Genomic DNA, 72,089 nt, shown 5'->3' on the forward strand with positions numbered 1-72,089 from the left:
GGCGAACTTTGGACCCTGGTCCAAGTGGAAGGTACCACATTCAAAAATTCCCACAAAGACACACAAATACCTTACGACAGTTCGAGAATCAGCACTCCTTTGGGGCCACACCCACTCAAAGCACATGCAAGAATCAATTGCAACTAAGATGTACTTATACGCAGTATCAGAAGAGAAAGGACCGCAGTGATCTAAATAAACACAACCAAGTGATTTATTAGATATATACAACTGTGTCTGGGGCGGGTGTGCAACAGTTGAAGGTTTAATCTGCTGGCAAATGTCACAATGAAGGACATAATCACGCCTTTGTTTGTACAATCCACACCACCAGTAACGCTGTTGCAAAAGTGATACAGTTGCAGAGACGGCGACATGAGCGGATGCCATACCCTCATGAGCGGCTGTTATCAGTGAGAACCTGCAGTCCGAGTTGGGAATCAATCTGTCACCAACGTCGTTAATTCTCACATAAGGAACTTTATCAGGACTTAAGTGATAAGAGTATTTAGAAGGGAAACCTCTAGGGTAATTACCTCTCTTCTCTGTTGCTGCAATAGCTGCCAAGATGTCATCATCAATCTTACTTTTGGAACTGCTGCAACTACATATGTCGCTACTGCGGTCTTTGCTGCTTCATCAGCAAGACTATTGCCAACAGCGTGAACTCCGACACGCTGATGACCAACAGTATGAATCACAAACACGAGTGGCAGCCATTCTTTAAGCTCAGCCACTCGAACCCAGATCATTTTGTGTTTTATTGTGCTACCTTTGGAATCATGATATTCATTTTGAGTCCAAAAGAACAAATTGTCATTGTAAGACTGTACACAGTAGTAAGAGTCACGTACAATAAGAGTAGTCACACTAGGATCAGCGTACTTCAGTGCAAGCATTAGAGCACGGATCTCTGCCAATTGGGTGGTACAGTCCCCTAATGTCTGTGGATGCACAACATCGGACTTGAACTCTCCATTCACCATAGTACCAACCACTATTGCGCAGGTCGAAGAATAAGCATGCTTTGAACTTGTCGCCGGTTGCGCCGAACCGTCAGTGTACATGATACATTGGAAATCCTACACCAGGCACATGGTCAGAGGAGCCGGATGAACAAATTCATACTGCAAATACTCCAGAGTCTGCAAAGAGGAGACATAAAAGAAACGTGACGTCCGGAGACGTCAATGACGTAGCGCATTGTATCCACGGTGGGTGCAAAGCTTTTGAATTAGGTACACTAGCTTTCGTCACTGCCTCCAAGGCAGGATACGGAGTAGCAACCAATATGCGTTTTCCCTGTGGCAGTGCACGCTCTTTCGGAATCGCCATTTGCACTGCTGTCAAAACTTTTTCCACAGTGAAAAACCGCAGCTCAGCCGAAATGTACAAGTGTGACTTGTAAGCGATAGGGACTGTGTCACCCTACTTAAAAGTCAGATACGTGAAACCCACCACCCCAGGTATGATTCTTATCACCAGGTTGGTGCGGTTATCACGAGCCAATAAGAATCTAGATTCTAGAAGATCCGCCTGCAAAGATTGCAAGATGGCTGAATGTGCAGGCAGCCAGCACGATTTGTTGAAAGTAGGTTGTACCATAGCGTAAAGAGGCTTGAAACGCTGGGCATATTCAGGAATGTAAGTATGCCAGAAGTTCAAAAATCCCAGCAAAGATTGTAGTTTTTTCAGAGTCGTCAGAGTGCGCAATTGTGCGCATTTCTCCAGAAAGTGAGGTGCCAAACCTCGACCTTCATTGTTGAGCTCATAGCCCAAGAACAACACTGTGTACTCTGCAATGTGAGATTTTGCAAAGTTACATTTGTAACCATAGTCCGCAAACATACAAATTATGCAGTCAACGCGACACAGATGCGGCCATAATTCGTCGTCTGTGAGATGAATGTCATCCACATACGAACAGGCATCTGGGTCGAGTCTCTCTAAAAGAGAGACAATGCGGGCGGCAAAGACGCCTCGACTGTTCTTATAGCCCATAGCCAATCTTCTGAACTGTCTTTGTTTGCCACCACAGGTAAAAGATGTCCATTGACTACTAATAGAGGACAGGTTATGGCCGAAAAAGCCATTGGATATGTCCAGTGTGGTCTTAAACCTTTTACGCATGAGACTATCCACAAGGGCAGAACTGTGAGTGTTTTATACCGCGCAGGTCCCACAATGAGAATTTAAATGCCGGTAATCCAATACCAAACCTTACAAGCCATCAGGCTTAGTCACAGTAAAAGAGGGTTATTCATCGGAGACACACACACTTCAATCACACCTTCATATTCCAATTGTTCAAGGATTTCTGCCACAGGAGCTTTCGCTTCATAGGGTATTGGGGTTCAGGCTGTGGCATAGACTGCAATGGTATCTCATGTTGGGGGGAAAATTTGTCCCAGCCACAGTGAGTACGATACAAAGCGGTGCAAGCACCTTAGCCCACTCTTCAGCAAAATGCAGAGCCTGCTCTTTCGGCACTGTGTGCGCGAAACTAGAGAGGATCACCTCCTCCCCTTTCTGGAGGGCCAAAACGAAAGGTTGGGGCCAGTCATAGGTCATAGGTAGTCGTTAGATTCTCCCAAAATACCCCTTTTACAGTACGTTGTATGTCACCTTCAATTAAAAGAATGATTTCAAAAAGTCTTTCAGGGGAAGCCACTCTAGTGTCAACTGTCTCAACAACAACAAATGTGTCAGTTGCTGTCACCTTCAGAAGTGGACGCAATGCTTTCTCCACTATAATAATTTCCTCCGCGCTGTCTAGTAGCGTCAGCGCCCACATCAGGTTCCGAAGCTGGGTTCTCACTGCCCGTGGTATATCTTGCTGTTAAAGCTGCAACTTTCTTTTTCTGAAACTGGGGTCTTTGACATGGAGAGTCGTCCTGCTTGCCTTTAACGTCCGTCTTGCAGGGCTGCTCTCGACTTTGTTGGGCACCCAGACCTCTGCCGCTGTCTCCTTCACCGGTGGGTAAGACCGATGTTTCCTGCAAAGAGCGAGGAGAACGTTGATCAGGAACCTGAAGACGATCAGGTGACTTAATAGTAGTGCGGTCGTGCAAATCATATGTGCGCTCAGTAAAGGCAGGTATTGGGGATGCAGGACGGGACCCCTGTTTCTGTTGCTGGTTGCTTCTTATTGTTATTCCAATTCTGTTTTGGAAACTGGGGGCGTTCATCCTTGTCAGATTTCGCCACCTGAGTTTGCTTCTGTGCTACCTTGGCAAAAGGCTTAACACCCAAACTATTACGGCCAATGGTCTTATAAGATGCTGTAATAATTTTTGGTAACTGACGGGGTTTATCGGCATTGGGGACATCGCGCAAAGCATTCAACACCTGAAAGCTCACCGCATCTCCCTTGACATTAGCAAGGATGAGATTGGAAACTACGTCAAACACTCCCATGAGTCTCATCCTCAATTTAACAGTCGCGTCCACCTCATGTTCATCTTGGACATGCTTAATGACGGAGGGTAGGACAGCCATGGATGGAGGGCCGAAGCACTTAGCATAGACTGTCAAAACCAGCTGGTCAAATTTCTCAGCAAGCCAAAAAATCCTATCATCCTTATCTTGGGGGCACTTGCCCATAACCAAATTAACCATGACAGGATTAATTTTGAGTAGGCCGGTCCAACTAGACGCGCCGCAGCACCAGGTGCCCCCACCTGGGCGTTACAGGTCACATATTATACCAGAGCCCGGTGCACCCTAACCAATGAGGTATAGAGCACACACAACTCCTCAATAGTGATTGTGTTATTACATGGATGCGGTGTGTAGCTGGCCAAAACCGGCCACGTGGCCCCTGGAATAGACAAAGGGCCCAACCGAACCGCTGTTAAAGATTGGGGAAGAGCGCCATCAAACCAAACGTGATGCTGCCAAGCATAAATAGGGATCTCCAGATTCCTATACGGGGTGTAGTGTAGAGGCACGGCTGTGGGAGTGTAAACGTGAAACAAACCGGAACCTGCATCTACCGCAGGAAAGGTAACCCAGGAGCAGAAGAGCTCAAATGGGTAGGCTGCCTCAGCACTCACTTCAAAAACAACAGCCAAACCATCCTCTGTGACGCCATATGTCTGCAAATGATTGCGGACGGCCACACTACTATGCTGCGGGATGTCAACGTCAGCCATAAGGACACGGAAATGAACAAGAACAACGCAATGTAAAGTAGCACAACTGGGTAGTAATTCACGAAAAACCGTTTTAAATTATCAAGCTTAAATTACCTATTTAACTATAGGTAGGTTTATCCGTCACCACTGTCAACCGGAAACAATAGTGAGGGGGTCGTGGACTGATATAAGCACTACTCGAGAGTCTCAAAATAAGACCACTACATTAGGTGCGCCATGTTGCAGGGATTCTGCTCAGACACAGAACAGTGCACAGAGACCCAGGACCTCAGTGAATTGTGGTGGACCAAAAAACTCACTTTAGTACCTAGAACCCCTAACCGACTAGCATCAGTGTCACATTAGCTCTTCGTCCTATAGCAAAGGAACCAATGATTAGACAACCCAGAACATACAACTTAGGTTATACTCAGGAATGGTGCGAATCAAGAACACTCTTTTGTTTGTTATTCTCATACCAGTCCAGCACAGGAGTAAAAAGAGACACAGTGAAGGTTAAAAGGTTTATTTTAACGACCTGCTCTAAGATGCAGTATCTTTGCTAACACAAGCAGACATATGATTAGAAATAATATGATAAGCATTGTTACAATTCCATAAAACACAAAAGGAGAAATCATATTACAATGATGGTGAAAACAGGTCTTATAGCGCCTAGTATATAGAAGGTCTCTTAGGATTGTGTGGAGGACCCCATACCTCAAAGTCAGCAGGAGTGGATCTCATCAGGATCTGCAAAAGCTCTCTGATTCTCTGGAAACAGAATTCTTCCAAGTGCCTGAAATCATGCTTACAGTGCAATATTAAAGGCTCCAGAATCTCAGTTGGCTGCAGCTGCATGTATGTTATGCCTAAAACGTGAGCCGATCCGCCCAAACAGCTACCTTATTATGATAACCTTGCAGGCTTTAGCACTCACTGTGCAGATTAGGGTCACAATGTAAGTCTGCAGATGCCGAAAGCAAGCCATTCTCATGTGAGGAACTTTACGCAGCCTAACTTACAACAACAGCTATATGCAGTGCTTTGTGCAAAAAGCAGCAAAAGGTAAAATGGCGTTTAAACTTCTAATAAGCCTATGATAACAAAGCAATGTGCGCAAACAAGGCCCAGCCCTCACTACAATGGCGTGGCTAGTGAACACAGCAGGGTGCACCATGTTAAGTTAAGCAATAAGTGAGGGAGGTATAGAAGAGATCTGCAAGTAGAGCAACACGCGTCCGATGAGGGTGAACGTATATGAATCTACAGCACTACATGCTATGAACAGATGGTTACAGGTTAAGTAACATTTTGTGTTCATAGCATGTGTTGCTGTAGATACACATGCTTAGCATAGACCATAAAGCAGTATCCCCCAAGAGGGGTGGCAAGCATGTGGATGATGCAGATATCTGAAACAAGGTCTTCAAAACTGTCTGGTCAACCACAGCTGGCTGGTGGGTTTAGAAAGTCCACAAAATAGTGTTTCGTGAAGGTGTGTGGGGTTGACCAAGTGGCTACCTTAAATATGTCAGCTAGCTGAATGTTACCAAGTAGGATCATAGATGCTGCTTTCTTGTGTATAGAGCGCCCTGGTGGCAACCGTGATGTATCTTTCAGATTTATGGCAGCAGGTTTTGATACACTTGTCTAGACTAAAGATCTGGCACTACCAGCCTAAGAAAAAGAAGGCTTCATGTAGAGTTATTTAGAGGACCTACTTGTCTATTCTGGCAAGTGAACTTAGCTGGAATAGAAAAGGTATTGTATTGTATTATATTGTATTGAACATTTATATAGCGCAAAGCTGTCACCCTACGGGTATCCTGGCGCTTGAACTTCGGATGGTACTACAATTGAACCAGTCCACCATTACAGCGGAGGAGCTAGATATCCCCCCTCGGGAATAGCCAGGTTTTCACCAGCTTTCTAAAACCAGTTACCGTGTAGGACTATCTAATGGACTGGGGAAGGTCATTCCAGAGTTGAGCGGCGGCCACGCCGAAGGCTCTACCACCCATCCTAGCTCTCCTAAAGCGGGTGGTCTTTACCAGGTTTGCATTAGAAGAGCGGAGCTGCCTTTCCGGATTGTACCAGGAGAATCTTTCCCGTAATCGAATAGGGCCCACGCCATATGCCGCTTTGTACACTATACAAAGGGACTTGAAATGGATCCTCTCTTTAATAGGCAACCAGTGTAGATCTCTCAGGACTACGGTTGTAGAGGTCCTACGTTGCCTATTCAGAGCCAATTTGACTGCCATAGACTGGACTCTCTGTAGTCTCTGTATGATGTACTGTGGTGCTCCCAAATACAGAGCATTACAGTAGTCCAGTCTACTGAGAATTACACTCTGTACCACAAGAGAACGGGTGTCCTTGGGCAGGAGCTGAAGGATCCGTCGTAGCATTTGCAACAGCACGAAGCATGCATTGGCCATTTTGTTTACCTGGGATTCCATCTGGAGACTACCCTTCAATTGTACCCCCAGGTTACGCACAGTTTTTGCCGGAAGCAAGGGGTCGTCCTCTGGGGTGAGCTTGAACTCTGGCATTAACGATTGGTGCGCACTAGAAGATGGACAGAAAAGCACCTCAGTTTTCCCCCCATTAAATTGGAAAGAATTCTGCCTGAGCCGTCCTGCTGTCTGGCGCATACACTCTTGAAACTTGTCCATCGATACCGCCCCTTTCCCTTTCAGGGAAAACACCAATTGGGTGTCGTCCGCGTAGTTAACCAGGTCGATATCGAAGTACTTGATCAAAGAGAGTAGGGGGCGCAGATAGATATTAAAAATGATGGGGCTGATCGCCGATCCCTGTGTGCTACTAGAGACTGGCTCGTCTCATATGGAGGTAGCGACACTACCTGTTGCCTTCCGGTTAGGTAAGAACGTAACCATTGTAGGGCACATCCTTTTATCCCCGTCGTTTTTAATCTCTCCAACAGTACTATATGGTTCATCGTGTCAAATGTGGCCAATATATCAAGTAATACTAAGACGGAAGATTCTCCCTTGTCTGCTCGCATCCGAAGATTGTCCATAACGGTGACCAAGGCTGTCTCAGCACTGTAGCCCGGGCGGAAGCCAAATTGATCCTTGTCAAGTAGGAGGTTGTCCTCCAGATACGGTTTTACTGACTATTTTTTCCAAGATTTTAATCGGGTAGGGTAGGAGAGATATTAGTCTAAAATTGGCTGGAACCATGGGGTCAAGGGAGGGTTTCTTGAGCAGTGGAGTAATTATCGCCTTCTTCCATATTTCCGGGACCACTCCCTCTTCTAACGATTGGACACAAATTAGACGCAACCAAGGGAGGGTCTCCTTACCAGATGTTTTCCAGATTCTATGGGGCAAGGGGTCCCGGGGGAGCCTGATGTAACGCGAAGGGCCAACTCATTAAACCGGTCCTCAGATGGAGCCTGAAAATTTTCCAGACCGGTGACTGCTGTAGGTTCTTCTCCTGATCTTCCGATCTGGTCATCTCAGTTGTTATTATTACTGGGGACTAATTCGTCCACAATCTTGCTGACTCTTTCCTCAAAATGTGTCGCAATCGAATCACAGTTTCTGTGAGGTGACCACCAGGTGCTCTGTTCATTCAGAAACTGAAAGCACTAAAGCTGCTGTTGGACTTGGCCCTTTTTACAGGGTCATCCCTGAACTTTTTGCCTTCCCCCTATATTGTTTCTGCCCTTTTGTTGGCTGTTTTATGACTCTGGGCACTTTACCACTGCTGCCCAGTGCTAAAGAGCATATGCTCTCCCTATTGTAAATTGATGTATGAATTAGTGATTCCATAATTGGCTGGTTTGGTTTACTTGTCAGACCCTAGTACAGTGCACTAAGAGTGCCCAGGGCTTGTGACCCAAATGCTGCTAGTGGGCTTGCAGCACTGGTTGTGCCACCCACAGAAGCAGCCTGTAAAAGTGTGTCTAAGGCCTGCCATTGCAGAGCCTGTGTGCAGTCTGGTACTGGCTGAAGACGACCAGAAACCGGTCCTAGGAAGCTTTTTTCCGGTCCAGGGAAGGCATGACTTGGCAGTAGGGCTGGACTGTTCCCATGAGGCACAGGGTCAGACTGATTTGCATATGGCCATGTCTGAACTGGGGTGGCAAAGTGGGCTAAAGAACGGTCATGGATTAAACCCAGATCTGTTGACTGGGTGTGAGTGTTTGATTGGGTCAGATGCTCCATCCATCACCACCCCCTTTTGAATCGCTTTGTTCGACATAAGTTGGAAGGGTATGCTCAGACGTGAGTCCCTTGCTCACTTTGCCACTGGATTCAAGCAAGCCTGGCTGAAGACGGCTGTAATGCCAGAAACCGGTCCTAGGGAGCTTGTTTCCGGTTCAGGGAAGGCATGACTTGGCAGTAGGGCTGGACTGTTCCCATGAGGCACAGGGTCAGACTGAGTTGCATATGGCCATGTCTGAACTGGGGTGGCAACGTGGGCTAAAGAACGGTCATGAATTAAACCCAGATCTGTTGACTGGGTGTGAGTGTTTGATTGGGTCAGATGCTCCGTCCATCACCACCCCCTTTTGTACCGCTTTGTTCGCCATAAGTTGGCAGGGTATGCTCAGACGTGCTTCCCTTGCTCACTTTGCCACTGGATTCAAGCAAGCCTGGCTGAAGACGGCTGTAATGCCAGAAACTGGTCCTAGGAAGCTTGTTTTCGGTCCAGGGAAGGCAGGGCTTGGCAGTTCGGGCTGGACTGTTCAGGAAACATCCTTTACAACGCAACTTTTACAATGCAAACCATTACAACGCATTGCGCTGGGGGGCGCTCTAGGATAGGGAATAGATTTAATTTACTATCCAACACCTTCCCTACTATCCACGGGGACTGGAGTTGGAATAGTAAATTAAACAATTCACTATCCAGCACCCCTTAACACTATGCGTTGTAAAGGCATGCGTTTTAAATCTTGCGATGTAAAAGCATGCGTAGTAAAAGCATGCGTTGTAATGTCATACATCCGACTGTTCCCATGAGGCACAGGGCCAGACTGATTTGCATATGGCCATGTCTGAACTGGGGTGGCAGAGTGGGCTAAAGAACGGTGATGGATTAAACCCAGATCTGTTGACTGGTTGTGAGTGTTTGATTGGTTCAAATGCCCCGTCCAGAACCACCCCCTTTTGTACCGCTTTGTTCACCATAAGTTGGCAGGGTATGCTCAGACGTGAGTCCCTTGCTCACTTTGCCACTGGATTCAAGCAAGCCTGGCTGAAGATGGCTGTAATGCCAGAAACCGGTCCTAGGAAGCTTGTTTCCGGTCCAGGGAAGGCATGGCTTGGCAGTTTGCGCTGGACTGTTCCCATGAGAAACAGGGTCAGACTGATTTGCATATAGCCATGTCTGAACTGGGGTGGCAGAGTGGGATAAAGAACAGTGATGGATTAAACCCAGATCTGTTGACTGGGTGTGAGTGTTTCATTGGTTCAGGTGCTCCGTCCATCACCACCCCCTTTTGTATCACTTTGTTCGCCATAAGTTGGCAGGGTTTGCTCAGACGTGAGTCCCTTGCTCACTTTGCCACTGGATTCAAGCAAGCCTGGCTGAAGACGGCTGTAATGCCAGAAACCGGTCCTAGGAAGCTTGTTTCCGGTTCAGGGAAGGCATGACTTGGCAGTAGGGCTGGACTGTTCCCATGAGGCACAGGGTCAGACTGAGTTGCATATGGCCATGTCTGAACTGGGGTGGCAACGTGGGCTAAAGAACGGTCATGGATTAAACCCAGATCTGTTGACTGGGTGTGAGTGTTTGATTGGGTCAGATGCTCCGTCCATCACCACCCCCTTTTGTACCGCTTTGTTCGCCATAAGTTGGCAGGGTATGCTCAGACGTGCTTCCCTTGCTCACTTTGCCACTGGATTCAAGCAAGCCGGGCTGAAGACGGCTGTAATGCCAGAAACTGGTCCTAGGAAGCTTGTTTTCGGTCCAGGGAAGGCAGGGCTTGGCAGTTCGGGCTGGACTGTTCAGGAAACATCCTTTACAACGCAACTTTTACCACGCAGTACCTTTACAACGCAACTTTTACAATGCAAACCATTACAACGCATTGCGCTGGGGGGCGCTCTAGGATAGGGAGTAGATTTAATTTACTATCCAACACCTTCCCTACTATCCACGGGGACTGGAGTTGGAATAGTAAATTAAACAATTCACTATCCAGCACCCCTTAACACTATGCGTTGTAAAGGCATGCGTTTTAAATCTTGCGATGTAAAAGCATGCGTGGTAAAAGCATGCGTTGTAATGTCATACATCCGACTGTTCCCATGAGGCACAGGGCCAGACTGATTTGCATATGGCCATGTCTGAACTGGGGTGGCAGAGTGGGCTAAAGAACGGTGATGGATTAAACCCAGATCTGTTGACTGGTTGTGAGTGTTTGATTGGTTCAAATGCCCCGTCCAGAACCACCCCCTTTTGTACCGCTTTGTTCACCATAAGTTGGCAGGGTATGCTCAGACGTGAGTCCCTTGCTCACTTTGCCACTGGATTCAAGCAAGCCTGGCTGAAGACGGCTGTAATGCCAGAAACCGGTCCTAGGAAGCTTGTTTCCGGTCCAGGGAAGGCATGGCTTGGCAGTTTGCGATGGACTGTTCCCATGAGAAACAGGGTCAGACTGATTTGCATATGGCCATGTCTGAACTGGGGTGGCAGAGTGGGATAAAGAACAGTGATGGATTAAACCCAGATCTGTTGACTGGGTGTGAGTGTTTCATTGGTTCAGATGCTCCGTCCATCACCACCCCCTTTTGTATCACTTTGTTCGCCATAAGTTGGCAGGGTTTGCTCAGACGTGAGTCCCTTGCTCACTTTGCCACTGGATTCAAGCAAGCCTGGCTGAAGACGGCTGTAATGCCAGAAACCGGTCCTAGGAAGCTTGTTTCCGGTTGAGGGAAGGAATGGCTTGACAGTTCGGGCTAGACGGTTCCCATGAGGCACAGGGTCAGACTGATTTGCATATGGCCATGTTTGAACTGGGGTGGCAGGGTGGGCTAAAGAACGGTGATGGATTAAACCCAGATCTGTTGACTGGGTGTGAGTGTTTGATTGGTTCAGATGTTCCGTCCATCACCACCCCCTTTTGTACCGCTTTGTTCGCCATAAGTTGGCAGCGTATGCTCAGACGTGCTTCCCTTGCTCACTTTGCCACTGGATTCAAGCAAGCCTGGCTGAAGACGGCTGTAATGCCAGAAACTGGTCCTAGGAAGCTTATTTCCGGTCCAGGGAAGGCATGGCTTGGCAGTTCGGGCTGGACTGTTCCCATGAGGCACAGGGTCAGACTGATTTGCATATAGCCATGTCTGAACTGGGGTGGCAGAGTGGGCTAAAGAACGGTGATGGATTAAACCCAGATCTGTTGGGTGGGTGTGAGTGTTTGATTGGTTCAAATGATCCGTCCATCACCACCCCCTTTTGTACCGCTTTGTTCGCCATAAGTTGGCAGGGTATGCTCAGACGTGAGTCCCTTGCTCACTTTACCACTGGATTCAAGCAAGCCTGGCTGAAGACGGCTAGAATGCCATAAACCAGTCCTAGAAAGCTTGTTTCCGGTCCAGGGAAGGCATGGCTTGGCAGTTCGGGCTGGACTGTTCCCATGAGGCACAGGGTCAGACTGATTTGCATATGGCCATGTCTGAACTGGGGTGGCAGAGTGGGCTAAAGAACGGTGATGGATTAAATCCAGATCTGTTGACTGGGTGTGAGTGTTTCATTGGTTCAGATGCTCCGTCCATCACCACCCCCTTTTGTACCGGTCTGGTACTGCCATGCTGACTGGGCAAGTGCACCCACTTGCCAGTCCCTAAACCTTCCCTTTTCTCCATATCAGACACCCCAATAGTAGGCCCAAGGGCAGGGTGCATTGTAAGTATAAGGTAGGACATGCCCTGGTGTGTGTGGCATGTCCTGATAGTGAATTACAGCCATTTTCGTTTTTCACTATTGCAAGGCAACCTGTTCTCCAAAGGCCAGAATGGGCAGTTAGATTATTACATTTTATCATTTTAAACTGGCCCAGGGAACATGGTAGAAATTTGAGTTTAGTATGCCTGAACTCAGAATGATAAAATACATCTTTTAGTGAAGTTGGTTTTAACATTCTGCGTTTGTAAATACCTCTTTTAGAAAGCAGGTATTTTCTTGTCTAAATATCCAAAGCCTGCCTCTGCTAGGTTGTGTATTCCTTGTCTGGAGTTTGAGTGACAGGGCTGGGGGATTCCAGGAAACAGGATGAGTCCGCCCAGTGGTGAATAGAGAGATCTGCATCTAGATGGGAAGGAGGAGTTGCACCTGTACCTTGAATAGGGCTGTGCCTGCCTTCCACAATGCTGGCTCCACCTCCAGGGGAGCAACTGATGTCTCTGCCCTGCACACTGAAAGAAGAGTAAGAGTTCTGTCAGCAAAGTGCTCCAGGGCTGTACTTGCCTTCCACAATGCTGGCTTCACCTCCTGTGTGGCGTCTGATGTTTCTGCTCTGCATTGTGAAAGGAAAGGGGAAGTCTGGTAAACAGAGTGCTTCAGAACTGGTTTGGACTGGGCAAAGGCCCCTCTCCCCTCAGAGAACAAAGGATTTTAGTGTATAAATATTGGGACCCTGATCCCAAGAAATTAGATCACTTTTGGACTACAAGAAGAAACCTTTACTGAGGAGAGGAACCTGAAGAAACTGAGAAGAGACTGTTCCCAAGCTGAAGTGCTGCTTGGGGGATTGGCCTGCAGTGGTTGCCTTACTGCCAAAGGAAGGAGAAAGGAACTTTGTGTACTTTGCTTTCAACTTGTGAAGGATCTCCAGGGGCTTGGAAAAGAGCTTGCCTACTTCTGAAGTCTCAGGGACAACAGACTTGAACCCCCAGCTCCCCAGAGTTCTTTTGGAAGTGGGTGCTGCTGTTTTGGGCCTTCTGAGGAACTGCTTGTTGCAAGGAGCTGGAAGCGCAACGCATCGAGATCGAAGCATGACGCCGTCGCTGCTGCTGCCGTCCCACTTCTGTACAAGGGTGTCGCCACTGGAGTTGTCGCACTGCACCGCATCGAGAGAAGCGTGCCGCAACAAAGACGAAGCGTGTCGCTGTCGCTGCTGCCTGCCGTCGCACTTCTGAACAAGGGTGTTGCCGCTGGAGTTGTCGCACTGCACGTATCGAGAGAAGAGTCTCGCAACGAGGTAGAAGTGCGTCACCTTCGCTTGGCCCGCCGTCACACTTTTGAACAAGTGCTTCGCCGCTGGAACTATCGCATCGCACCGCATCGAGGAAAGCGCCTCGCATCCCCGAGAAGTGTGCTGCCGTCGGAGCTGCTTTCGTCACATTTCTGAACAAGGATTTCGCTGCTGTAGTTGTCGCATTGCGCGGAAGCTTCACACATCGTGGGAGAAGAGTGTCGCTGTTGGAGCTGTTGCCATCGCACTTCTGAACAAGGGTGTCGCCGCTGCAGTCCACGCATCAAACCAAGAACTTCTTGCATCCCCGGATCTTCACGTCTTTATTTCTTTGCACCTGAACTTTGCCGCGTTTCCCTCGCTGCAACTTTGTTGTGGAAGCGCAGCGCATCGTAAGGTACATTGACGTAAAGTGTTGCATCTTCAGAACTGAACTAAGCTAAGCTAAATCTACCATCTTAAAGTAACAGTATTGGGTATTTTTGTTGTTTATGGTCTTGTGGTAAATCTATATTAAGTATACTTATTTTTGATGTAAAACCTTGTGTGGTGTCCATCTGTAGTGTTGTCACTGGGTTACTGTGTTTGGTCACAAATGCTTTCCACACTGCCTCTGAGATAAGTCTGTCTGCTCGTGCCTAGCTACCAAGGGGGTGAGCAGGGGTTATTTAGGAGTGTAATCCCCTTATCCTGACTGTAGGCAAGGCTCCCTATTTGTCACAAGTACCTACCTGTGCCAACTAGAGACCTCCAAATCTAACAGCTTCCTTTAAATCCTTTTTTTATCTTGACACATTTGCTGTCTGTGCAAGGATAGAGGCCAAATGTCAGTTTGGGTTTTTAGGTCTTGCCTGAGGCAGCGCATGCCGTGCGCTGGCGAGACATTCAGTGAGTGGGCTTTAAAAATCCGACCACAGCTTTTTGTGTGGCCTAGAGCGAGCGATTACATGCACAGTAATGCGCAATCCTTGCATCGCTCGCGTGTGGCCTAGAGCGAGCAATTACATGCACAGTAATGCGCAATCCTTGCATCGCTCGCAGGCACCCTTATAGCTCGCGATCAGGAGCCATCTGGATTTCCTCTTGCTTGCTCTCCTAAGCGCTTGCTTCAACGCTCCTCCCCCTTCCCCACCATAGAGCACGTCTCGCGGCCGCACGTCTTGGTTCTGCGGCCTCACTTGCCCCCCCCCTCCCACCCCCTTCTGTTACAGGGAAGCCCCTCAGTGCCTCAGGCAAGCTGAACATGAGGCGACATCACAGTTACAGAGAGGCCAGGCACTTTTTTGGTCCAGGGCACCATGATCCATTTCAAAACTCACCCCCACCCCTCCCAACGAGAACAGAGCTGGTTTTACTTTAAGCATGCATTTATTTATTTATTAGGTGTTCCTATTAGTGTCCCGCCAAAACTCCGCCTTCCCGCTCCTCCCACTGGCTGCTGCTGCTGCTTCTAACGGCGCCATCTGGCTTTCCTCTCTTGTTTACATTTGCTGTTCAAGTTGCCTGCTCCACTCTCTTTCTGCCCGCTGTCTCGTGTCTCTGTCTCCCCTCACAGAGGGGTCTCTGCAGTTTGCCCCTGCCCCCCACTGCCCATGTTCCCTAACACTCTCCAGAAGGGACAATGCTTGTTTTCCTCTTTTTTAGGGGTTCGCACCTCTCTCACATGCTTTTCACCTCACCCCTACTCCCTCCTCTGATTCGCTTCCTATCTCCACTCTCTTTCTGCCCACAGTCTTGTGTCACTCTGTCTCCCATCACAGACGGGCCTCTGCAGTTCGCCCCCCCCCCCACCGCCTATGTTCCCTAACACTCTCCAGATGGGCCAATGCTTGTTTTCCTCTTCTTTAGGGGTTCGCACCTCTCTCACGTGCTTTTCACCTCAACCCTACTCCCCCCTCTGATTCTCTGCCTAGCTCCACTCTCTTTCTGCCCGCTTTTTCGTGTCTGTCTCCCCCTCACAGACGGGTCTCTGCAGTTTGTAATTTTTGTCAACTTCCTCATAATATAGTGGTACAATTGGAATTTAGTGAAGCAGGTCTACTTTGGAGCATCAGGAAAGTGGGGAGTCTTAAATCCATGAATTCTGCAGACCCGAAAAGGGCCCCCCTGCCCTCATCCGCCATCTTAAAAGCTGGTCTTGTGTACGTGCCATCTTAACTCAATGTGGCCCGTTGCCAGCATCCTGTCATGTCATATTATTCTCACTAGTACAACAGTCTGGGTTCATTGTGCACTCAGGTGTGTTGTGTTCACTAGTACATCACTATGGTTGTTATTTATTCTGTATCACAAGCCGGATGCACTCTGTTCACCAGTTTACGGCGATGGACGTTATTTATTGTATACCACAAGCATAGTGCATAATACATGACACTGCATTGTGTTTCCAATTTACCACCATCAGGCTACACTAGTGCACAACAATAACATTTTTCCACTACGCTACAGTCTGGGTGAATCACGCCCATTCGTAGACCATAATGCACTTTGTTAATGTATCACAATCATGGTGCAGTGTATTTACTAGTGCATCAAAGTGCATTTGCTTTTTGGATACCAGAATCCGGGTGCATTGTGTATGCTAGTACATCATTGTGATTTTTCCTTACAGTATCAAGCAAGGTACATTGAGTCTGCAGGCCATTAAAATACCCTTTGCTCTTAGTATACCTTGATGACGTTGCCTTGTGAATGGTAGCACGACAAACTAGTCTTTATTGATTGTGCTCCACATCAAATAGTAATATGTTCTTTAGTATATCAAAATGCCATGTTTTTATAGAAATTCCAATGACATCAGTAGTTTATCGAGTTTTAGCTGTAAATCGTCTACTTTCAAACAGTGTAAACTGTGCCCAAAAGTACACTCACAGGTCCTTTGTTCATAATAACCCACACACAGGATGCATTTTGCACGCTGTATCATTAGGCCCTTGTTTACTACATAACAATACAGACACGCTAGATTTAACTCACCAGTATATCACAATCACCTTTGTACGAAATATACCACAATCCAGGTGCATTGTGCTTACTAGTGCATCGCAGTACCAAAACCCCAATTTGCTGAATTGTGTTTACTGGTACATCACAATGCCTTTTGTTTATATTACGACACAACCAGGCTACATTGCACTCCCTAGTACACCACAATGTACTTTTATTTACACCGGCGACTGTCAGTGGCACAAGGTCTCTCTCTCTCTCTCTCTCTCTCTCTCTCTCTCTCTCTCTCTCTCTCTCTCTCTCTACATCTCTTTCTCTCTAAATCTCTCTCTAAAACTCTCTCTAAATCTCTCTCTCACTCTAAATCTCTCTCTCTTTATCTCTAAATCTCACTCTTTAAATCTCTCTCTCTAAATATCTCTCTAAATCTCTCTCTCTAAATCTCTTTAAATCTCTCTCTCTAAATCTCTCTATAAACCTCTCTCTATCTAAATCTCTCTCTCTCTCTCTCTAAATCTCTCTCTCTAAATTTCTCTCTCTCACTCTGGTCAGTTGACATGCTAGCTGTCTATTTGGGAGTAGGAGGTAGCTGATACTCAACAGTTACTATGTAAACAAGCATTGGCATAGCAATAGGTCTCGCTTTTCGTACCTTATAAGTGTTTTTTGCCATGCAACAGTTGATGTTGTTGCACCAAGGATATTGTGCTACATAACTAAATACTTATAAGGTCCCAAAAGTGAGACCTATTGGCTATGCCAATGCTTGTTAGTAGTAGGCTTTACCATGTACCTGAACTGGCAATGTGGGAAGACTTCATACATCTTGTACTCATGACCTAAAGATCAACAAGCCTGTCCTAAAATGTAAATTTCTTTGGAGCATGGACCTTTTCTAGAAGTTTAGACTTAAAAATATTTGCTCTCTGGGAGAATTCACAAGGTGCCAAGCCTTTCAAAACAAAACAGCACATGATTTGATTAGACTTCATAAATTAATTTCTGTGGCAGCAGAGGCCATTGAAACAGAGTCTAATTTATCCACAGATATTTTCTGCCCATTTTTGGAATACACTGTTGATCTGTGGCATTATTTGTGGTTCTTGATGGTCACTTAGGACTTCATTCCATGTACAGGGAATGCCTGATGCACTCGGTATTGTGAGTTACTGGTAAATCAGGATTGCAAGTGGTAGTAAATGCTGCTCTAGAGGCCGTAGCAGGGCCTAACGTGTCAGTAAGTCTTCCTGCGGTCTGACAGTGAATTCAATAGTCTGCGTGTTATCTCAGATCAGTGATTAACACCTTTTACTGGTGCTGAACGTGGTTCCATTATGGAATGACATTACTTCTTCAAGATGGCCACCACTTAAAACACCAGTCCATTGTCCAGATCGGTTCTGGTTAAGCCTCTGACAGCCCACTCCACTGTAGCACACAACTTGCAAAGTATGGCACTTCCCACAAGTTGGTTAGTGATGCATACCCTACTCTCTCATCAGCTGAGGTCTTTAAAATCGACTCCTTTGCCAATCTGTAGAGTAACACTAAAAATATGCAAAAAAACCTATAATATGCATCATCAGGCTTCATTATTAATGGTTCCTCGTGTCAAATCTGTTGTGTATGCTGATCCAAAGTGAAATAGACAGTTGTAACAAGTAATGACTGAAAAGAGCTTGTCAACCAAGCAATTACTGTAGGAGACGGACGCTTTGCCCCCTCTATACAGCACTTTTTAGGTTTTGCCTGACGTTACTGCGCAAGCAGTTCGCGCAGGCGAAATCCTAATGATTACAATATGGGATATAGGAACGTCCCCCGGCTCCCATTGGCTAGCTCCATAAATGGAGGCTAGCCATTGGAAGCCGGATCTGTCCGTCAAGGCTGGACCAGATTCGGGGGCGTTCCCGCGTTTTCTTCCCTGGGCGTGGTTGTACTTGTCCGTTCGTCTTGGAGGCGGTCGGAGAGTTCTCCCCTTTGGACCTCTCGGAGGGGCAGCGAGGGTCGGCTCCCCTCGGAGCGGAGCTCACTCTGCCGTGTCCTGTGGGAGGACCCGTGCGTGCAGGAGGCTCGGGAGTAAAAGAGCCCCGGGGATCTCAGCCGCCGGCATCGATGTGGTTCTGTCCTTGGGGCAGCGGTGGCTGCTGGCAATCCCGTGGCCCAGCCTGCATCTCTGGGTGTTGACGGTGCTGCTCTGCAGCCTCTCCCGGTGCCCGTTTCCGCCTCCGCCCCCCCCTCCCACTCTCCGTAATACTGTTAATGGGGAAGGTGGTTTTGGACCCTTCCATTGCCGCCACAGACTTGATGCCCCAACCCCCACTCTCCTTTCTGAGCAACGTGAAGCCGTGATTGCTGCCGCCTGTCCGTGTGACCCGCTCCGACCTCGAGCCGTGTTTGCACTGTGTCCCTGGGCAGCTTCTACCCGCTTCACCCCCTCTTGCCGGACCGCACCGCTCGCCGCCTCCCCACTGGCTGAGAGCTTGCACTGCGCACGCCCGTACACGTGTACTGGCCTTGGCGTTGAAAAACAGGTATTTATCCTCAATGGTTTAGTAGAAAAGCAACTTTTAAAAACTGTACTTTTTATACTGCTTGAGCCTAAATGGCTTAGAACCAGTTTGTCCAGTAGTTATGGATTATTCACGAAGGGTGCATAGTTGGTGTGGCCCTGGGGTATGACCCCTGACAGCCTGCAGAGCCCCTCGGAGGCCCCGCTCCAGCGCCGCACGTCTTAAATGCTGCCACGAGCCGGACTCACCTCAGGCGCCCTGCTGAGCCCTGTCCCGGTCCACAGCTGTTCCCCGCATTGTCCGCGGCATCCCCTTTCGCTGTCCGTTCCCACCCCCCCTTCCCCACCCCGCCTTCCCCACCCCCCCTACCCCCCTCCCCTCCCGCTGTCCGTGTTTCCGCTTCATCCCTACCTATGGCACCGATCTCTTCATGTTTTCACATGCTCTTCTTCTTATGGCTGGATATGGGAACGGCCTGGGTATGTACCTTAGCAATTATCTTGCCATTGCGCTTCATTAATGTCTGTAGTGCATGGGTCCTACTACCCCTTAACGAGGTCGCAAAATCAACATGAGTCATGACCAGTTAGAGAATTTGTGCCAGCAGTGTTCCCTCTCGTTTCACTTTACTGGAGACGTTGTTCTTGGATTAAGATTTCTCTGAACCGGAAAGTTGAGTAATTTGTTCTGCTGCAGGTAATCCAGGGTTTATATTTAACTGCTAGCAGGCCTTTCTATAGACCTTGTTAACCTTAAACATGCATCGAAAGTAATTTGCACAAACAGGATTGTATAAAATATATATCTAATATTAATCATGGCTGAGTGAAGGCAAGCGCGATAATGGTTTTCTCTCCCTCCCCTGCACTGTTTACCTATTTTTCATGACGTATTTTTTTTAAATCTGTTTTGCTTCCTTACCTCTTGTGTGTATGTAAAGCGCTCTGATACCCGGGTCAAGCTAGCGCTATATTAAACTTTAAAAAGAAAAAAAGGGCACCTTTTGAAGAGCTATTTAATGCTGCCAGTGCATGGATGCATGTTTCCATGCTTCCGCAAGATATGCTGGTGGCAAAACAAAGGCCCGGGGGGGTCCCTGCATGGATGCATGTGTAGACGGGTGTTACTTGCTGTGTTCTCGCTCTGCTGGGGTCTATCGCTGTCACATGCTTGGCTTAAGGTATTTCAAGGTGTTTTGCATTTTTGTCGATTTGATACCATTCTATATGCACCCGCCATCTGCATTTGAATACTGTATTTATTGGTATTGCTCTGACGCATTCTCATCTGCGCCCTTTTTTTTTTGAGCGAATGAGTGACTTGGCATGTTTATGACAGTACTACAAGGTGGTGCAAGCACTGCTGCTAAAGGCATTACATGTTCAGTATTATCAATGGATACTCGGCAAGAGATTTTTCTGGCAAAAGGTTTTAATTTGTGGTTGCGGGTGATGGGCACCAGCGTTTTTTGAGCACCAAGAATATATAATTTTTATAATCAATCTATGATCTTCAACAGGTGCTTTACTTCAGGTATTGCAATGAGTTTTTTTCCCCCTTATGTGGATTTGTGTGACGACTAGGTGGTATTTGGTGAAGTGGTATTGTAAAGGTATCGCTTGCACTTTTTCGTGTTTTGTGCCGTTCTGCCCTCTGTTACAATCATCCCCCCCTCGTTTTTGTGTCCTTCTGCCCTCTGTCTGCCTCGTGATTTGTGCCGTTCTGCCCTCCGTTAGAATCATCCCCCCCTCGTTTTTGTGTCCTTCTTCCCTCTGTCTGCCTAGTTTTTTGTGTCAATCTGCCCTCAGTTATAATTGTTTCCCCTCGTTTTTATGTCCTTCTTCCCTCTGTCTGCCTAGTTTTTTGTGCCAATCTGCCCTCAGTTATAATTGTTTCCCCTCGTTTTTGTGTCCTTCTTCCCTCTGTCTGCCTGGTGTTTTGTGCCGTTCCTCCACCTGAACTGAGCCCTTTAAAATAAGGCCATGCTCCAAAAAGTACCGCAGCCCCCTGCCCTGAACCATAAAAAACTGCCCCCTACCTCCGTGAAGTACTCTGACTCTGCTCCCTACCCTCCCTTGGCGCCAAAAACTGTCCCCTGCCATGCACCCTACAAAGCCTCAACTTAGTAAACTGTCCCTTCTCTGTGTGCTTCGAGGCCGTAAAATGTAAGCCTAGGCACAAATGTAAGCCTAGGCACAAATGGATGGTTGGATTTGTGGGGTAAAGTTTTATTTAATGTGATTTTATGTAGCGTGAACTTTACCCGAAGGTGTCAGAGCGCTTTACATAAGAACCAGTTGCCAAACCTAAGGACTTTGATTTACATGCGTTAAGTAAAAGATACAAACAGGAAAACAATTGAAATGTACTAGATGTAGTCACACAAAGAAGAGACTGTTGATTCTCGTTATATTTCTATATACATATGGAAGGGATATGACTAGATGTACTGAAAGAGTCACATAGGAATGTTAGAGTAGAAAGGTCTACTGCATATACTAGTGAATATAGTCATCTCTATATACAGAAAAAATGAGTTATATTTAGAGGGGTCGGAGTGGGACGCAGTGGGTGGATGGATGCATGATGGATGGATGTATGCATGATGCATGGATGTATGGGTGGATGCATGGATGGGTTGTTGGTTGGATGGGTTGGTGGATTGCATAAATTGTTGAGGGATTGGCTGTATATATGCATCTATGCATCTATCCATCCACCCATCCATGCATGCACCCATCCATGCATCCACCAACTCATCCATGCAAGCATTACAACAACAGCCCGCAGCTCTCCTTCGTCTCTCCTCGCCCCCCCTTCCCTGAGCCCGCAGCTCTCCTTAGTCTCTCCTCGCCCCCCCTTCCCTGTGCCCTGCTATTGTAAATGACAATGCCATTTATTTATGTTAAAAAAAAACATAAATGAAAATAATGTCAAGAGCAATGCCAATAGCTCTAACTTTAACAAAGGCAAAACCATTGCATTGTAAATGCTTGTTAGGTCAAGCCAACCAGAGAGCATAGGCTGTCTGGTTGGAAAAGCCCTTTTGCCAGCTTCCTAGATCTTATCTTAAAGCCCAACCATTGCTTACCATTGTGTCACTCTAATTTGCTTGCTTCCTATTTTATAGGTTTCCGTGTCCATCTTGCATCTTTTCCTCCCCTAGAGCGCAACCACTTTACATATATCCTTCCACTGTTCAATTTAGGGACCTAGTTTTGTCTTTTTGCTTAGGCACTCCAAGAGAGTGCTTGTATTTTTTGTGGGCACGGGGAACTCTTCACTTTTGACATCACAAAATGACCTAAACAGAACCCCCATAATTTGATGAATTGGAGACGGTGCTAAACCTCAATTTCTTGAGGTAATGTGTCCCCGGGGTAAGGCACCTCCCAGCAAATCAAAATGTCATAAATACAGTCAATTAAGTAAATTGATTTCTATTTTAGACAACAGTTAAAAAGATTTATTAAAAAAAATTGTGGGTGAGGTACAGGATAATTGCCATGAAGGCTCTTCAGCCAAAAGGGCATTAAAGAGAAGTTGAGAGGAAGTAGCCTTACGGCTACAGTGGTCGACCTTGATGCTAGAAAAATGGGTTTGAGTCTCGGTAACAACTCTCACCATCCTGTGATTCTGGGCAAATCACTTAATCTCCCTGTGCCTAACCAAAAAAATGAATGTGTCCATCTGTAACTAAACTGGTGCTCATAAAGCGCTCGAATACCTGATATCTTCGGGTCGATTTTGCACTATATAAACCTCAAAGTCAAAGACTTTTTTTTGGGAAAGTGCAGAGTCAAACTTATTTCAAGTCCTAAGTGAGCAATCAGGAAATTCTTGTGCTTTACCCACCAAATTCAGACTTTTATTCACTATTTTCACAAATGAAATTGGATAAACTTCAAATTAATTGTGGTACGATGAAATATCCTACTTTCTCGGCAAATCAGAGCTCTATCCCATTAAGCATTGCATTGCCTTAACATCTAAGCACTCTTCTACTCCACCAAAAATTATTCTGCCCACTCAATGATATTGGTATCCGGAGATGGTACAACAAACTAGATACACTAACAACAGAAAGTCATTATGAATGAATAGGGTACAGCGAGCAAGCAGAAAAACCTGGAAGTAATAGCTGCAGTTTTGGGACTGAGCTGTGGAAGATTAATTTAAAACAGCATGAAGAATGAGAATGAAAATAAACAAATATAAACCTACTTGACTGCATACTGCAGAAATGACAAACCGTGAAATGAGCAGGGGGAAAACAAGGCTGCTAGGCCCAAATTGAGGCCTAGTTAACATAGGTCAAGAAAACGCATTCCTACACAACATAGGGAACTCGTTTTAAAAAGCAACAATACTAAATCAATGTGTAATCGATCGAGTGTGAATACAACATTCTGCACATTATTAATGATGTACAAAATTATAAAATGCACAGAAATCCTCAACATTATCCATCTGCCTCCTTTAGGTGCTCCTCTTCTTCTCCTGCCGCTCTGTGTTGCTCTCCATCATTCGTATGCTTTTCTGCCCCCTGTTCTTTCATTTCATTTTGAATAAACACTCCACAGACGCTTCTGTCTTCCAGCTATATCCATCGTTTCTCGCCCCTTCTGGTCAGCGTTGATCTGTTTTGGCGCGGTTCTTTTCTCCAGCCCCTTTTCGCACTGATTTGACACTGCTCTCTCTGATCGCACCCTCCTCCCCATCAAATGCTCTGTACTGCTCTCTCTTTCCATGGCGTCCTCTCCCAGATGTGCCCCCCCCCCCCCCCCCCCGCACCCCTTGTGCCTTCTCTTAAACCCCAGAAACGTTGGAGTTGCTTTCTTTCTATTACAAATATGCATGTGTTCTTGCCCATGACTTCAGTATACAAATGTATTTGGGGTGGGAAACTATCTGCAAATGTTGGCTGAATACCCACAAACCTATCAGTCCGTGGACGTTTATAATCTATTTCAGGTGTCCACACCATGAAACATTCACGAATCTGCCGTAAATAGAGATGAGCTCACACAGAAATCACTCACTGCGTGGGAGGACATTCCGTGTTAGTAATTCACATTAACAAAGGACAAAAGCCTACTATTCATGATTCTGAGGAACAGGAACAGGACTTTGGGTTACCTCGGCGCACAAATAGCTTTGGGAAAGGTGCCCAACGAGCCACGCTACGTCCACATGACAATGTGAATCATTCGTCTTGAGTAATGCCATTGTTTGAGAATACGAGTGACCAATGAAATATGCAGTAGAAAGGTACTTCTGTGGTGAATCATTTTCCAGGATAGTTTTTACCTGAACTGCGGTTTTCATACAAAAATGGCAACATTTTATTTATATGAACAAACCGTGAAGAAGCACAGCGTAGAAGAGGGCAGCAAAACGACTAGAAAATGTAAAGGAAAAACGGTTGTAGAAAAATGGATGAAAAAGACCATTCATTAATGGGCATGGTGAGAGAGCAGCAACTTTTTTCATACCTAGGAATGATGCTACATTGTGGTCACGGCGCGCTGACTGTTGGCAATATAGTGTTAAATCAAACACAGTTGGCAGGACAGGAGGGGGGTTAACAGGGCAGGAAGTGATTCCCTCATAATGGGGTGGGGAAGTTGTGGTCGCCGTAAGCCACAGAATTGTATGTTTAAAGATGTATTCTGATGAAAGACAGATGAGCCTGCCTCATAAAGCGGTGAGGTGAGTGAACGGAAAGTAATGCAGTGGTACCTCCCTATCCAAATGCACACCCACACATGCAATTTTCTTCTTCCCATCAGTCTAAACTAGGTGTGGGCGGAAAATCCGTTTCGCTCGCGGATTTTGCGGATTTTCGGGAAATTCGCAATCCGCGAGATTCGCGAATCTCCCGCAAAATCCGCAAATCCGCGAGCAGCGGATTTTGCTCGCACTGCTCGCACTGTTCGCGTGAGTTCGCGGCTTCCCAGTACAACTTCGCGCCCCGCGAATAAGTGCAAAATTGCAGAAATACGATCTAATCAAAACTGAAACTACTTACCAGGTTCAAAAGTTCAGGCTCATCATTAGTAGCCATTTCCTGTAGTGCTTGCTGAGGGGCCCCTCCAGAGTTCAGTTGCCAGTTGCAACTATTATGTGACCCTGCTCTGAACCTCAGAATAGTTACATATATGCCACAAAGGTCCTGAATTACAGCTAAGGGAGACAAGCAGGAGCCAGGCTGGCAGTTCAAATCCATTAATCAGCCCCTAATTCATTATTGTCAGTTGGGGCAGGGCAGGTGTTGTAACTAATTTTGCAACAATGAAAGCACTTAGCAAGTGCAAAAGTTCACTAATCAGGAAGCACTAAGGAAGCAGGTGCCAGCTAAAAAAATATTCTGTGACACATTAATCAGCCCCAAATTAATTCAGGTCACTTGAGGCAGGGAAGGTGTGCTTGCGTTGCCACAATAATGTACACTGACTGGACAACCAGAGGGTGCTGTGATGAAACAGAGGGTGGCATGGGTGGGCCAGAGGGTGGCATGAGTAGTCAGAGAGTGGCAGTGGTGACAGAGAGTGGCAGTGATGAAGAAGAGTGTCCCAAACAGGCTGGACACGTAGAAACAACAAGTTCGCGAAACTTGCGACCCGACAGGTAAGTTCGCAATTTGCGACATTGTACAAAACCCTCGCGAACTGGCAGAAACCCGCGCAAACACAAAAAAAAAAAAATCCGCAAATTCGCGAGAATTCGCGGATTTTGCGGATTGCGAGTTCGCAAATCCGCAAAATTCGCGAACGCGAGATTCGCAAAATTCGCCCATGCTTAGTCTAAACGCATCCACTAGTTGCCAGAGAAGAAACTTACAGGTAACATAAAATAGTGATGCTACTCATGATCACTAAACAGATGATCTGAAGTTTTTTCAATTGATTTCTTCCAGTTCTGATTTTGTGGCAAATATTTAAATATGAAGAACCATCCAAAACGTTAATATTTTTGCAAAGTTGTTTTCGACTGTAGGGTTTTCTACGGATATGAAATTACACCTTCCGGGACAGGTATCTCCCATTCTTGAAAGACAAATGACCAGGGCATACTGGTAATGCAATTCTTTGCAAAAGGAACAAATGCTGGACGGAATGCTGAGCAATGCAAAGATTCACCCCCAGTAACAAAGATCTGGGTTTAGTCCATTGTTTATTTGCCCACCATGCCAACCCAGTTTGGACACAGCCATATGCAAATCAGCCTTGACCCTGCTCCTCATTGGAACACTCCAGCCCGAACTGCTGTCAGGTCTTCCCTGGACTGAAAATAAGCATTCTGGGTTCGGTTTCGGGCACCAGCCCGGCTAGTTTGAATCCAGTGGCACAGTAAGCATGGGACCCACGGCTAGCCATACCCTTCCCATTTAGGGCAACAAAAGCAAAAGGAACCAATGAGGGACGGAATGCTGAATTATGCAAACATTCACCCCCAGTCACAAAGATCTGGGTTTAATCCATCATTCTGATGCTCACCACACCACCTGAGTTTGCACCCAGCCATATGCAAATCAGTATTGACCCTGCTCCTCATGGGAACAGTCCAGCCAGAGCGGCCAAGCCAGAAACAAGCATCCGGAAACCAGTTTTAGGGCATCAAACCTCATCATTTGTTGCTGCAGCACATCTAATCCCATATGTTTTCCCCCTGAGGAGATGGCTGGAAAGATTGGCTGCCAGATTTTTAGGGCCCAGTTCTGCCATGGGGCTTTCAAATAGACTCTACTCCGATTTTAATGCAGCAGTGGGTAGAGTGACCCAATGCACAGAGGTAAATTCTGGACAATGGTTGTTACAATTCAGGACAAAGGTTCAAGATTAAGGATCAAAGGGCAACTTTATGTCTCTTCTGAGTAGGTCAAGCAATCTAATAATAAAGTAAGTAAGCACATACAAGTCAAAGTAGGTTTATTTTCATCGGTTTGTATATTACATAGCAGCATTGAGCAGTCATTAATAAGCAACTGGGACTAACATAAAGATTTAAAAAACTAGGAAACGCACAGTAGGTAAAATTTGGCAACCATTATAAGGAACCGTTTTCACACAGATCCACCCTTCCCATGAATGATAGTACCAGTAACTCCCTTAATGAACACTTGCAGATAAGATAATAGGTAATAGAACTACTACTAGTAGACACATTAAGAGAGCAAAATATAAAGTAAGTGGTTACAGTGAATTTGAGGGAAAAAGTGCATTTGTGTCTATACATGTTGTTAAAATGGGGTCTCTAGTTGACAGTGGTTTGCACCCTGTCAAAGTAGGGACCCTCACTGTAGTCAGGGTAAGGGAGACACACAGCTTAGATAAGCCCTGCTCTCCCCCTTGGTAGCTTGGCATGAGCAGTCAGGCTTATCTCAGAGGCAATGTGTAAAGTATTTGTACACACACACACACAAAGTAACACAGTGAAAACACTACAAAAGGAGTCCACACCAGTTTAGAAAAATAGCTAATATTTATCTGAATAAAACAAAACCAAAACAATAAAAATTCAACATGCACAAGTCAAAATATCACTTTTTAAAAGATTAGGCAAGTTTAGTCCATAAAAATTACTAGATGCATTAGTTTTAGCACAAAGTACCATAGATGCATCAAAAATCTAACACGTGCAAGGCGCAGGGGAGGTGAGGTGCCAGAAAAGCAAAGCGATGTGTCAGTTCCTTGCTACACAGGGGAGGTGATATGGCGGTTCCTTACTGGCAGTGGAGGTGATGTGTCGGCTCCTTACTGGCAGGGAAGGTGATGCATCGGTTCAAGACATGTGGCCTCTGTTCCTTACTGCTGAGAGGTGCCAGTGAAAAATCGACACTCAGGGATGATGCATCAATAACCCGGATACGCTGTATGGATGAGATAGCGGCGAAGCAGGCACTGCGTCAACTTCACAGCTGAAAATCAGGCACTTTGTCGATTCCACAGCCTTAAAGCAGGTGCTGCATCAGAGTTGTAGCGGGAGGGACAGACGTGGGTGCACAGTACTCGGATCTCATGCTGCGGCGACTTTTCTGCCATGCTTCAATGGCATGCTGAGGCCCACGGTAAAATGCTGTGGTGGGTGTGTCGAGCGGAAACCATGTTTCAGTGCAGGCAGCAGCTATGCATTGACCTTTTACAGCAGTGCATCGAGAGAACAGTAGCTGGGAGTCGATGCATGCATTTTCTCCTTAAGATTACACTTCCAAGGCCCCAGAAACCGGATTAGGCGCCACTTGGCAAATCAGGTCTCTCAGTAGAAGAAGATCCCAGGCAGTGGCCAGTGAAGTATTTGATAGCCCTGAGACTTCTCAATAGAAGGCAAGCCCACACAAGCCCTTGGAGAACCTTTGAAGCAGGATGTAGAAAGCAAAGTCCAGTCCTTTTACTCCCAGGACAAATACAGCAAGCAGCAGGCCGTATCACTGACATAATATCGATGTCAAAAATATAGAACTACAAAAATATTGAGTAAAAAATATAGAATACAAAATATCGAATCCCTATCTCCAAACAGGTAAGAACAAAAATATTGAATCAAAAATATCGTTGTAAAAATATAGATAGTCAAAATATCTAATTTTTTGAATATCTTAAAAGCAATTTAAAATTAATATAATAATAAATATAATTAACTTAAACATACTTAAAATACTTAAATAACCTTAAAATTGATAAATAATTAATGTAACTTAAAAAATATATATATAATTTTAATACATATATATATATATAAACATAATATTAACAAAAAATATACAATATTTTTACCGTAGGATAGTGAGAGGGTTAAATTTACTATTACCACTCCAGTGAGTGCAACAGTAGAGAAAACATTGAATAGCGTAGGGGTAAAAATTACTATTCACACTCCAGAGAGTGCAACAGTAGGGAAAGCGTTGGATAGCGTAGGGGTAAAAATTACTATTCCCACTCCAGTGATTGCAACAGTAGGGAAAGCGTTGGATAGCGTAGGGGTAAAAAGTACTATTCCCCACTCCAGAGAGTACAACAGTAGGGAAAGCGTTGGATAGCGCACGTATACAATTTACTATTCCCACTCCAGTGAGTGCAACAGTAGGGAAAGCATTGGATAGGGGGAGGGTAAAAATTCATATTCCCACTCCAGAGAGTGCAACAGTAGGGAAAGCATTGGATTGCAGGAGAGTAAAAATTACTATTCCCACTCCAGAGAGTACAACAGTAGGGAAAGCGTTGGATAGCGGAAGCATAAAATTTACTATTCCCACCACACTGAGTGCAACAGTAGGGAAAGCATTGGATAGCGGGAGGGTAAAAATTCCTATTCCCACTCCAGAGAGTGCAACAGTAGGGAAAGCATTGATAGCGGGAGAGTAAAAATTACTATTCCCACTCCAGAGAGTGCAACGGTAGGGAAAGCGATGGATAGCGTAGGGGTAAAAATTACTATTCCCACTCCAGTGAGTGCAACAGTAGGGAAAGCGTTGGATAGTGTACGCATAAAATTTACTATTACCTCTCCAGTGAGTGCAACAGTAGGGAAAGCGTTGGATAGCATAGGGGTAAAAATTACTATTCCCACTCCAATGAGTGCAACAGTAGGAAAAGCGTTGGATAGCAGGAGAGTAAAAATTACTATTCCCACTCCAGAGAGTGCAACAGTAGGGAAAGCATTGGATAGCGTAGGGGTAAAAATGACTATTCCCACTCCAATGAGTGCAACAGTAGGAAAGCGTTGGATAGCGGGAGAGTAAAAATTACTATTCCCACTCCAGAGAGTGCAACAGTAGGGAAAGCATTGGATAGCGTAGGGGTAAAAATTACTATTCCCACTCCAATGAGTGCAAAAGTAGGGAAAGCGTTGGATAGCGTAGGGGTAAAAGTTATTATTCCCACTCCAGAGAGAGCAACAGTAGGGAAAGCATTGGATAGCATAGGGATAAAAATTACTATTCCCACTCCAGTGAGTGCAACAGTAGGGAAAGCGTTGGATAGCGTAGGGGTAAAAATTACTATTCCCACTCCAGAGAGTGCAACAGTAGGGAAAGCGCTGGTTAGCGTAGGGGTAAAAATTACTATTTCCACTCCAATGATTACAACAGTAGGGAAAGCGTTGGATAGCGTAGTGGTAAAAATTACTATTCCCACTCCAGAGAGTGCAACAGTAGGGAAAGCGCTGGATAGCGTAGGGGTAAAAATTACTATTCCTACTCCAATGAGTGCAACAGTAGGGAAAGTGTTGGATAGCGTAGGGGTAAAAATTACTATTCCTGCTCCAGAGAGTGCAACAGTAGGGAAAGTAAATACTTCATATATAAATAAACATAAATTAAATATTAATACCAATTACAAATGTTTTAAAATAATTAACAATTTTATATAATATATTAATCAATTACAAATTCAAATGAAAATAATTTTTATAAAAATTTACCTTCTAATACAAATTATTTACTAATTAACAATAAATTAATTAACAATTAAAAAAATAATAAAAAATTACAACAAAAATAACCAATAATTAAATTTAAAAGTTTAAATATTAAAAATTCAAGCACTTCCCACCCTAGTCCCCCATAAACCCACAACCCACTACTGAAAAGAAATTAATAAAATTAACATAACTATCAATTATTAAATTAATGAAAATTAATTAGCAATTGTATTGAAAATATTTACCAATTAATAATTAATTAACAATTAATTCAAAATAAATACCAATAAATAAATTAACATATTTAGCTAATTATATTTAAATTACTTCCCACCCTATTCCCCTATAAACCCACAACCCGCTACAGAAAATACATTATTATAATTAACATAATTATTAATTAATCAAATAATTAAAATTAATTACCAATTATATTTTAAATAATTACCAATTAATAATTAATTAACAATTAATTGAAAATAAATACCAATACATAAATTGACATATTTAATTAATTATAATTAAATTACTTCCCACCCTATTCCCTTATAAACCCACAACCCGCTACAGAAAATACATTAATATAATTAACATAATTATCAATTAATCAATTAGTTAAGATTAATTACCAATTATATTTTAAATAATGACCAATTAATAATTAATTAACAATTAATTCAAAATAAATACCAATAAATAAATTAACATATTTAATTAATTATAATTAAATTACTTCCCACCCTATTCGCCTATAAACCCACAACCCGCTACAGAATTATATTATGCAATAATTAAATAATCCTTTATTATTTATTATTATTATTATTATTAATGCCATTCTATTCGATATTTTTGTAGTCTATATTCTGTCCATTCAATATTGTGTCCATTCTATATTTTTAATTCGATATTAATGTAACTCGATATTTAAAACTCGATATTTTGAGTGTATACCCAGCAGGCCAACACAACAAAGCAACAGTCAGAATGGCAGTCCATATTACAGCCTCCTTCTCTTATTCCTGGCAGAATGTCCTCATTTTAGAATTGTTCTGATTTTTGGGTGTCAGAGGTCCAACACTTACACCCTTTCTGCCTTTGATGCAGACAAACTTCAAAGGAAAGTCTTTGTACTGCACACAACCTTGCTTTTCCCTGACCTGGCTACAGACACATTACAGGGGGGTGGAGATGGCTTTGTGAGAGGACAGGCACAGCCCTATTCAGGCGTCAGTGACAACTCCTCCCACCACAGTAGCTCAGGAAGGCTCATCAGCCTGGTGATGGCCCATCATGATATGCAAGGCACACCTCAGCTCCCTTTGTGTGACCTTTTAGAGTGAATGCACAAGAGCCCAACTGCCAGCCAAACCAGATGTGTATTTTGCAGCCAGGGAGAGGCGCTGAATGATTAAGCAAGAAAAACCCATCTTCTAAAAGTGGCATTTTCAAACTTACAATTTAAAAACCAAGTTCACCAAAAGATGTATTTTTAAATTGTGAGTTAAGAGACCCCAAATTCCATATCTCTATCTGCTCCCAATTGGAAATTACACATAAAAGATATTTTGAGGAAGTCCCCATTTTACCCTATAGAAGGGGCATTCCTTGCAGTAGTGAAAAATGAAATTAACAGTATTTCACTATTAGTACATGTAAAATACACTAGTACAGGTACTACCTATTAGATACACTGCACCGTGCCCATGTGGCTGCCATGGGCCTACCTTAGAGGTGACTTGCATGTAGTAAAAGGGAAGATTTGGGCCTGGCAAAGGGTGCCCTTGAAAGGTCAAAATGGCAGTTTAAAACTGCATTTACAAACACTGCAGTAGCACGCCTAAGACATGTTTGCAGGGCTACTCATATGAGATGCACAATTAGTGCTGCAGGCCCACTAGTAGCATTTGATTTATAGGCCCTGGGCAGCCCTGGTTCTCTGTACAAGGGACTTACAAGTTAATCCCAATTGCCAATCATGGAGAAAATGATCACCAATCTATTTTAAAAATAGAGCATATGCCCTTCAGCACAGAATAGCAGTGGTAAAGTGCCCAGAGTCCTAAAGCCAGCAAAACAGATCAGAAAAAATAGGAGGGAGAAGGTAAAACGTTTGGGGATAACCCTGCAAAAAGAGCCAGGTCCAACACATGTGAATTGTCCTGTGATCATTTCTAATAAAACTAGTGAATTTACACTCCACCTCCCCTCAATGCTATTTGCTTTTCCCCTGCCTCCACCAGCATAAAAATAACGTAGTCTCAGGTGGTAGCTTCAAGAACTTGGGAGAGGAGTTGGCCTAACGGCTAGGGCGGTCGACTTCTAATCCGGGGAACTGGGTTTGAGTCTCGGCAATGACGCTGAACATCCTGTGATTCTGGGCAAATAAATTAATCTCCCAGTGCCTAAGAAAAACAAAATGAATGTGTCCTCATGTAATGCAACTGGTGCTAAGTAAAGTGCTCTGATACCTGATTTGGATCATGTTTGCGCAATATAAAACTCTGTAAAATAAATAAAAAATAGAACAAATATCAACTTCCTCTCGCTGTCCTACAGTCTTTGGGCACATGGGGCTTCTCTTCTAGCACTGTCTCTCTTACTTCAGGGCTAGTAGACTCCTTTCCTCTCTCAGGAGGCAGGGTTCCAAGCACTCAGGTAACCCCTCAGGCCCTCCAGCGGAAAGTGCAGGATTCAGATGATGTTCCCTTACCTCTGGGAGACTGTCTGTCAGTCAGACATCAGCCCTTGTCAAACAGAGCACTCCATTTTATTGTTTATTAAGGACGGAAGAATGGAAGAAACTGGGTGCTTTGGGTCCCTCTTTTATACAAATGATCTAGAATGTAGATGAGTATCCACAGTCTCAAACATCAGAAATGGTTTGAGCTGGTTCTCCTGTCAACTGTTGTTTTTGGGCTGCTCTCCATACTCAGCGTTTGTGTAGACCATGGGTACTCACAAACTTTCTCTCGGGGGCCAAATTTACAGTGTGGTTTATGTCTGAGGGCCGCACTGGTGGGGGCGGGGTCAGTGGGGGAAGGGGCGGGGCTAGAGCAACAACAAAAAAACTGTGACCATGAGGTTGATCAGAGGTCCCCGCAGTGGACGCCTTCGTCCACTGAGCCACCAGACCCGGCATACACACATCTCTCTCTCTCGTTCTTTCTCTCCCTCCCTCTCTCTCCCTCTGTCTCTCTGTCTCCTTCTGTCTCCCTCACTCTGACTGTATCGCTCCCTCTCTCCCTCTGTCTCACTCCCTCTCTCCCTCTGTCTCACTCTTTCTCTCCCTCTGTCTTGCTCACTCCCTCTCTCCCTCTGTCTCACTCACTCTGAATGTCTCACTCTCTATATCTCCCTCTCCATCTCTGTCTACCTCTCCATCTCTGTCTTCCTCTCCCTCACTCTGTTTACCTCTCCCTCAGTTTCCCTCTCCCTCACTCTGTTTACCTCTCCCTCAGTTTCCCTCTCTCACACTCTGTTTCCCTCTCCCTCAGTTTCCCTCTCTCACTCTGTTTCCCTCTCCCTCTGTTTCCCTCTCCCTCTGTTTCCCTCTCTCTCACTCTGTTTCCCTCTCCCTCACTCTGTTTCCCTCTCCCTCAGTTTCCCTCTCCCTCCTTTCCTCTCTCTCCCTCTCTCCTTCCTTCCCTCTCTCCTTCCCTCCCTCTCTCCTTCCCTCACTCACTCTCTTCTTCCCTCGCTCTCTCCTTCCCTCGCCCTCCCTCTCCCTCGCCCTCTCCTCGCCCTCACTCTCTCCTTCCCTCACTCTCTCCTTCCCTCACTCTCTCCTTCCCTCACTCTCCCTCCCTCACTCTCCCTCCCTCGCTCTCCTTCCCTCGCTCTCCCTCCCTCGCTCTCCTTCCCTCGCTCTCCTTCCCTCGCTCTCCTTCCCTCTGCCTCCCTCCCTCACTCTCCCTCCCTCACTCTCCCTCACTCTCTCCTTCCCTCACTCTCTTTCTCCCTCTCTCTCCCTCCCTCTCTCTCCCTCCCTCGCTCTCTCCTTCCTCCCCCTCCTTCCATCCCCCTCCTTCCCTCTCCCTCCTTCCCTCTTCCTCCTTCCCTCTCCCTCCTTCCCTCTCCCTCCTTCCCTCACTCTCTCCTTCCCTCACTCTCCCTCCCTCGCTCTCCTTCCCTCGCTCTCCTTTCCTCGCTCTCCTTCCCTCGCTCTCCTTCCCTCGCTCTCCTTCCCTCGCTCTCCTTTCCTCGCTCTCCTTCCCTCGTTCTCCTTCCCTCGCTCTCTCCTTCCCTCGTTCTCTCCTTCCCTCACGCTCTCCTTCCCTCGCTCTCCTTCCCTCGCTCTCCTTCCCTCGCTCTCCTTCCCTCGCTCTCCCTCACTCACTTTCTCCCTCTCTCTCCCTCCCTCGCTCTCTCCTTCCCTCTCCCTCCTTCCCTTTCCCTCCTTCCCTTTCCCTCTTTACCTCGGTCTCCCTCTCCCTAACTCACTCTGTCTCCCTCCCTCACTCTGTCTCCCTCCCTCACTCTGTCTCCCTCCCTCACTCTCCCTCCCTCACTCTCCCTCCCTCACTCTCCTTCCCTCTCCCTCCCTCCCTCCCTCACTCTCCCTCCCTCACTCTCCCTCCCTCACTCTCCCTCCCTCACTCTCCCTCACTCTCCCTCACTCTCCCTCACTCTCTCCTTCCCTCCCTCGCTCTCTCCCTCCCTCCCTCGCTCTCTCCCTCCCTCGCTCTCTCCCTCCCTCGCTCTCTCCCTCCCTCGCTCTCTCCTTCCCTTGCTCTCCCTCCCTCTCCCTCGTCCTCCCTCTCCCTCACTCTCCCTCTCCCTCGCTCTCCCTCTCCCTCGCCCTCCCTCACTCTCCTGCCCTCACTCTCCTGCCCTCACTCTCCTGCCCTCACTCTCCTGCCATCACTCTCCTGCCATCACTCTCCCTCACTCTCCTTCCCTCCCTCTCCCTCCCTGTCTCTCGCCCTCCCTTTCCCTCCCTGTCTCTCGCCCTCCCTTTCCCTCCCTGTCTCCCTCCCTCCACCTTGCCCGTGTGTGCCCGGGCTGAGACAGCTTCTGGGCAGGCACACACGCAAACACAGCCTCACCAGAGCACTTCACACGTCTTCAAAAGACACTTCGTATGTTAATGAGGCTTTGTCACCTCTCAGCCACCCTGCAGCCCCACTCTGACTACGAAGGGAATCGCCCGGCCCCCACAGAGCAGCTGGTGAGTCGCGCTGCCGCAGGGGTGTTTGCTGACACTGTAAAAAAAAAAATTTTTAAACACGGCTACATGTGTGCAAGGTCCGCGGGCCGCCAGGGAAGGCTTGCCGGGCCGCTGACGGCCCGCGGGCCGTACTATGAGTACCCGTGGTGTAGACTGATCCTTCTCACAGGTACTTGGTCTAGCTCTAGTTTAGAGAATCCACAACAGAGGCATCATTAAGCATGAAATTCTTGCACCTGGTTGTCAACAGCCTCTCTGGGGCACTAATCAAGAATAGATAAAATGGTAGTCCTTACATAGACAAATCCTCACTTGTCACAATAAAAACAGCAACTGCCACTGCTCACCTTAACAACCAAATGGCAGCGCTCAAGAAGGACTAATCTGCAGTCTCCTGCTAAAAAGGTAGCTCTGTCTCCATCTTCCTCCCTTCAGTGTCTGGATCTATATCTGCCAGCCATATGAATACAAGTAAAATGCTTCCACTGCCAGAGGAAGCTGTCCTCATCCTCCATATTGTGCCATGCCAAGCAAGAAGTACCGGAAATAGATTCCACTGGTTTCACTTACACACAAAACCCGACTACTGCATGTGTTATGCACATATGTGCACTTGACATGCACACATGATTCTAGTGCAAGGTTCTGGCTATACATATAATAGCAGGACATTACAAAAGAGAGGACTGTAGCCCACATGCTCAATGACATCATTAAAAATATGTGGTCACACTACTATCTCAAAACACGGCATTTTGCCATCATTGGGACGGCAGACCTCTTTAGAATATCAGGGTCATGCTTAATCTAAGCATGTGTGCAAGGCCATTCCTTTATCATGCTTAATGTGCCCCTCCTGGTCACAGAACAGGTTGAGGACCATGCACAGTAAAGGACGGGCCTTGCACACATGCTTAGATTTGTGTGATACTAGACCGGAAATAATAGTTGGGATACCAGATATACACACAGTCAGACATTCAGGGAAGAGGATCATGCCTGTATATCCTCCAGTGGAGAATATATTGCTGATCCCAGATTATTAAGAATCCAGGCCAATATAGGGAGTGCCCTTGATGACTGAATTGCCTTTTAGTTCACTAATCAAACACAAGGAGATGATGGACGGAGCGCTGACTCCTTACAGACACTCACCCCCTGTCACATATCTAAGTTGAATCCATCATCGTTCTTTAGCTCACTTCGCCACATCAGTTTAGACACACTTATATGCAAATCTGTTGACCATGTGCCTCATGGGAACAGTCCAGCCCAAACTGCCAAGCCAGGTCTTCCCTGAACCAGAAACAAGCATCTTGGGACCAGTTTTGGGGCAACACCTCTCATGAGCTAGGCAAGCTTGAATCCGGTGGCAAAGTGAGCAAGGAACCCACATCTGGGCATACCCTGCCAACTTAGGGCAAACAAAGCAAATACAAGGATATGATGGAGGGCGCGCCAATACTTTTCAGACACTCACCCCCAGTCACAGATCTGAGTTCAATCCATCATCGTTCTTTAGCTCACTTTGCCACCTCAGTTCAGACCCACCTATATGCAAATCAGTCTTGACCCTATGCCTCATGGGAACAGTCCAGCCCGAAAATATCAGGGTCATGCTCAAGGTCTCAATGATTTAGAGTATTAGAAAACCATTTGGCTGCAATTGAAGTGAGCAGTTATAGACCTGCATGTAAATTAGCGTTATTGTTCAGCAGTCTTGGTCAAAGTGCTCAACAAAGTTTTGACAATTTACCACCTGTGCCACAAAGGAAGTCTGGAGATGTTCAGTGGAATATATATATAGGTATAGAGAAGCTGTTGAAAGGCTATGTAAACAGTTTGCAGAGGAGCCGAGTATCATGCTCCAGAGGCACAACTTCTTTAAGCATAAGCAATCATCTGAGGAAGACGTAGAGGAGTATGTATCTGCCCTCAGAATTTTAACACCAACGTGCGAGTTTGGTCAGAATTTAAATAAATCCAAGAAACATTGCTAAGCTACAGAAACCCTTCACTAGCAGAGGTTACCGACGTGGCTAAAAGTATTAAAAGGTCCTTAATTTCATCAAAGGTCTTGCATGCAGAGACTACTATTAACACTTCATCATCTACAGGTTTAGAACAATCAGAATCGTTGTGTATGGTAAACACAAAAGGAAAAACAAGGAAAAAAACACCAATAAGAGACCGTTAAACTCTTGTTATAGATGTGGTTCTAGGAACCATTTCGGCTATTTTACAGGTTGTCAAGCAATAGGCAAACCTTGTCTTCTATATAAAAGGATGGCCATTTCCAGATAGTTTGCATAAGTGGTAAAACCCCTGTGAGAATAGGAAGTGTTGATATGGATGTTGATTCATGTGCTAAATCTTTGAACAATATAGTTTGTACATTAGAATGGAATTCTGCATGCACATCTGTTAAAGATCGGATGTGTGATGCAATTATTGACAAGGTATTCTTACAGGTTATGGTGGATTCTGGCACATCCATCACCATTCTTGGGGACAGAACCTTTATGAAAACTGGGGCAAGAACATGTCATTATAACCTTCAGGTGTAAATTCCAAGCTGCTCTGGGAGAAGGACATCAAAATGCTAGGTTACTTCACATCCAAGGTAGTGGGTCTTGGAAGAGAGACCTATATGAAAGTTTATGTTGCCATAAAAGGAAAATAAATCATTGGGTGGCAGGATCTGGCTAAAATGGGTTGCATTTAGTGCCAGGGTATCACAGGGATTCTGCTCATGCGCAGGAAACGAGGACCTCAAGGAGTAATTCAAAGTACGAACCTTTTTAAAATCTCAAGCTTGAATGAACCTATAATTTATCTATAAAGGTAGGTTAATCCGTCACTGCTGTCAACCGGAAACAGGAGTGAGGGTGTTGTGAACTATTATAAGCACTACTCAAGTGTCTCAAATATAAGACCAAACATTAGGTGCAAAATGTTGCGGGGATTCTGCTCATGCACAGAACTATGCACAGGAAACCAGGACCTCAGTGACTTGTGGTGTACCAAAACATTCACCTCAGTACCAAGGACCCCTATCCGACTAGCATCAGTGTCTCATTAGCTCTCCGTCCTACAGCGAAGCTACCAATGATTAGACAACCCAGAACATGCGACTAAGGGTACTCTCAGGAATTGTGGGAATCAAGAACACTCTTTCGATTTTATTCTCATACCAGTCCACAACATGAGTAATCAGAGACACGGAAAAGTTTAAAATGTTCATTTTTAACTACGTGCTCCAAGATGCAGTATTTTGGCTAACATAAGGAGGCATATGATTAGAAATAAAACAATTAGCATTGTTACAATTCCATAAAACACAAAGGAAGAAATCATGTTACAATGATAGTGGAAACAGGTCGTGTAGCACTTTGTGAACCACCCTCCCCTGCTAAGAACTAGGTTTTATAATAGTAGAAGGTCTCTGAGGCTTAAATGGGGAACCACATACCTCCAAAATCAGCAGGGGTGAATCACATCTCAGAATCAGCAAAGCTCTCTGTCACTGGAAAGGTTTTTTCTCCAAGTGCCCAAATCATGCATGCAGTGCAATATTAAAGGCACTAGAATTTCAGTTGGTTGCAGCTGGGTGCGTGTTGTGTCTAGAGCGTCGGCCGATCAACCTGAATCACAGCATAAGTTGTTATTATGACCTTGAATACTTCTGCACGCAGTGTACAAACTAAGGTTGCGGTGTAAGTCAAGGGACGTGAAAAACAGACCGCTCTCATGCGAAGAAAATCAAGCAGGTTAACTTACAACAACAGTTACATGTAGTGTCGTGTGCAAAAGCTGCAAAGTGGCATAATGGTGTTTAAACTTCTAATATGCTTATGCTAACATAGCAATGTGTGCAAGCAGAGCCCTGTCTTCACTCTTGACTACACCCTCCCCTGATCGGACCACGTACAAGAAGGGAAGCAATTTAGGAATGCAGAGTTCTAGTTCAAGTGAGACAGAACTAAGTTCAAAATTTGCCAAACTGGATAATTGGAAGTGATAAGTTCGAAGCAGTAAGGAAAAAAGGAAAAAACCTGAAAAGGGTGGCATACTGCCGATCAAGGGGATAAATTTTTTTTTTTAAATGTATTGAGTACTGTACACGTTGAAGATGAACGAGTGCCAATTTTAATCCATCAGCGTATAAGCACACTGTGTTGCAACAGCCTCCAAGAGGAAGCCATTGTTATCATCAGAAAATAACTCGCCATCCAATTTAATAAATTGAAGGAACATACATATTCTTCGATGTAACTTCGTGTCAGGAAGTCATGTGCAGCCGCACATATATTCAAATTCCCTAGAACTCCATGCGCCGCTGCGCAGGCCATAATCCTGATACCAGAACAGTCCAACTCATGAGCCACTAAGGGACTCATCAGTTGATCATAATCTGGGGCAGGAGACACTGTATTGCAAAGACACAAATCAGGAGCCCATTTAAAACAGAAATCCAGGCAAAGAAATCAGGTTGCATGCAAGCAAAGTATGAGAACCGGAAGGATAATCCATATACTACACTCAAGGTGGTCAAAGGTAGCGTTCCATAATATTCAAGCATTCTGTTCCGTAGCTGAAACAGCCAGGGCAGGCTGTCTTGTGACAGAGACTGTGCAGCCATTTTTTAGTAAGCAAATCAACTGCAGCACACCAGCAGCCAAGGCAAGAATTATTAGTAATTCTCCGGAGATGCTGGAAAAAATAGAATGAAAAAATGCCGGTATCACACCAGATATAGTTTGGAATGAGGTCACAAGACCGGAGCTCACAATTTAAAAAAAATGTGCCAAGCCAGATGTTGAAGAGGCATTGAATATAGTGTGAATCAAAGTGCCGAAATGAAGTGGGAGATCAGTATTTAAAAGTGCATGCACCTCGGTGCGGGTGTTTGCCACGTGAAGGACAAACGGTTTATGAGAAGAAGTAAGGGCAACTTCTTTCTGGGGCAATAGAGCCCTTATTCTGCTCATCTTGTTGAACTCTGCTTTCATGGTCGGAATGGAAGGCCAGATGGACACATCGAGTCTCCCATGCGGGGGAGAAAGCACATTTCTACAGCAAACTACACGTTGGGAGAAGGTCAATATGTACAGAATCCCTGCCAGCATACCGCAGCAATCTTCATTATTTAAAAGTAAATAGCTACCATAAGCTAGCAGCGTAAAAGCTGTTGTTATAGCTGGCACTGGATCACCCTTTAAAATGCAAGCTAAATTCAGGGCTTGCGTGTTACATGAGCCGTGCAATTGTATGTTCTTGCAAACCAGTGAGTGATCAGGTGTAGAAGTGCACTCCTCGCCCTTCAAATAAACTTCCTTACCCTCTCTCAGACACCTATATGTGAATGGCAGAGATCAAACTTCATGGATATAGGCGCTTCCCAATGGTTCATATCTGCCTATGGCATAGTGTTTCATACATTACCTGAATTTAAACAAGGGGAAGGGCAGTGTGATTAACCCATGAATTAGCCATACAGCTGAATTAGATTCAGCAACAGAAAATGGTAAAGGTTCTAATTTTTCAATATGCCAAAGTTCATATGTTGCGTCCTTCATGGACATAAACTGTTGTTTTTCAGTCAGATTAAACAGTAAAAACAGAGATAAGGTATTCATGTTGTCCCAGGGCACTTTCCCAGACTTTAAAGTTTATAAAGTCCACGCAAACTGCATTATGGAACGTAATTGATTTTGACCATGGTACAAAACAGACACTTCATCCCTTACAATATCCACAACAGATAAAACAATATTATCTGACGTGTAGATTCTGGAAGAAAGAATATTAATTCTATTGTCAATGACAGCAAGCACTTTTTCTAAATGAGCTTGATCAATAGCCCTTAACCTAGAAGCTGCTTCAATTTGAGACAGTAACAGAATGGGCGTTTTCAAAACGGGGGTCCACCCTAACCTGGGTATAGCCTGGGGACAGACCCAGAAAAAGATGTTGGCATGAATCTGAACTTTTCTGCCATAATAACCAACCTTGGGGATCTAAGCTGGAAATATTAAAGGAGGAATTTGTTATTAGGGACCGCAACTCATCTACGGACCTATCGGTGTGTTTGTACCATGTAGGGTATTCCCTTAAATCAGGAATGGAAGGGGCATTTAATTTTTTATATGTAGCCAATCCAAAGGAAGTAGTTTGTGAAATCGTAGAGTTCAAAAACAACATGTGGTTAGGGATGAGACATGCACGGTGCAACGCTTCAGTGCCTTGCACTTGCCAGCTTTTAGAACCCCAAACAGATTTAAGATCAATTATATCTTTCCACAGCTCATAGGCCCCGATAGCTAATTGATCGATAAATGACTTTGAATAAAGTAGTTTAGTGTAGGTGAGTCTAACTTTGGAAGAGGACTTTTAAGTCATAAAATAAAAGGCTTCAGGATTGGATTGATTAAACTCAGTAAAATATATAAACTTCTTCAAGATAGTTTTCGAGCTGCCTTCAATGGGAGCTGGGCAATGCTCCCATTGTGTATAATTAACCACATTTCTAAATGTATTTGCTTTATGCAGGAAATGATGGCCATAGTGTTGGTAGCAGAATAAGTCTGCATAATTAGCAGAGTCTAAGTACAAATCTTCAGCATCAAACGCAGCGTAATATTTCAAATTAGAAAAAAGAGCCTCTACGGCTTGGACATCCCGATAATCAGAGCGTATGTTTTGTTTTACAACATCCCCCATTGAAACACAAAGTACATTGGGGACATTTATAACCTCTGTAGGGGCATGAATTTGACATTTTACAACATCCCATACAATCCCGTCTAACTCAGGCCAGGCAGTGATGTTGACAAAAGTCTGGTCCCTCTTTATGATGTGGTACGAGGAGTGGAGTGCCAAAGTTCCATTAATTAACCTATTTGTAGATCTTTCTTTAACATAATATTCATTCACTAGATGAAAAAATACAACTACAAATCCAATCAACATGCACAAAAAAATGGAAAAGAGCACCAACCAGATGTAAGTCCAAGGGGAAATTAAAAAATGTCTTTTAAACCAAACAGCAAAAATAGAAATTTTTGATGGGGAACTCGATGTTGTTGTGTTAGTGTCAAATGAAAATCATGACTGGTCGACTGCACTTGTTTGCACACCAGGCAACAACACATCTGTGGGATAGGTATACTCAGCATCTTCATGGGGATCACCAGCCGGTGGATTCAATAATGGATTAGTAACTGTATGCATCTCAATGGCAATGTCAGGCCTGTTGGTATTTGCCGAGGCCAAAACAGAACTTCTCAGCATTGCTAGACAAGAGACCGCTGGAGTCATACTACGAAGAATCAGCCACTTGTTGTAATTTGACATTGTCAATGGAGATGTACATGTTATCCTTGTGACCAGGAAGTGGAGGTAAAATACCTGTTCTTGCACCCTGCACTCCAAGCACAGGAACTGGTGCACGATATGAGGGGCCAAACTGTTTTTTGTTCTCCACCTTCTCACGGACCAAGTTACCGACTCGGGGTAGTCAGCCAACTATCGGAATCTGAAGTGTAGCATCAGTTGTGGAGCGCAAGTGTTCCTTTGCTAGACTGTCTTGAGTCTCTTGTAGGTTCTGTAATCCAGCAGAATAATCATCTACATCAAAGGGTGCACAGACGCCGCCATGTCTAGACCCTCAAGGTCCGGGACAAACAATTTTATGCCAAAGAGCATTTCGTAGGGGGTCCACCCACGCAGAGACCTTCTAGGGAGATTATTAAATGCACGTTGAACGCTATACGGATGGGCCAGCCAGTTTCTGCCAGTACCTAAAACCCTAGATGTCCAGGATTGCTTTAAGTCACAGTTCATCCGCTCCACAACAGAATTGCCCTCAGGCCGGTATGGAGATGAAAATTTGACCTGCACCCCCAAAGACCTCACGGCTTCTTTCTATGCCTTAGAGGCGAATGCTGGACCCTGGTCCAAATGGAGGGTGGCACATGCAAAAATTCCCACAAAGACAAGCAAATCCCTAATGACAGTTCGAGCATCAGCACTGCATTGTGGCCAGAGCCATATAAAGCGTGTGCACAAATCCACTGCAACTAAGAGGAACTTATATGCAGTATCTGAGGAGAAAGGTCCGCAGTGATATAAATAAAGACACCCTAGTGGTTTATTAGATATGTACAGCTGTGTTTGTGGTTAACGAGCAGCAGTCGGAGGTTTAATCTGCTGGCAAATGTCACAAATAAGGACATAATCACGCGTCTGTTTGTACAATCCGTGCCACCAGTACACTGCTGTAAAATAGATACAGTTGCTGAGACGCCAGCATTAGCCGAGGCCATGCCCTCGTGAGCGGCTGTTATCAAGGAGAGCCTGCGGTCCACGTTGGGAGTCAATCTGTCACCAACGTAATTAATTCTCACATAGGGAACTTTATCAGGACTTAAATGATAAGAGTATTTAGAAGGGAAACCTCTAGGGTAATTACCTCCCTTCTCTGTTGCAGCAATGGCTGCCAAGGTGTCATCATCAATCTTACTTTTGGACCTTGTAACTGCTGCTACTACATTAGTTACCATTGCTGTCTTTGCTGCTTCATCAGCAAGACTGTTACCAACAACGTGTACTCCTACACGCTGGTGACTAAGAGTATGAATTACATTCACGAGAGGCAGACGTTCTTTAAGTTCTGTGACTCGAACCCATAGCATTTTGTGTTTAATTGTGCTACCTTTGGAATCACGATATTCACTCTGAGTCCAAAAGAATAAATTGTCATTGAAAGACTGAACACAGTAGTATGCGTCACTTACAATAAGAGTAGTAACATGGGGATCAGCAAACTCTAGTGCAAGCACCAGAGCAAGTAGCTCTGCCAACTGGGCGGTACAGTCCCCTAATGTCTGCTTGTGCACAACATCAGACTTGAACTCACCATTCACCATGGTAGCCACCACTTTTGGGCAGGCTGCTGAATATGCATGCTTAAAATCCGTTGCTGGTTGCGCCAAACTGTCAGTGTAAAAGATATAGTGGAATTTCCTCAAGCTGGTGCAAGAACAAAGGAGCAGGATCAACAAAATTCATACTGTAAGTACTCCTGAGTTTGCAATGAGGAATCAAAGATAAAGTGACTTCCGGAGACGTCAAAGATGCGGCCATTGTATCCAACGTGGATGCAAAGCTTTTGAATTTGGTACACTGGCTTTTGTCACTACCTTAAGGGCAGGATACGGTGTAACAACCAAACATGCATTTCCCCTGCGACAGCGCTCTCTTTTTTAGAATCGTCATCTGCACTGTAGTCCAAAAATATTTGACAGAAGAAAATAGCATTTGACCGAAGTGTACAAGTGTGACTTGTAAGCAATAGGAACTGTGTCTCCTTCATTAAACATTAAGTACGTGAAACCCACTGTGTCTGGCACAATTCTTATTACCAGGTTTGTGTGGTTATCACGTGTCAGTAAGTATTTAGATTCAAGAAGATCAGACTGCAAAGATTGCAGTATAGCTGAATGTTCTGGCAGCCAGCAGGATTTGGTAAAAGTTGGTTGTATCAAGGCATATAGTGGCATGATACGCTGGGCATAATCGGGAATGTAAGTACACCCGAAATTCAAAAAACCCAGTAAAGATCTCCAACAGAGAGACAACACGTGCGGTAAAAATGCCCGGGCTGTTTTTATAGCCCATGGCTAATCTTTTGAACGGTCTTTGTTTGCCGCCAGAAGTGAAAGCTGTCCATTGACTACTAAGAGAGGACAGGTTATGGCTAAAAAAGTGATTGAAATGTCAAGTGTGGTCTTATACCTTTTTCTCATGAGACTATCAACCAGGGCAGAACTGTGAGTATTCTGTACTGCGGAGGTCCAACAATGAGTGTTCAAATGCCTGTAATCCAATACTAGGCGGTACGACCCATCAGGTTTGGTTACAGTAAAAAGAGGATTATTCATGGATGACCCACATGTTTCAATCACACCTTGATATTCCATTTGATCAAGGATTTCTGCAACAGGAGCTTTCGCTTCTCGCCACATAGAACATTGGGGTTAAGGCTGTAGCATAGACCGCAATGGAATCTCATGTCTAGGTGAAAGTTTGTCCCATCTGACTTGAGTACAGTTCAAAGCCGGCGCAAGCACCTTAGCCCACTCTTCTGCAAAATTCTGCACCTGCTCCTTGAGCACAGTGTGTGCGAAACTAGGGAGGATTACCTCCTTTCCTCTCGTAGCGGCCAAAACAAAAGGTGGGGGCCAGTCTGCCTCCGCTAACAAAATGTCATATGTAGAGATCAGATTTTCCCCAAAAATCCCTTTCATTTTACGCTGTATTTCACATTCAATTAAAAGGACTATTTCATTTAGTCTGTCAGGGGGAGCCACTCTAGTGTCAGCAGTCTCTACTGTGATGAACGTGTTAGTTGCTGTCGCCTTCAGATACGGACGCAGTGCTTGCCGCACTACTGTAACCTCCGCTTTGCTGTCTAGCAGCGTTAGCGTCCATGTCAGGTTCCGAAGCTGTGTTCTCACTATCCGTGGCATATCTTGCGGTTAACGCAGCAACTTTTCTTTTTCTGAAACTGTGGGCGTTGACATGAAAAGTTGTCCTGCTTGCCTTTACCTTCTGTCGGGCAGGGCTGCTCACGACCTTCTAGGGTACCCCGGTGTTAGATCTGGGGGGTCTCTAGTTGGCAATTGTATTCACCTTTGTCCAAATAGGGACCTTTACTTCTAAGTCAGGATAAGGGGATTACACTCCTTAATAACCCCTGCTCGCCCCCTTGGTAGCGTGGCACGAGCAGACAGGCTTATCTCAGAGGTAGTGTGTTAAGCATTTGTGAATATACACAGTAATACAGTGAAAACACTACAGATGGACACAACACAGGTTTTATAAAAATAAGTATTCTTTTTATAGACTTACCACAAGGCCACAAACGACAAAAATCCGCAATACTACACTTAAGATTGCTTTAAAGATGATAAATGTTACTTAGTTTAAGTCGATGATAAATGCTGCAAAGTTCTCAACAAAGTACCTGGATGCGTATTGCAGTAAACAAAAGGCTCTCAAAAGGGGAGATGCATCGGTTACGTTATCCGGGGGAGATGATGCGCGTGCCTCAATGCCTAAACGATCCAGCACCCAAGACTCTACTCTCTCACCCACAGCATGCGAAGCGCGGAGATACCCCTCAGGGGGTCGAGTCCTGCGCTATAGAGGCAAAACAAATAAATAAAATAAAATAAATAAATAAATGCTTGCGCAGAGTAGGGGATGCGTCATTATTCTTACCGGTGCGGAGGTGATGTGTAAATTCACAGCCTGCGGGCCCGTTGCAGTCCGCAAGATGTCGCCTTGATGCGATGATCCGGTTGCAATGCGAGAAGATGGCACCCTTGATGCGGCGATGCGATGACGCCCTGGCAGCCTTGCGACGACTCTGTACTTTAAAGCCGCGGCAGGCCCTGCGACACGCTTCTCCGGTGATGCAATGGAGACTCTCTCGATGCGCCACGCTTCTCCGGCGATGCGACAGCAGGCAGCTTTGATGAACACACACTTCCAGGGAGATGCGGTGAAGGTTCGCTTCTCTGGTGATGCGACGATTTCAGCTGCGGCAGCGACACACTTCTTCTCGATGCGTCGTGCTTCCAGCTCCCAGCGACACGCAAATGTCTGGAGTTGAGAATTCCCAGCAAGGAAATTCAGAGGGGAGCTGGAGATTAAGTCTTTTGTCCCTGAGACTTCAGCAGGAGGCAAGCACAGTTAAAGCCCTTGGAGAATATTCTGAAGATGATGAAAGTCCTCAAAAAGTTCCTTCTCCTTTCCTTGGCAATGAAGCAACCACTGCAGGCCAACCCAGCAAACAGCACACTGGCAGAGGGGTAGTCAAACTCCTGCAGCTTCCTTGGTTCTTCTCCTTGGCAAAAGGTTTCTTGTTCCAGAAGTGATCTAATTTCTTGGGATCAGGGTCCCAATATTTATACCCCAAAATCCTGAGTTCTCTGAGGGCAGAGAGGCCTCTGCCTAGTTCAAACCAGTTCCTGAGCACTCTGTTTACATGACTCTCTTCTTCCTTTCACTGTGCAGGGCAGAGACATCAGCCGCCCCACAGGAGGTGGAGCAGTACAGGGGAGGGAAGATACAACTCTGGAGCACTTTTTTTACAAGATTCCTTCTCTCCTTTCACAGTGCAGGGCAGAGACATCAGATAAGCCACAGGAGGTGGAGCCAGCATTGTAGAGGGAAGGCCCAGCCCTATTCAGGTCCCAGGTGCAACTCCTCCCTCCCATCTAGATGCATATCTCTCTATTCACCACTGGGATGCCTCAGCCTGTCTCCTGGAATCCCCCAGCCCAGTCACTCACAAACCCAGACAAGGAATACACAACCTAGCAGAGCCAGGCCTGGACAGTTAGGCCAGAAAATACATACTTTCTAAAAGTGGTATTTTCAAACACAGAATATTAAAACCACCTTTACTAAAATGTGTATTTTATTATTCTGAGTTCAGGCATACTAAATTCAATTTTCTACCATGTTCCCTGAGTCAGTTAGGATTATAAGAATGTAATAATCTAACTGCCCATACCAGCCTATGGAGAACAGGTAGCCTTCAATAGTGAAAAACAAAAATGGCTGTAATTCACTATTAGGACATGCTACACACACCAGAGCATGTCCTACCTTATACTTACAATGCACCCTGCCCTTGGGCCTACAATAGGGGTGTCTAATGTAAATGTAAATGTAAATGTAAATGTATTTGAGCTTATATAGCGCACAGCTACCCACAAAGGGTTTCCCGGCGCTTGCTTAGGGAACCCGTCCTGGTATTCCCCTGTGAGATAACCCCGGCAGGGTATCCACAAGGTGAAAGCCAGGCATCCCGCCGCGAGGGGCCATTGTGGAGATTAAGCAAGCTATTGCCCAGAGTCGCAGAGTGTGAACCCGTGAGTCGAGAAGGCACCGGAGCGAGAATTATCGAGTCCGTGGAATTTTTGAGCCCAAGACCCGCCGAGGCGGGGAATTGAACCCTGGTCCAGGGCCGATCTCAGCTTCCGGGTCTGCCGCCTCTAACCCCTGAGCCACACTTCTCCACCCCTGAGCCACACTTCTCCACAAATATAAAGCAAATGGAAGGTTTAGGAACTGGCAAGTGGGTGCACAGGCCAAGTTGTCATGGTAGTGCTAGACTGCCCACATGCCTTTCAATGGCAGGCCTGAGACACACTTTACAAGCTGCTTCTGTGGGTGGCACAACCCCTGCTGCAAGCCCACCAGCAGCATTTGATTTACAAGCCCTGGGCACACATGGTGCACTGTACTAGGGGCTGACAATTAAATCATATAACCCAATCATGGAATCACCAATTAGGACATCAATTTAACATAGGGAGCACTTGCACTGTGGCACTGAATCGCAGTGGCACAGTGCCCAAAGCATATAACCAGAAAAAAACATATCAAAACATCATGTGTGCGCTCAGTAGACAAGGGTATTGGTGATGCAGGACGCAACCCTTGTTTCTTTTGCTGCTTCCCCTGTTTTTTATTCTTCCAATTCTGTTTAGGAAAAACGAGACAGTCGTCTTTATTAGTCTTAGCCGTCTGAGTTTGCGGCTGAGCTGCTGTTTTAGCAAAAGGTTTAACACCCAAACTATTGCAGCCAAGGGTCTTATAAGCCTCAGCAATATTTTTCGGCCACTGCCGGGGTTTATTGGCTTGGGACAAGGCGCAAAGCATTAGACACCTGGAAGTTAACCGCATCTCCCTTGACGTTAGCAAGGATGAGATCAGAAACTACGTCAAACACTCCGACAAGTCTCATTCCCAACTCGACAGCCGCCTCTGGACTGTGATGATCCTGAACACTCTTTATCACAGAGGGCAGGACAGTCATTGACAGTGTGCCGAAGCACTTCGCATAGACTGCTGCAAATACTTAACCCCAGTTCACACAATCGGTTGTCTCAGGCACCAAGTCTTTCTGCAAACTAATGGTCAGAATCCTGTGTTTTTCCACAGGAGACGTATTAGGAAATACTGCTTCCAGTTGGTCAAATTTCTCGGTAAGCCAAAAAGGTCTTTCGTCCTTATCTTGGGGGCGCTTGCCCATAACCAAATTAACCATGACGGGACTCATTTTTATCCTGGCCCTTCCAACTGGTTGCGCCGCAGCTCCAGGTGCCCCCACCTCGATGTTGCGGGAGACGTATTGCACTAAAGCCCTATGTACCCCAACAATGGAGGCATAATGTAATTGTAACTTAGCTATAGGGACTGCTTGATAACATGGGTGTGATGTGAACCCGGCCAAAACTGGCCAAACGGCCCCAGGAATAGACAAGGGACCTAACCGAACCGCAGTTACAGTGTGGGGGAGGGCGCCATTAAACCAAATCTGAATCTGCCAAGCAGAAATCGGAATCTCTTGTGTCCTATACCGTGCATAGGCTGCAGGCACCGCCGAGTTAGTGTAAGTATGGAATGTACCATCATCCGCATTCGCAGCAGGGAACGTAACCCAAGAGTAGTAGAGCTCAAAGGGGTGCGCTGCATCGGCACTAACTACTAGGAGCACCACCATACCATCAGCAGGTACCCCGTACTGTGTCAAATGATTTCAGAGTGGTACGCGACTATGCTGAGCTATGTCAACATCACCCATAAGGACACAGTATAGAAAAAACAATCTAAATGAATTGTAGCACAAACTGGTAGTAATTCAAAGTACGAATCTTTTTAAAATCTCAAGCTTGAATGAACCTATAATTTATCTATATAGGTAGGTTAATCCGTCACTGCTGTCAACCGGAAACAGGAGTGAGGGTGTTGTGCACTATTATAAGCACTACTCAAGTGTCTCGAATATAAGACCAAACGTTAGGTGCGCTATGTTGCGGGGATTCTGCTCATGCACAGAACTATGCACAGGAAACCAGGACCTCAGTGAATTGTGGTTTACCAAAAAACTCACCTCAGTACCCAGAACCCCTATCCGACTAGCATCAGTTTCTCATTAGCTCTCTGTCCTACAGCAAAGCTACCAATGATTAGACAACCCAGAGCATGCAACTTCGCGTACTCTCAGGAATGGTGGGAATCAAGAACACTCTTTCATTTTTATCCAAATACCAGTCCACTACATGAGTAATCAGAGACACAGAAAAGTTTAAAATGTTTATTTTTAACTACGTGCTCATAAATGCAGTATTTTGGCTAACATAAGCAGGCATATGATTAGAAATAAACAATCAGCATTGTTACAATTCCATAAACCACAAAGGAAGAAATCATGTTACAATAATAGTGGAAACAGGTCGTATAGCACCTTGTGAACCACCCTCCTTTGCTAGGAACTAGGTTTTATAATAATAAAAGTTCTCTTAGGCTTAAATAGGGAGCGTGGGCCGATCAACCTGAATCACACATACATTGGTATTAAGATCTTGAAGACTTCTGCAGGCAGTGTACAGATTAAGGTCGCGGTGTAAGTCGAAAGACGTGAAAAACAGACCATTCTCATGCGAAGAAAATCAAGCAGGTTAACTTACAACAACAGTTACATGTAGTGTTGTGTGCAAAAGCTGCAAAGTGGCAAAATGTCATTTAAACTTCCAATACGCTTATGCTAACATATCAATGTGTGCAAAGAGAGCCCTGTCTTCACTGCAAGGGTCTGACAACCCAGTAGTTGCTTTAGAACTACGCTTAGCCTATGAAGGTTATGCCAATGAGACAGTTGAAAAGATTTTGTCTGAGTTTAATGACCTATTTCATGAACAAGTTGATATTGTCAAAGGATTGGAACATCGTATCAGACTAAAATGTCATTTTTTTTTCATTTTTTATTTAAGCGTTCACAGCAAAATTGCAAATCAAGATTAACAATTCAAAATTCAGATATTTTTTCAATACAATACAAAAAAAAGACCAATTTCTATTTTCCATCACAGTTCATAAACATTTCATCTTCCATTCTCAGTCTTCATAATTATCACGGAACGCACTCCAAATTTTTATGCCCAATCTTTTTTTCCTAACACCCCTGATAGAAAAAAGACCCCACTCCAAATTATACAAACTAAACATTTTGGCACGCCATTGGTGAAAACAGACTAAAATTTCAAGCGCAACCTGCAGCACATAAGTGACCATATGTACGACTATTACATTTTGCAAGTCGCAAAGTGCAACGATTTTTGGCTCGCAATTTGCGACTCGCAAAATTGAATGTCTAACAGTGTCTCAGACACTGTTTGAGATTCCTAAAGGAGTCGCTAAAAAGACCTAACTCGATAATATTAATAAGGCAGGTCTAAATTTGTGACCTCTTAGGAATCTCACATAACACAGCAATGGTGACAACTGCCTGCTCTTCAAATATTTTCACATACATTCACAAAGGGGTTAGGGGTCCCCTGGGTATCCCTTCCTGTTTATTACTGGCTTACCATCTACTTGAAGTAGGTGGTAACTGCAATTGTTTTGCTGTCACATTTGTAGTCGCAAAACAATTGTCTATACCAGTGTGACTTGCTATTAGGAAGGAACGCCCTTGGCAGGCCCTTTTCTTACAGCGACTCACAAACCCTATTTTGCAGTCGGTAATAGGTTACAGACTCACAAAATAGAGTTTGTACATACCACAACCCTTTATAGTGGTCGCAAACGGGCTGATTTCCTGTTTACAACTTCTAAAAAGGGTCGTACATCTGGCCTAAGGTTTGCCCAGTCCCATAAAGCATCAGGAAATGACTTTTAAGGATTTGAGCTCTCAGTGCATCATTGAATCCAGTGATTCCTCACAGTGGGTGGCACCCACAGTTGTGGCACGAAAAAAATTTGGGGAAATCAGATTGTGTGCCAACTAAAGTTCTCCTAATATGAATACTGTGGTGGACTGCCACCCTTGCCCAAGATTCATGAACTATTAGCCAACCTTGGAGGGATGAAATGGTTTTCCATAATAGAATTTAAATCGTCCTACCACCAGGTTGCCTTGGCCAATGATTCTCAAGAGCTGACGTCTTTTGTGGTGCTCTATACACATTTAAATATCTACCATAGACTACCATTTGACTTAGCATCAGCCTTCAGTGTCTTTTAGAAGCAGATGAATAGTCTATTTTGGGAAATCAGCAGAGTTCAGGCATAGCAGGAAGATATCTTAGTCTTTGCTGCTGGTCAAGAGGAGCACAATCCAATTCTGAAGAAAGTGTTGATCATATTATTGCATAGAGGTATGACAATTAGATTAGACAAGTGAGAATTTACCACCAACGAGCTTGTATATTTGGGTCCCACCATATCTGTGTCTGGTATAAATCCCACAATTTCCCTTATCAGGGCTATTAAGGAAGCTAAAGCACCTATTCACAGAGATGCTTTACTCTCATTCCTGTGTTTGGCTGAGTATTATATGCAATAAGTTCCAGGCTATGCTCAAGTGTTCAAACCATTTACAGTATTGCTCAGAAAAGGCCAGTAATGTTTGTGGTCACTTAAGTTGGAAACTGCCTCTGTTAATGTAATTTTTATGTTACTTCACACAGCACCTGCATTTTAAGATTTTCATGAAGGTTGGCATCCATTGTTAGAAATGGGGTTTCTGGTTGGCTTGGGTATGCACCTAAGCTGGGCAGAACTCACCACTCTAGAAGTACTCATCTTGGGCCCAAACCCCAACGCCTGGAACGACACCTGGTGGCCCCTCACCCTCGGAAACCCGCCCACCCCCATGGACAATGAACACAACCTAGGAATCATCCTGGACTCCGAGCTCAAAATGGACCGCCAGATCAACTCTGTCTGGTCCTCCTGCTTCCAACCCCTTTGCCTCCTACGCAAGACCTTCAAATGGATCCCCCTCAGATCACAGAAAGACCTTCACTCATGCCCTGGTCACCAGCCGACTCGACTACGGCAACGCACTCTACCCCGGAATAAACACAAACCACGCCAGCAAGCTACAGAACATCCAGAAAAATGCTGCAAGACTGGTCTTCAACCTGCCAAGACACTGCCACTTCTCCTAGTACCTGAGCACACTCCACTGGGTCCCCATCGAGGCTAGAGTCACCTTCAAGATACTCACCCACGCACACAAGGCCCTCCACGACACCGGACCAGCATACCTGAACACATTAAATAAGGGTTTTTTTACCCAATAGAGTCACTAGGGACCTGGGTGCTATATGATACAGAATAGGGGGTCCCAGTGAAAAGGTATCACAAGTACACAAACAAAACACTTTAAATTACACAATATTAAAAATTCACAGACTAATAATTCTGCACACTGTTATTTATTCACAATGTGCTTATTCACATTTCTTATGACAAATTCATAACAGAACTGTTATAGTGCCCCAGGGAGAAGGAGGGTGAGGGACGGTGTTTGTGTGGGGAAGGGATGTGCAAGGTAGGTCATTGTGACAATAATATCAATATATGGTTCTTAAACAATCAATACAACTGGCTTTAGACCACTGAGCCAGTACAATGGACGAGCTATTAATGCTCACAATTAAAAAGAATCCATGATAGCGATGCTACTAATTATTATTTGGAATGATGGTTGCATGGACTAGTGAATGGTAATAGCTGTCGACGTTTCGACCCCAAATTTATACTGGTAGGTATACGTCACACCTTAGAGTGGGGTCTTCATCAGGACAAAAGAGCCCTGGGGAACACTGGTTTCTCTATGAAAAAATGAAATACAAATGTGTATAATATTTACAGTGATAACAAATGGAGATTAAAAACGGCACACAAGGGCGCCCCAACACAAACTAATAGAACAGAAATTCATTCACCATGGAAAGTTGGGCTAATAAGCTCACAACTTGAACAGGAGAACGGGGAGCGTCACTTTGTCCGAATGGGATTGTCAGGATCGATATGTATCAGATCCAATAAATTCTCTTACGAAGAACCACTTCCAGGGGATGTCAGAATGAACATCAGATTGCTATGAAAGAGAAATGGACATGAAGGATGTATCAATATTGCGTCCCTTCAATTCAATACTGAGACTATTAAGAAACTGAACAAACGCACTCTTGCGCTATTACATAAAATAGTTCACATATGGCTCAGATAGTAACCAAATGGTAGGTAATTACTCCCTCATTGAGATTGTGTCCCTACAGAGGAATCTTATATAGAACCAAAAAGGGTCCAGGACCGGCTCATCATAACATAATATGGATAACACCATACTTGAGGCTTTTATGCTAGTACCAAAATGGTCTTGCCACCTCGGATTCCACAAAGTACAAGTGTAACAGTCATAAGATCATTGTAAGGTGTTTATTACATGGGGGGATGCGTACTACAAATTGCCAACACTGGTGCGTCACCGCTGTGTTTGAAACACTCCAAAAGGTTAGAACCTCCGCTTTTCTTTAAAAACGCTCGTTATGACGTCAAATTTCTATAAAAATGAACGGATAGTTCAGTTAGAGACACATGTGTGGATATCAAACTCATTGCTACCCAATTTCAATAGTCTCTACATACCTATTAGCGCTGACCACAGCCTTCACTCAATACTGGCGGGGGTATCCATTTTTCAACCAGAGCGCACTCACTCTAAAAAACGGAAATGGCGACAGTAAGGGAATTGCTCCACAGTGCACATATTATAACTACAACAGCCAGCCGCGAAGCTACTCCAAAGGTGAGAGATTCTAACCTTCAATACGGCAAACGTTGTTAATAATCCAACTCCTTCGGTCACCCGATCCTTGTCTCAAACAAACAACCGACATACATTTAATCGGAAGAGGACGTATGCACTGACGTCGGGATGGTAAAAAGAAAGGACGGACTCCGGGAAAAACCCGGAAGTGATGATTAAGCTTCGGTTGTCATGACAATCGAACCGGCTTGCCTCTGCGGAAGTATTGGGCAACAGGCTAGAGACCTACGGAAGCAGTTACGCCATAACATCAAATCATAAAGTAACCATAGATTATCAGCATGACATCTCGATTAGAGTGTATCATGATTAAATTACATAGTAGTAAGAGTGTTTCGCCTGATTAAAATACACGCATAGCGACAGGATTACTAAGCGAAGTAGTGGTGAGGGTGTTTTACCTGAAGTACCAGGGTATGTATTCAGTAATATATAATGTGTTACAAATGGTGTGGTCAGATATCAATCCCACATGCAATGACTGAGAAAGGTGTACCTAACTCTTTTGATGAACCTTATCATAATTATTCCAGTTGGATATTGGTACCACATCATAGAGTCCCTTTTGTACCACACAGGAGTCATCAATTAGGATAGTATACAGAATATCCATGCAACATTACATTGTCTAAAGGCATCACGCACCTCCTACACAAAGGGGTGTAGGCGACTGCATCCATCCATTATTCTAGGGCATCACGCACCTCCTACGCAGAGGGGTGTACATGATTTGACATGTCAGGTCTCATCCTCTATTTAGGGTAAGAACTGCAAATTTCCTGTGCACCTCTCACACAGGAGGGTGAAAACAGGAGTTTGCAGCTTTTGAGCATGAATTAGTAAATACCGATGATTCAGATCAAGGAGTTTAGCGCCCTAATCTTGCTAACTGGGCATGGCTACTCTCTGCCTCATTGAGTCCATTATTGATCGAATCAAGGATAGCCATCCATTTGGATTCTCGTGTATTGAGGATCGTGGATATGTTCCCACCTCTAGGGCCCAAGGTTACCTTTTCCAAAACCAACCATTTCAAAACTTCGGGGGTATGTTCATGTCTCTTGCAATGGTCTACCAAAGGGGCACCCAGGACATTACATCTGATTCTACTCCCATGCTGTAGTATTCTGACCTTCACTTTTTGCTGGGTTTGTCCCACATATATCTGGTCACAAGGACATATGATCACGTAAATTACATATACAGTATTACAGTTGGTATGTGATTTCAATGCATAATTCTGACCTCTGTGTGTAAATACCTTAGTTTGAATGGTAGTGGGGCAGGCAACACATGAGCCACATCTAGTGTGCCCAATGATGGAAGCAAGGTTCCACATAGATTAAATTGTTGGTGGTTTTGGGCAATCAAGGAAAGATCTGACCACTAAATCTCTGATATTTTTCGCTCTTCTAAATGAATGTAAAGGAAGGGCATTCTGCTCAATATCGTCAGACACTAAACTCCAGTGCTTGTTAATGACCTTTTTAATGTCGTTACTCGGGTGGAGAATGTGGTTACACAAATGAGACGTTCAAGGGCTTTGTTAGTTCTTTCCTCCGGTTGAAGGAGCACCTCTCGTGGATTATACCAAGCCCTCTTCCGTGCTCTTTTATTAAGTCTCGCAGGATAGCCCCGATCTAAAAGGCGATTGGACAGTTCCTGTGATTCTTTGATGTAATCATCTTTTTGGGAACAATTCCTGTGAATACGCAGGAACTGTCCCACCGGTAAGTTATCCTTGAGACCCCTAGGGTGGTGGCTCCCATATTCCAAAAGAGAGTTCCTCTCTGCTGGTTTCCTGTATAGAGTCGTTTGCAAAATGTTTTGGTCCTCAAATATCATAATGTTCAGGAATGCAATTTCCTTCGGACTGGATTGTAAAGTGAACTGGATGTCAATGTTTTGTTCATTGAGCCAAGTATGGAATAGCATCAGATCTGTATGGGTCCCATTCCATATACATAGAACGTCTATGTATCGGACCCAAAGTGCCAAATGGGCACCAAAGGGATTAGTATCATTAAAAATGAACTTATTTTCGAAATCATCCATGAATAATATTGCCAAATTGGGGGCAAATGTAGCCCCCATAGCCAAGCCCTTGGTTTGGAGGAAGAATTCCTCCTGAAACATAAATTTTTTTTTTCATCATGGCGATTTTAAGTAATTCCAAGATGAAGTTCGTTGGTACTGGGACAGGCGCAGTTCTTTGGTTAAGGACCCTTTCCATAACTTTAATGGCCTCCAACTGAGGAATACTCATGTACAGCGACACGATGTCGCATGTAACTAACAGTTCTTTAGTAGGCTCAAAAGGTCTTTGGTCTATCAAATTAATTACTTGGGTAGTATCTCGAAAATATGTTCTGGTCTGACTGGCAAGTGGTTTTAAAAAGAAATCAATATACTGGCACAGTGACTCAAGCATCGACCCGCAACCGGAAACGATAGGGCGTTCGGGTGGGTTTGCCATGTTTTTATGTACCTTGGGTAAGGTATAAATAGTGGCCAAGCGTGGGTGACTGTGGTTGAGAAACTTGAATTCTTGATCAGATAGAAAACCTTCCCCCAAACCCCTCTGGGTGACTTGCAGGATTTCGGAGGCCAGATCTTTTGATGGGTTATTACTTATTTTCTTATAACTTATTCCATCCCAAAGTTGTCTGCGAATTTCTTCTTTGTAGTTACTGACATCCTGAACCACAATCTGCTGGCTTGATTACCACTTCTTTGTTATTCTTCAGGGAGGTTAGTGCCTGTTTTTCAACTTTACTAAGATTGAATCTAGTGTATTTAGGTCTAGACAAGAGTTTATCAACATCCCTAGTTACCAGCTCTTCAAATGCTAGGATTTTATTGCTCATGGAATATGTGTGCGGAAAAAGGTTGAGGGTTCTCTAAGACCTGTCACAGAAGGTCTCTGTTGTGTGGTAGAGTTCCTAAAGTAGTATTGTAACCGAATTTTTCTAAAGAACCTGTATAGTTCGGTTTTGAGTTGGAACTTGTTGGGTGGTGCTGTGGGAACATAAGACAAACCCCTACTCAATACTTTATTCTCATCGTCTGTAAGTTGGTACTTTGAGATGTTCAAGACCGGGTTGGTTACAGTCCTCAAATTAGTACTGGTTGTTGTCATCTGATTATTGACCAAAGTCTGGCTAGCTGACAGATTATTTACCAACGGTAGACCTTCCTCCTCGTGGAGATCTCTCCATGGGTCTCTGGTCGGAAGGTGACCTGTTTCTGGGCACGGCCCTTGCCTCCATCCCAATTTGCGGCATTGGACTGTTGGCCCCGTTGTTGACCCCGCCCCCAGTTCCCTCGGCCTCTTGGTGGTCTCCATTGGCCCTGACCCTGGCCTAAAAAAGGGGGTTGTTGATAGCCAAAGTCCTGGTACTGGTAATTGTAAGAGGGGCCTGGTCCTCACTGATCTGACTCACTTCCGGAACTGTAGGATGAGTCAGAAAAAGTGGTGAAATTTCTTCGTCCTCTATATCCACCCCGTCCCCGGTTCGCAAAACGACCTTGAATATCTTGTTTGTAATAGCCAGGCTGTAAATATGGATATACGTTCTTCTTGTCAAATTGGCGTAGATCCTTAGCTAATTTCTCTAACTTTTTAGTTTGAGTTGTAATGTCAAAGTCTGTCAAAGTGACATCCAGTGATTCTAAAGCAGTCTTAGCATTAGTAAGTGTGCTGTCCCCACTAATCTCATCTCTTAGTGCTGCAATCTACTTTGTCAAAACCTGTACTTGTTCAGCTGCTGTCTCCACCCCCAGCACCATCCAGTGCCAGGAGCAATTATTAGCCACGAAACTGAACCCCTCCTTGAATTTTGGGACATCCACAAATATAGCGGGTTCAATTTTAATTTGTAGGCCCACGGGGATGATATTCTCTTGGAGGTATCTAGTTAATAGATGCCCATGTAAGCGAGTCCTGATTAACTTTTTATCTAGCCTTTCTAGTTGCGAGATTTTGCCATTAAGGGTGACATCAATATTTGGAACTGTATTTGAAAGAAATTGATTAGACCGGTCCTGTATCAATTGATTATTATAGTCCTCTGTATAGGATAATAGTTCGTTCTCCACCATGATCTGGCTTGACTTAATCAAGCGTCGCTCAAACCTCGCAGGTGTGCACCTGCTCAGAATACATTAAATAAGGGTTTTTTTACCCAATAGAGTCACTAGGGACCTGGGTGCTATATGCTACAGAATAGGGGGTCCCAGTGAAAAGGTATCAGAAGTACACAAACAAAACACTTTAAATTACACAATATTAAAAAATCACAGACTAGCATAAAAGCCTCAAGTATGGTGTTATCCATATTATGTTACGATGAGCCGGTCCTGGAGCCTTTTTGATTCTATATAAGATTCCTCTGTAGGGACACAATCTCAATGAGGGAGTAATTACCTCCCATTTGGTTACTATCTGAGCCATATGTGAACTATTTTATGTAATAGCGCAAGTGTGCGTTTGTTCAGTTTCTTTATAGTCTCAGTATTGAATCGAAGGGACACAATATTGATACGTCCTTCATGTCCATTTTGTCTTTCATAGCAATCTGATGATCATTCTGACATCCCCTGGAAGTGGTTCTTCGTAAGAGAATTTATTGTATCTGATACATATCGATCCTGACAATCCCATTCGGATCAAGTGACGCTCCCCGTTCTCCTGTTCAAGTTGTGAGCTTATTAGCCCAACTTTCCATGTTGAATGAATTTCTGTTCTATTAGTTTGTGTTGGGGCGCCCTTGTGCACCGTTTAATCTCAATTTGTTATCACTGTAAATATTATACACATTTTTATTTCATTTTTTCATAGAGAAACCAGTGTTCCCCAGGGCTCTTTTGTCCTGATGAAGACCCCACTCTAAGGTGTGACGTATACCTACCAGTATAAATTCGGGGTCGAAACGTCGACAGCTATTACCATTCACCAGTTGATGCAACCATCATTCCAATTATTAATTAGTAGCATCGCTATCATGGTTTCTTTTTAATTGTGGTACAAAAAGGGGGTGGTGATGGACGGAGCATCTGAATCAATCAAACACTCACACCCAGTCAAAAGATCTGGGTTTAATCCATCACCGTTCTTTAGCCCACTCCGCCACCCCAGTTCAGACATGGCTATATGCAAATCAGTCTGACCCTGTGCCTCATGGGAACAGTCCAGCCCGAACTGCCAAGCCATGTCTTCCCTGGACCGGAAACAAGCTTCCGAGGACCGTTTTCTGGCATTCCAGCCGTCTTCAGCCCGGCTTGCCTGAATCCAGTGGCAAAGTGAGCAAGGGACTCATGTCTGAGCATACCCTGCCACACTTATGGCGGCCAAAAGCGGTACAAAAAGGGGGTGGTGATGGACGGAGCATCTGAATCAATCAAACACTCACACCCAGTCAAAAGATCTGGCTTTAATCCATCACCGTTCTTTAGCCCACTCTGCCACCCCAGTTCAGACATGGCTATATGCAAATCAGTCTGACCCTGTGCCTCATGGGAACAGTCCAGCCCGAACTGCCAAGCCATGTCTTCCCTGGACCGGAAATAAGCTTCCGAGGACCGGTTTCTGGCATTCCAGCCATCTTCAGCCCGGCTTGCCTGAATCCAGTGGCAAAGTGAGCAAGGGACTCACGTCTGAGCATACCCTGCCACACTTATGGCAGCCAAAAGCGGTACAAAAAGGGGGTGGTGATGGACGGAGCATCTGAATCAATCAAACACTCACACCCAGTCAAAAGATCTGGGTTTAATCCATCACCGTTCTTTAGCCCACTCCGCCACCCCAGTTCAGACATGGCTATATGCAAATCAGTCTGACCATGTGCCTCATGGGAACAGTCCAGCTCGAACTGCCAAGCCATGTCTTCCCTGGACCGTAAACAAGCTTCCGAGGACTGGTTTCTGGCATTCCAGCCGTCTTCAGCCCGGCTTGCCTGAATCCAGTGGCAAAATGAGCAAGGGACTCACGTCTGAGCATACCCTGCCACACTTATGGCGGCCAAAAGCCGTACAAAAAGGGGGTGGTGATGGACGGAGCATCTGAATCAATCAAACACTCACACCCAGTCAAAATATCTGGGTTTAATCCATCACCGTTCTTTAGCCCACTCCGCCACCCCAGTTCAGACATGGCTATATGCAAATCAGTCTGACCCTGTGCCTCATGGGAACAGTCCAGCCCGAACTGCCAAGCCATGTCTTCCCTGGACTGGAAACAAGCTTCCGAGGACCGGTTTCTGGCATTCCAGCCGTCTTCAGCCCGGCTTGCCTGAATCCAGTGGCAAAGTGAGCAAGGGACTCACGTCTGAGCATACCCTGCCACACTTATGGCGGCCAAAAGCGGTACAAAAAGGGGGTGGTGATGGATGGAGCATCTGAATCAATCAAACACTCACACACAGTCAAAAGATCTGGGTTTAATCCATCACCGTTCTTTAGCCCACTCCGCCACCCCAGTTCAGACATGGCTATATGCAAATCAGTCTGACCCTGTGCCTCATGGGAACAGTCCAGCTCGAACTGCCAAGCCATGTCTTCCCTGGACCGTAAACAAGCTTCCGAGGACTGGTTTCTGGCATTCCAGCCGTCTTCAGCCCGGCTTGCCTGAATCCAGTGGCAAAATGAGCAAGGGACTCACGTCTGAGCATACCCTGCCACACTTATGGCGGCCAAAAGCGGTACAAAAAGGGGGTGGTGATGGACGGAGCATCTGAATCAATCAAACACTCACACCCAGTCAAAAGACCCGGGTTTAATCCATCACCGTTCTTTAGCCCACTCCGCCACCCCAGTTCAGACATGGCTATATGCAAATCAGTCTGACCCTGTGCCTCATGGGAACAGTCCAGCCCGAACTGCCAAGCCATGTCTTCCCTGGACTGGAAACAAGCTTCCGAGGACCAGTTTCTGGCATTCCAGCCGTCTTCAGCCCGGCTTGCCTGAATCCAGTGGCAAAGTGAGCAAGGGACTCACGTCTGAGCATACCCTGCCACACTTATGGCGGCCAAAAGCGGTACAAAAAGGGGGTGGTGATGGATGGAGCATCTGAATCAATCAAACACTCACACCCAGTCAAAAGATCTGGGTTTAATCCATCACCGTTCTTTAGCCCACTCCGCCACCCCAGTTCAGACATGGCTATATGCAAATCAGTCTGACCCTGTGCCTCATGGGAACAGTCCAGCCCGAACTGCAAAGCCATGTCTTCCCTGCACCGGAAACAAGCTTCCGAGGACCGGTTTCTGGCATTCCAGCCGTCTTCAGCTCGGCTTGCCTGAATCCAGTGGCAAAGTGAGCAAGGGACTCACGTCTGAGCATACCCTGCCACACTTATGGCGGCCAAAAGCGGTACAAAAAGAGGGTGGTGATGGACGGAGCATCTGAATCAATCAAACACTCACACCCAGTCAAAAGATCTGGGTTTAATCCATCACCGTTCTTTAGCCCACTCCGCCACCCCAGTTCAGACATGGCTATATGCAAATCAGTCTGACCCTGTGCCTCATGGGAACAGTCCAGCCCGAAGTGCCCAGTCATGTCTTCCCTGGACCAGAAAAAAGCTTCCGAGGACCGGTTTCTGGCATTCCAGCCATCTTCAGCCCGGCTTGCCTGAATCCAGTGGCAAAGTGAGCAAGGGACTCACGTCTGAGCATACCCAGCCACACTTATGGCGGCCAAAAGCGGTACAAAAAGGGGGTGGTGATGGACGGAGCATCTGAATCAATCAAACACTCACACCAAGTCAAAAGATCTGAGTTTAATCCATCACCGTTCTTTAGCCCACTCCGCCACCCCAGTTCAGACATGGCTATATGCAAATCAGTCTGACCCTGTGCCTCATGGGAACAGTCCAGCCCGAACTGCCAAGCCATGTCTTCCCTGGACCGGAAACAAGCTTCCGAGGACCGTTTTCTGGCATTCCAGCCATCTTCAGCCCGGCTTGCCTGAATCCAGTGGCAAAGTGAGCAAGGGACTCACGTCTGAGCATACCCTGCCACACTTATGGCGGCCAAAAGTGGTACAAAAAGGGGGTGGTGATGGACGGAGCATCTGAATCAATCAAACACTCACACCCAGTCAAAAGATCTGGGTTTAATCCATCACCGTTCTTTAGCCCACTCTGCCACCCCAGTTCAGACATGGCTATATGCAAATCAGTCTGACCCTGTGCCTCATGGGAACAGTCCAGCCCGAACTGCCAAGCCATGTCTTCCCTGGACCGGAAACAAGCTTCCGAGGACCGGTTTCTGGCATTCCAGCCATCTTCAGCCCGGCTTGCCTGAATCCAGTGGCAAAGTGAGCAAGGGACTCACGTCTGAGCATACCCTGCCACACTTATGGCAGCCAAAAGCGGTACAAAAAGGGGGTGGTGATGGACGGAGCATCTGAATCAATCAAACACTCACACCCAGTCAAAAGATCTGGGTTTAATCCATCACCGTTCTTTAGCCCACTCCGCCACCCCAGTTCAGACATGGCTATATGCAAATCAGTCTGACCATGTGCCTCATGGGAACAGTCCAGCTCGAACTGCCAAGACATGTCTTCCCTGGACCGTAAACAAGCTTCCGAGGACTGGTTTCTGGCATTCCAGCCGTCTTCAGCCCGGCTTACCTGAATCCAGTGGCAAAATGAGCAAGGGATTCACGTCTGAGCATACCCTTCCACACTTATGGCGGCCAAAAGCGGTACAAAAAGGGGGTGGTGATAGACGGAGCATCTGAATCAATCAAACACTCACACCCAGTCAAAATATCTGGGTTTAATCCATCACCGTTCTTTAGCCCACTCCGCCACCCCAGTTCAGACATGGCTATATGCAAATCAGTCTGACCCTGTGCCTCATGGGAACAGTCCAGCCCGAACTGCCAAGCCATGTCTTCCCTGGACTGGAAACAAACTTCCGAGGACCGGTTTCTGGCATTCCAGCCGTCTTCAGCCCGGCTTGCCTGAATCCAGTGGCAAAGTGAGCAAGGGACTCACGTCTGAGCATACCCTGCCACACTTATGGCGGCCAAAAGCGGTACAAAAAGGGGGTGGTGATGGATGGAGCATCTGAATCAATCAAACACTCACACCCAGTCAAAAGATCTGGGTTTAATCCATCACCGTTCTTTAGCCCACTACGCCACCCCAGTTCAGACATGGCTATATGCAAATCAGTCTGACCCTGTGCCTCATGGGAACAGTCCAGCTCGAACTGCCAAGCCATGTCTTCCCTGGACCGTAAACAAGCTTCCGAGGACTGGTTTCTGGCATTCCAGCCGTCTTCAGCCCGGCTTGCCTGAATCCAGTGGCAAAATGAGCAAGGGACTCACGTCTGAGCATACCCTGCCACACTTATGGCGGCCAAAAGCGGTACAAAAAGGGGGTGGTGATGGACGGAGCATCTGAATCAATCAAACACTCACACCCAGTCAAAAGATCTGGGTTTAATCCATCACCGTTCTTTAGCCCACTCCGCCACCCCAGTTCAGACATGGCTATATGCAAATCAGTCTGACCCTGTGCCTCATGGGAACAGTCCAGCCCGAACTGCCAAGCCATGTCTTCCCTGGACTGGAAACAAGCTTCCGAGGACCGGTTTCTGGCATTCCAGCCGTCTTCAGCCCGGCTTGCCTGAATCCAGTGGCAAAGTGAGCAAGGGACTCACGTCTGAGCATACCCTGCCACACTTATGGCGGCCAAAAGCGGTACAAAAAGGGGATGGTGATGGATGGAGCATCTGAATCAATCAAACACTCACACCCAGTCAAAAGATTTGGGTTTAATCCATCACCGTTCTTTAGCCCACTCCGCCACCCCAGTTCAGACATGGCTATATGCAAATCAGTCTGACCCTGTGCCTCATGGGAACAGTCCAGCCCGAACTGCAAAGCCATGTCTTCCCTGCACCGGAAACAAGCTTCCGAGGACCGGTTTCTGGCATTCCAGCCGTCTTCAGCTCGGCTTGCCTGAATCCAGTGGCAAAGTGAGCAAGGGACTCACGTCTGAGCATACCCTGCCACACTTATGGCGGCCAAAAGCAGTACAAAAAGAGGGTGGTGATGGACGGAGCATCTGAATCAATCAAACACTCACACCCAGTCAAAAGATCTGGGTTTAATCCATCACCGTTCTTTAGCCCACTCCGCCACCCCAGTTCAGACATGGCTATATGCAAATCAGTCTGACCCTGTGCCTCATGGGAACAGTCCAGCCCGAACTGCCAAGCCATGTCTTCCCTGGACCGGAAACAAGCTTCCGAGGACCGTTTTCTGGCATTCCAGCCATCTTCAGCCCGGCTTGCCTGAATCCAGTGGCAAAGTGAGCAAGGGACTCACGTCTGAGCATACCCTGCCACACTTATGGCGGCCAAAAGTGGTACAAAAAGGGGGTGGTGATGGACGGAGCATCTGAATCAATCAAACACTCACACCCAGTCAAAAGATCTGGGTTTAATCCATCACCGTTCTTTAGCCCACTCTGCCACCCCAGTTCAGACATGGCTATATGCAAATCAGTCTGACCCTGTGCCTCATGGGAACAGTCCAGCCCGAACTGCCAAGCCATGTCTTCCCTGGACCGGAAACAAGCTTCCGAGGACCGGTTTCTGGCATTCCATCCATCTTCAGCCCGGCTTGCCTGAATCCAGTGGCAAAGTGAGCAAGGGACTCACGTCTGAGCATACCCTGCCACACTTATGGCAGCCAAAAGCGGTACAAAAAGGGGGTGGTGATGGACGGAGCATCTGAATCAATCAAACACTCACACCCAGTCAAAAGATCTGGGTTTAATCCATCACCGTTCTTTAGCCCACTCCGCCACCCCAGTTCAGACATGGCTATATGCAAATCAGTCTGACCATGTGCCTCATGGGAACAGTCCAGCTCGAACTGCCAAGACATGTCTTCCCTGGACCGTAAACAAGCTTCCGAGGACTGGTTTCTGGCATTCCAGCCGTCTTCAGCCCGGCTTGCCTGAATCCAGTGGCAAAATGAGCAAGGGATTCACGTCTGAGCATACCCTTCCACACTTATGGCGGCCAAAAGCGGTACAAAAAGGGGGTGGTGATAGACGGAGCATCTGAATCAATCAAACACTCACACCCAGTCAAAATATCTGGGTTTAATCCATCACCGTTCTTTAGCCCACTCCGCCACCCCAGTTCAGACATGGCTATATGCAAATCAGTCTGACCCTGTGCCTCATGGGAACAGTCCAGCCCGAACTGCCAAGCCATGTCTTCCCTGGACTGGAAACAAACTTCCGAGGACCGGTTTCTGGCATTCCAGCCGTCTTCAGCCCGGCTTGCCTGAATCCAGTGGCAAAGTGAGCAAGGGACTCACATCTGAGCATACCCTGCCACACTTATGGCGGCCAAAAGCGGTACAAAAAGGGGGTGGTGATGGATGGAGCATCTGAATCAATCAAACACTCACACCCAGTCAAAAGATCTGGGTTTAATCCATCACCGTTCTTTAGCCCACTACGCCACCCCAGTTCAGACATGGCTATATGCAAATCAGTCTGACCCTGTGCCTCATGGGAACAGTCCAGCTCGAACTGCCAAGCCATGTCTTCCCTGGACCGTAAACAAGCTTCCGAGGACTGGTTTCTGGCATTCCAGCCGTCTTCAGCCCGGCTTGCCTGAATCCAGTGGCAAAATGAGCAAGGGACTCACGTCTGAGCATACCCTGCCACACTTATGGCGGCCAAAAGCGGTACAAAAAGGGGGTGGTGATGGACGGAGCATCTGAATCAATCAAACACTCACACCCAGTCAAAAGATCTGGGTTTAATCCATCACCGTTCTTTAGCCCACTCCGCCACCCCAGTTCAGACATGGCTATATGCAAATCAGTCTGACCCTGTGCCTCATGGGAACAGTCCAGCCCGAACTGCCAAGCCATGTCTTCCCTGGACTGGAAACAAGCTTCCGAGGACGGGTTTCTGGCATTCCAGCCGTCTTCAGCCCGGCTTGCCTGAATCCAGTGGCAAAGTGAGCAAGGGACTCACGTCTGAGCATACCCTGCCACACTTATGGCGGCCAAAAGCGGTACAAAAAGGGGATGGTGATGGATGGAGCATCTGAATCAATCAAACACTCACACCCAGTCAAAAGATTTGGGTTTAATCCATCACCGTTCTTTAGCCCACTCCGCCACCCCAGTTCAGACATGGCTATATGCAAATCAGTCTGACCCTGTGCCTCATGGGAACAGTCCAGCCCGAACTGCAAAGCCATGTCTTCCCTGCACCGGAAACAAGCTTCCGAGGACCGGTTTCTGGCATTCCAGCCGTCTTCAGCTCGGCTTGCCTGAATCCAGTGGCAAAGTGAGCAAGGGACTCACGTCTGAGCATACCCTGCCACACTTATGGCGGCCAAAAGCAGTACAAAAAGAGGGTGGTGATGGACGGAGCATCTGAATCAATCAAACACTCACACCCAGTCAAAAGATCTGGGTTTAATCCATCACCGTTCTTTAGCCCACTCCGCCACCCCAGTTCAGACATGGCTATATGCAAATCAGTCTGACCCTGTGCCTCATGGGAACAGTCCAGCCCGAAGTGCCAAGTCATGTCTTCCCTGGACCAGAAAAAAGCTTCCGAGGACCGGTTTCTGGCATTCCAGCCATCTTCAGCCCGGCTTGCCTGAATCCAGTGGCAAAGTGAGCAAGGGACTCACGTCTGAGCATACCCAGCCACACTTATGGCGGCCAAAAGCGGTACAAAAAGGGGGTGGTGATGGACGGAGCATCTGAATCAATCAAACACTCACACCCAGTCAAAAGATCTGAGTTTAATCCATCACCGTTCTTTAGCCCACTCTGCCACCCCAGTTCAGACATGGCTATATGCAAATCAGTCTGACCCTGTGCCTCATGGGAACAGTCAAGCCCGAACTGCCAAGCCATGTCTTCCCTGCACCGGAAACAAGCTTCCGAGGACTGGTTTCTGGCATTCCATCCGTCTTCAGCCCGGCTTGCCTGAATCCAGTGGCAAAGTGAGCAAGGGACTCACGTCTGAGCATACCCTGCCACACTTATGGCGGCCAAAAGCGGTACAAAAAGGGGGTGGTGATGGACGGAGCATCTGAATCAATCAAACACTCACACCCAGTCAAAAGATCTGGGTTTAATCCATCACCGTTCTTTAGCCCACTCCGCCACCCCAGTTCAGACATGGCTATATGCAAATCAGTCTGACCCTGTGCCTCATGGGAACAGTCCAGCCCGAACTGCCAAGCCATGTCTTCCCTGCACCGGAAACAAGCTTCCGAGGACCGGTTTCTGGCATTCCAGCCGTCTTCAGCCCGGCTTGCCTGAATCCATTTGCAAAGTGAGCAAGGGACTCACGTCTGAGCATACCCTGCCACACTTATGGCGGCCAAAAGCGGTACAAAAAGGGGGTGGTGATGGACGGAGCATTTGAATCGAAGGGACACAATATTGATACGTCCTTCATGTCCATTTCTCTTTCATAGCAATCTGATGATCATTCTGACATCCCCTGGAAGTGGTTCTTCGTAAGAGAATTTATTGTATCTGATACATATCGATCCTGACAATCCCATTCGGATCAAGTGACGCTCCCCGTTCTCCTGTTCAAGTTGTGAGCTTATTAGCCCAACTTTCCATGGTGAATGAATTTCTGTTCTATTAGTTTGTGTTGGGGCGCCCTTGTGCGCCGTTTAATCTCAATTTGTTATCACTGTAAATATTATACACATTTTTATTTCATTTTTTCATAGAGAAACCAGTGTTCTCCAGGGCTCTTTTGTCCTGATGAAGACCCCACTCTAAGGTGTGACGTATACCTACCAGTATAAATTCGAGGTCGAAACGTCGACAGCTATTACCATTCACCAGTCGATGCAACCATCATTCCAATTATTAATTAATAGCACCGCTATCATGGTTTCTTTTTAATTGTGAGCATTAATAGCTCGTCCATTGTGCTGGCTCAGTGGTCTGAAGCCAGTTGTATTGATTGTTTAAGAACCATATATTGATATTATTGTCACAATGACCTACCTTGCACATCCCTTCCCCACACCAACACCATCCCTTACCCTCCTTCTCCCTGGGGCACTATAACAGTTCTGTTATGAATTTGTCATAAGAAATGTGAATAAGCACATTGTGAATAAATAACAGTGTGCAGAATTATTAGTCTGTGATTTTTTAATATTGTGTTATTTAAAGTGTTTTGTTTGTGTACTTGTGATACCTTTTCACCAGCATACCTGAACAGCAGAATCAAATTCCAACCACTCTAAAGGACCCTACGATCAGCCCAACTCTCCTACACATGGTCTCCTGCATCAGAAGATCCAGATCGGGAGGCCGCTCCTTCTCCTTTCTCAATTTCAAGGCCAGGAATGACCTTCCTCTCCACCTCAGACAGACAACATCGCTTCCCATCTTCACAAGAAACCTCACAGGAACCTGCATCCTCCCCACCTCTAGTGCCTTGAGACCCTCACCGGTGAGTAGTAGCGCTTAACAAATGCCTGCTTGATTGATTTATTGACTCTAGACAGGGGGAGGAAGTTATACACCCAAGATAACCCCTGCTCACCCCCTTGGTAGATGGCAGAGCAGTCAGGCTTTCCCTAGAGGCAATGTGTAAAGCGTTTGCGCAACACACACACAACAATGGCACACTAGGCACACCACTAAAGAGACCCCACACAAGGTTATATAAAATATCCTTTGTTTTATACATAATGCACAATAGATCACAATAAATCACCTATAGTTTCCCAACTAGGCAAGTGTCATGAGCATTGTGGAGAAGTGTGGCTCAGGGGTTAAAGGCGGCAGACCCGGAAGCTGAGATCGGCCCTGGACCAGGGTTTAATTCCCCGCCTCGGCGGGTGTTGGGCTCAAAAATTCCATGGACTCGATAATTCTCGCTCCGGTGCCTTCTCGACTCACGGGTTCACACTCTGCGACTCTGGGCAATAGCTTGCTTAATCTCCACAACGGCCCCTCGCGGCGGGATGCCTGGCTTTCACCTTGTGGATACCCTGCCGGGGTTATCTCACAGGGGAATACCAGGACGGGTTCCCTAAGCAAGCGCCGGGAAACCCTTTGTGGGTAGCTGTGCGCTATATAAGCTCAAATACATTTACATACATTTACATTACAGTTGGTGCAAAAAGTAAATACGTGTAAGGATGCACACATTATAAAACATCATCAAAACATCATACAGCTCCTGAATATAGAGCTTCTTATTCCGGCCAGTATAAGGCCCACATCAAAACCTCTTTTTATTAAACTTTATTTATATTTTTTTTAGAGAGGCATACATTATAGGGAAGCATTTTCAGTAACACATAGTTGGCAGCAAAGTGCTAACATCTACAGCATTGTTGCATTCAGCAATATATTGCGTACACACAGCGTAGTTAGACATGGTTGAAGTATATCATTGAAGGGCTCTGTGTACCCATGTAGTGTGCAGCAAGGGTCATGCCTGCCGTCGTGACCCAGCCAGCATACAGCACAAAGGGTTAGTCTAATTGCAAGTGCGTATGGGATCTGGTGAGTCCAATTCGACAAATAGCGTGTTGGTGGAGATATGTCGTGAATGGGTCCCAGATGTTGTGGGGCGATTCTCTGGAGGGAGGCGTAAGATCCCAAAAAGTAGTCCGCTTGGCAGTGTGAGACGTCACCCAGCCACAATTTCACTGTTGTTGCTGGTCTGCGGCCCCAGTGCATCGCCACCCTGCGCTTGGCTGGCAACAACAACATCGCAACTAATCATTTGTGTGTGCTCGAGGTCTCCTTAGTGTGTGGCAGTAGACACAGACGGAGGTATGGTAGTAAAGAGTCTCCCGTGATGGCGCTGACAATCTCACATACGGATTGTTAGTAGTCCACACCCTCAGGCAGGTCCAGGCCAGATGCACAAATAGGGCATCCGGCGCGGAGCATCGTAAGCATCTTGCATCACTAGTCAGGCCTAGTATGCTGGGGTTCGATACATTCTATGTATAAATTTGAAATGAATCAGTCGCAGTCTGTAGTTAAGGCAGAGGCATTCTGTTTGGCGATAGAGCCATTGCTCAGCTGATATTTCCAGGCCTGTATCTAGTTCCCAGGCTTGGCGGGCCCTCGAAGTATCCAATGAGGAGGCAGTCAGAGTCAGAGAATGGAGACGGGTAAAGAGTTTGCATGGCGATGTGGTTGTGTGGAGATATTCTAATGCCGGGTGACTGGAAGAGGGGCAGGAAACGTGCTGTTTGCATTCCTACAAGTCGCCCTGATTTGATAGTGTAATAGTGTGTCTAGTAATGTGACCTAACGCTCGCCGTTACTAGTGAATGGGGGGTGAAACTGTCCCTCCTAGTATAAGCCAGAAAAGATTTTGATGCTCAATGCCCAAGCGCATCGTGCCTTCTTCTTGTAGTGGGGGGAAGGAGGGATACGCTGCCAATTAGCAGATGGCACATATAGCTTGGCGGCACCGATTTGTCTGCGGATTCCCTCCCATGCCCAATGGACACACTCCACCATGTTGATTTCATCCTTGGGTGCTTTATGGGGCTGGAACAAGGCAGTTTTTAGCAGCCATGGGGAAAACTGTTCACCTTCTACCACCAGATGCGGTTGAAACTTTGTAGGGTGTAGCCAGATATGCAGAAAGCTCACTTGGGCACAGAGTGCTTAAAGATTTAGGTCATGTACGCACAGTCCACAGTGCTCTGGAGATAACGTAAGGATTTCATAAGGTACTGTCGGCCTGCCCGCGATAGTGTGACCCTGTTGGAGTGCAGTCTTTTAAAAAACAGTGCCTTTAGGGGAAGTGGGACATTGACAAATAAGTATAGAAAGTTCGGTAGGACCACCATTTTTGCTATCGCTATGCACTCAGCCAGGGAGAGCAGTAATTTCTTCCATATCTGGATACGTGTTTCAAGCCAATCAACTGCACGTCCATCATTTACTCTCCACAGTTCCTCGGAGTTCCTGTACAGCCAAATGTCCAAGTATTTAGTCGGCTCAAA

The sequence above is a fragment of the Lissotriton vulgaris genome, chromosome 3_1, assembly GCF_964263255.1.
Source record: "Lissotriton vulgaris chromosome 3_1, aLisVul1.2, whole genome shotgun sequence".
Classification (NCBI taxonomy): Eukaryota; Metazoa; Chordata; class Amphibia; order Caudata; family Salamandridae; genus Lissotriton; species Lissotriton vulgaris.